Below are 70,143 nucleotides of genomic sequence, written 5' to 3'. Positions count from 1 at the left end.
CTGTTGTGTCTGATTCCCTCCCCTGATTTCCAAGCTACCCAAATTCCCCAGGACCTCAGACAAAGCCTGAGAAGACTCTTTGTCAACCAGAAGGAGGGGGACCGCTGGGGCTCGGTGTCAGATCTGCTCAGGCCAGCACGTTTCTGAGGCTCTGAATTTAGAATTTTGCTTGAAATGAGTGGGCTGTCGACTAGAGTGTGAGAAGCCCGTGGTGATGCAGAGCGAAGCTGTGAAAATGCAGGGGCTCTGGGGTCTGCCAGCTTACCTGTCCCCAGGCGGCAGCCATAGAGTGGGGACAAGATCCTGGGCTTGCCATTTGCGGCAACATGGATGGACCTCAAGATGATCATGCTAAGTGAAGTCAGACGGAGACGGACCAATATCATATGATATCCCTTATATGTGGAATCTAAAATAGGATACGAGTGAACTTATTTACAACACAGAAACAGACTCAGACATAGAAAACAAACTTACGGTTACCAAATGGGAAAGTGGGGGGAAGGAACAAATGAGGAGCTTGGGATTAGCAGATACACAGTACTATATATAAAATAGATAAACAACAAGGTCCTACTGTACAGCACAGGGAACTATATTCAATATCTTGTAATAAACTATAATGAAAAAGAATATGAAGAAGAACATATATATGTATGTTTGTATAACAGAATCACTTTGCTGCACACCAGAAACTAACACAACCTTGTAAATTAACTGTACTTCAATTGGAAAAAAAAAAAAAAGATCCAGGGCTTGCAGGGTTGCAGAGCAGTCGATGAAACGGCTGATGATGCATGGAAAGTACTAGTAAATAGGAACTCCCTCCAGCCCCTGTTCGGTTGTTGCCATGGCAACAGGGAAGGCTGAGAGCTAGGGGGATAATGGGATGAAAAGGCCAGGGACCCAGAATGGAAGTCTCAGACGCCTTTCCGCACTGGCCTTGTGGCCTGTTCCAGTCACTTGACCTGGGGGTCTCAGTCCCCTTCTCTGTACAGTGGGGTCCATGTCACCTCCAGCCCCAGCAGCCAGCACCATACCAGAGGCTCCTCATGGAAGGACTCAGGAGCCCAGGGAAATGCAGGCAAGCTGTAATCTCTGGCAGAACAATTGATCACACACAGAGCCCAGACAAAAAGCACAAAGCCCGGGTCCCCAGGCAGCGGTTTCCTGGTTTCCTCCTCCAAGGGAGAAGGTGCATTCTCTGCAGCAAAGCCCAGCAAACCAACAAAACACGAGACCACGTTGCACGCCCTCGTCCTGCATCAGAGGTTCTGGGGCCTTCTGAGGTGCCAGTGAGGCACGGAGACTCAGACTAAAGGTATGTGCCGTCTCCCCCCAAAAAATGCACAAACGTGCACACATGACATCAGGCAGCTCATGGTACCCTGAAGCGGAAACTGGACCCCAAGGTCGGACTGGGTCCCACCCCAGGCTCAGGGTGCACCTAGACAGCAGCCCTGGCCATGGGCAGCCCCTGCGGAAGTAGAAACCAGGCTGGAGGCCCAGCAGCCCCGGGGATTTGTCAGGCAGGTCCTCAGTTAGGCCCCAAAGGTGCCCCTTTCAGAATGTCTCACGACTGGGGTGTCAGTGGATAACAGGATCCCCCAAAAGCAGCTCTCTGAGTGCTGTGGAGTGTCCTCAGGCTGAAAGATCCCACCTCTGTGGGATGGCTCTGTGTCCTTACCATTCTGGACCTCAAATAGGCAGGGGAAGCCCCTCTGTTCCCTGACATCCCGGCCCCAGCATCAGTCTCCAGCCCCAGCACGCGGCCACCCTCTTCAGGGATCCAGGCACTGGAGGGACACCCCGTTGAGCAGAGGACCCCTCATGAGAAAGCCTCATTCATGTTTTAAATCTCCTGTGCCCTCCCCAAATCTATTACCAGGATTTGACCTGGAACCTCTCAGTTCAACCTGTGGCCATGGTGGCCGTACCTTTAGCAGAGCCTGCAGAGGGATGAGCTCTCAGGATTACCGAATTTTAGACTTTAGCTTTTCTGTCCCACCTCCTTGTCAGAGAAGGGAAGTTGGAAGAGAGCTCAGAGGAGAAAAGAAGGTGGAGGGAGATGGGGCAGCCCACACCTCACTGCAGAGTGGGAACCAAGGAGGGCTTCCTGGGGGAGGAGGCCTTGGGCCAGGGCCTGGCTGAGGGTGAGAATGGGAGCAAGACCAGCTCCAGCTTCCTTCCGGCCCCCACACTCCTTCCCAAGCCCCACCCAGTCCTCACCCTGGGTGCATTGCCCCAGCATCACGTGGGCATCTGCCTCCCCAGTGTCTGTCTCATCAAGGGCCGGGCCCAGCCCTGCACACTGAGGAGACCAACCTCACAGGGACACCAAGGGCAGGCCCTGAGCGCAGTCCCCCTGAGGCAGGACCCGGCCCCCACAGACACACACAGCCCAGGCCAGCTGCTTCCCCGCGGCCCCCTCCCTCTACCTGCACAAGTAGGGCGTGGCTTACAGGCCATGGGGACACAATTTACTTTCCTGCTTGTGAAAACCTGGCAGAGCGACCTTGTCACAGACTCAAGGGAACATCACAGTTTACATGCTGGTTCTACAGTTGGAACCAGTGTCTCGCAGACACCTTCCCTTCTGGAATACGGGGGAGGGGAACGTGTTGGTTGACCCTTCCCCAGGGCCACAGGCATCCTGTGCCTCTCCTTCATCGGCAGAGTTGGGGGTAGGGGTCCTCCATGCCAGGCACTGTTCTCAGATCTGCCTGCTTTGCCTCAGTTAATTGTCAGTCTAATGAGGCAGGAGCTGTTATCATTCCCATTTTACAGAGGTCACTCAGCTGGTGAGTGGCAGAGTGGCCGAGCTTTCCAGATGATAAGAAGGGGCTCTAGAAGCCCCTCTCCCCACCATGTCCCCACCATGTCCCCACCAGGGAGGCTGCCCTAGAATCAGTCTGTCTTGAGGTTCTCAGTGACCCTCATCCCCCAGCCTCCCCACCCAGGCCTGTCCTGCAGACAGTGGATGCGGGAGCCATGGGCTCCCACCCGGCCTGACCTTTCTTGCTGTGGTTCCTGGCAAAGCCCCCTAACATCTCTGGGCCTTCACGTTCCTGTGTTTCAGGCCCCAAGGCCCCAGTGCGCGCTCTGGGCCTACAAGCAGGCCTCCCCTGGTGTTCAGGCCCAGTGTAGCAAGGAGGGGGCTATTCTCTTGGGCTGAGTCAGGAGCCCTGGGTCCCTGTTGGTTCCTTAACACGCCAAGTGACTATGGGCGCGTCACTTCACCTCCCTGAAAAATGGGGCAAAGGTCATCTGTGCTGCCTTCCTCCTTGGGGTGGTTATGAGATCGGCTGCAACAATGAATGTGAAAGTTCAACTCTGTGAGGAGTGACAGCCAGAAACTGTTATTGATCATCGCTCCGCGACCACAGTCCTCCCGTGGAGGGGGGCAGGGACCCTCCCCCTGTTTTTCAAATGAAATAAAGTTGAGGCTCAAAGGAAGGCAGCGTCTCACTCCAAAAAGCCAGGGACTTGTTTTGGCTTTAACTCTTTCTCAGAAGGCAGCTGGAATCCCCAGGCTATTGAGGGTCTCCACGGCCTGGCTAGCCTCCTGGATTTACCAGGCAACCGGAAGGAGGTACAAATAGCCAAGGATTTAGTATCAGAAGAGCCGAGTTCAGATCCTGATTCTGTTTCTTTTTCACCCTGTGGTGTTGGAGTCACTTCCCTTAGCACTGGTTTCCTCATTTAGAGCATGGGGACAAGCCCCCGGCCACCCAATGGGGCTGTGAGATGCTGCAGGAAAAAGTGCTTTATAAAGTGCAATGCTGCAGGAGAAGCGGTAAGACTGTCCAAACCACTGACCACCCAGGCCACCTCAAGGCTGCTCTGCGATTAGGAAAGCACCTGCCTCTGTAATTGTGGGTTTGTGTGTTTCACACCCCTCCTTGGTCTCTAGCTCTTTAGAGAAAGTCCTGTCTACTCTTTTATGTGCAGGTATCTGTGGGTGGCAGCAGAGCTTCAGGGTAAAAAAAAGTGGACTTTGTACTTTTTTTCACGGTAGAATGGATGAATAGATTGTGTTACCATCACACAATGGAACCCTATACGGCAACAAAGAACAAACTCCTGCTGTACATGGTAACATGGATGGATCTCCCAAGCATAACGTTGAGTGAAAAAAGCCAGACACAGAAAAGTACAAACTGTGTGATACCATTTAGATAAAGTTCAAGAACAGACAAAACCAATCTATGATGACAGAAGTCAGGATGGTGGATACCTGGGTGGGGAGGGGTGGGTGAAAACGGAAGCACAGGAGGGGGCCTTCTGGGTGCTGGTCAGGTTGTGTTTCTTGATCTGGGTGCTGGTGACATGGGTGTGTTCAGTTTGTGAAGTCGCTGAAGCTATGCGTGTATCTCTGCACTATTCTGGGTGTGTCCTATATTTAAATAGAACGTTTTGTAAATTAGGCATCTGAGTTCAAGTCCGAGCTCCACCACTTGTGTATCGTGATCTCAGGCTAATGAAACTCTCAGCTTCCACTCTCTCCTCTGAAAAATAGGGATAATAATGGTCTCTGTCTCTAATGGTCCCAAATGTCAACTATTTAAATTCCACCTTCTTGGGACTTCCCTGGTGGTCCAGTGGTTAAGACTCCATGCTTCCACTGCAGGGGGCACAGGTTCGATCCCTAGTTGGGGAACTAAGATCCCGCCTGCCTCATGGTGTGGCCAAAATAATAATAATAATAATAATAAATACATTAAATTCCACCTTCCTGATATTTACCTTATCCAAGTGCTAACTATTCATATTTTTCCCTTAAATCAACTCGGCAGTTTAAATAATCTAAAAATAACATTTTACATCACTCTCATAAATCATGGGTTTGGTGTGCTAATTATTTGTTTTCTAGAATATTAAATTAATATAAATTAAAACAAGCACATAGCTATTGAGATAAAGATGTTCATCGGTAAGCCACCTCAAATCATCCTCCATATCAGTGATGGTGGCATACTCGAGTTAAAAAAAAACAAGATAATGAGTACTCAGAACCCTTAGCACTGTGCAGGCCCTTGGTAAGTGGAAATCATTAACACCATCATCATCACCAACATCATCTTCATCACCTTCAAACCATCGTCATCACCATCACCATTAGCACCACATACAGAGCCAATAAATACTTGCTTCCAGACCATCTCATAGGGTCAAACCAACATGGCCCTGCCCTCAACAGAGCTTAAAGAATTAAGGACAAGGAACACGTTCTGAAATTTGGGGACTTGCTGGGATGCACATCCAGGTGAGGGCTCCATGTGGGTCTGGACCGGGTGGAGGCTCTGGGCTACACCTTCCTACCCTCCACCCCAGGCCAGAGCTGATCTGTCTCCAGATGCCTCTGCTAACCTGCCTCTTCCACCCGTCGGAGGCTAACTGCACCTGGGCCCATCCCCGCATCTCTCAGGACTTGTCTCCTCATCTCTAAAACAGGACCAGTGGCCTCAACTCTTCAGAACCTCCCACCGATGGGTCCAGATCACTAGACAAACGCAAGCCATCATAGGAGAGCCCTGGACACTCAGTCAATCATCAGAAATGTGTCTTAGTATTATCTCGAATTTGCCCTCCGAGGTGTGCCTGGGCCCCTCCCTCACTGACCTGGAGTGCCCACTCACAGAATAAAAAAAACCCTGACCCTGAAAGCGGTTATAAACCATTTGGGTTGTGTTCCTTTTTAAGTAAATTCAGCCAGTCAGCACTCAGATTTACTAGAACTAGGCTGGGGTGGGGAGCACTAATTCCATTTTCTAAAAGGGCTTTTGGTATTTAGAATGGCCATAGCCATTGATTCGAATAATTCTACTTAAAGGAAATAAAGATATGAAAAAAGGTGGGTGTGCAAAAATACTTATCACAGAGTTATTTTTAATAACAAAAAAAGGAGAGAGAAAGTAAACAACACAAATGTCCACTAATAGGAATTAGTTAAACAAGCATCAAGACTTTTATATATTAGCTATGGCACAGCCATTTAAAAACCATGTTATATAAGTCTATGACATGGGAAGACACCCAAGATATATTTTAAGAGAAAAAGCAGGTTACAAATATATGTATATATATATATATTTCTGTGTATATATGTATATGTACATATCTTTATATATCTTATATATAGACATATACATATCTTTTACATATATATAAAATATATGTCATATATGATACTAATTTTGAAAGTATAATTATTATAATTATAAATAGAAAATGAATAAAAATATATGCCCTAATATGTTAACGGTGGTCATGCTGTATGGTAAGATTGTGGGTGGTTTTACTTTTCTTTATTCTCTATTATATTTGATTTTTTTCAATAAACATGCTTTTTTTATTATTAAGGAAAGTCATATAATAAAAATATGTCATATATAATTATACAAATAAATACATGGGACTTTTTTCTTTAAAAGATTTTCTGCAGATCCCTTTTACGTTATTTTTAAACTTATCATAAATTCATAATATACATTCTTTGCAAAAAAAACTAAATACAGAGGTGCATAAAATAAAAACAAAAGCCCAACCCAACCTCACTCTTCCACCTCAACCAAAACTTGTCCCCCATAATTCATCTCTGTTATCATTATTTTGATGAATATTCAGCAAAACCTTCTTTTGTGAATGTAGAAACATTTTATCTGGCTATTCAATTCACTCATATTTTTATTTTATGAAAAAAAGATTGCAATATACAAATTGTCCTGAAATGTTGTTTTTTCACTAAGCAGAACAGCCATCTCTCCGAGTCGGTACATTGTGATCTGCGTCCTCTCTCTTGACTGTATCATATACCAGAGTAGAGTTGGGGTGAAACTGATCTGCCTTTTGCCCTGTCTTTCCATTTTTCATTATCCCTCGGTGGCCTAACACCCTTACGTATATTGACTTGCACCCTGGGGAATATAGGAGAGCTCTCTAAAAGTAACACTGAGTAGGAGCTTTTTTAAAAATGTGACTTTTGCCATTTTGTCCTTCTAAACAAGGCTATGTCGATTTTTCAGGTTCTGGTGAATGGTATCCTTTAAATAATATCCTAAGCCAGAATGAGGAATCTCAGGGACCATCTCAGTGGGGAGACACTCAACCCCAGGCACAGAGCCAGTAAAGGGCTGAGACAGGACTGACACCCAGCTCCCCCAACTTCTAGACCCTTCTCACCTATAGTAACATGGTTATTGTACAAACAGGACCCAGAAGCCTTTGCCCTCAGCCTGGAAAACCAATCCTATCACCAAAGCGGCAAACTCCTACTCATTCTTCAGGTCTCAGCCTGTCACCCCCTCCAGGAAGACTTCCTTGACTTTCTCAGGGGTTGGATTGGACACATCTCCTCCTGCAAGCTTAGCCCTTCTTATGCACTGTCCCAGCTGCCTGTCGGGTGGTCTCCCCACTAGATTGGAAGCTCAGCTCTTGGCGGGGGGTGGGGGGGTGCTGGACAGTCCATTTCATGTGCCCATGCTCAAAGCCTCCCTGTCATTCATTCATTCATTTGTTCAAGAAAGAGCTGTGTGCCGGTGCTGGGAGAGAAGGCTTGGGTTGGAGAACAAAGGAAAGAAACAGAAGCACTTCCAACAAGTGCTGGGACTTTAGAAATGCTGAATGTTGTCCTATCGGGCTGGAGACCCTGGTACCATGAAGCTTACTACGCTGACGACCCACTATGCGCCTTTCCCACAGGGGTACTCGGCCAGCAACATCCCTCCAGAGAGATTCTGCTCTGCCCGTTTTACAGAAGGGATCTGAGGCTCTGAGAGAGAAGGCTTCGGCCGAGGACACACAGCTGGGTCTATCCACCTCCTAGGCCTCCATCATCTCTATTATAACACAGCAAAAATCCTCAAAGGGTAGGGGAAGCACCAGCCTGATATAAGAGAGAGAGGCCATGCTGGGAAAGGGTCGCCCACAGGCCAGGAGACCTGGGGGCTCAGTCCAAACCTCACTGTTGGTTAGCTGTGTGCCTTGGGAAATTCACCTAACCTCTCTGATCCTCAGTTACTTCATCTGAAAAATGGGCTCGGTTAACACTTGTCCTACTCTGTCTACTAGGTGGCCTCATTTTCTCAATCAAAACTTATGCCCTGTGGTCAAACAAGTCCAGTCTTACTTACAGGAGCAACAGAAGAGAAACTGTGAAGGCTGAGTCCTCGAGATGTGTGATTCGCACACGAGCCATGGGCTGTGGGATGTTTCTTGCACACCCACCATGGGGAGGCCAGCAGCAGGCCCGGTGGGGGTGGGAGTGAAAAGGGCAGTTCAGTTCATTCAAGGGCATCTGCTGGGCCTCCAGGCACATGGTCCCCATGAGGAAATATGAATAGGCCCCGGGAGGCTCAAGTGGACGGGGCCTGAGCTAACCAGCCTCACACTTGCCCAAGGGAGCAAGTGCACTAGAGTTTACAAGCCCTTCATGTCATTATAATGGAACCTTCCAGAAGCCCTGAGATGCAGGGCTCATTCCCTACCCCCATCTTAGAGAAAGAAGATAATCAGTCTCAGAAAGGGGAAATGACTTGCCCAAGGTCACCCAACTAGTCAGAATGGAAAGTCGGCATCCGGGCCCCCAAACCCTATACTCTCCACCCTGAAATGATCATCATAACAACTCTGGTTCCCAGAGCCCTTACCAGGAGCCAGGACTGTGCTAAGCTCTTTACACAGGTTAACATGCTTCACCTTCAAACTGTCCCATTTCACAGATGAGTTTAGGTAACTTGCTCGAGTCCTTGACTCAAGGTTTCACCACAGGGATGTGAGACCAGTGTCATCAGATAGCAAAACCCGGCTCCTGGGAGGGGCTGGGAAAGGTGGGGGGAGGGTGCCCGGACCTGTCCCTGCAGGCTGTATGGCCACCCGGGGTTCCAGGAAAGTGCACACACTGAACCACCTTACAGAGCCAGCATGCCCCTACCCAGGGCAACCTCTGATTCTCTGCGCTCGGCCCTTCCCCCAAAGCCCTGGCACTTGACATCTACTCACTCAAGAGAAAGAGTCAAACCCTCCAGGTCCCAGAACAGACAAATCCCCCACCTCCAACTCAGATGGCGATGGCGCAGCCTCAGAAGGGGGGTGTCCTAGAACAAGAGAACTGGTCTTGGGATCATCCAACCCCATGGTTTGCAGATAAGTCAGCTGAGGCTCTGAGTGGCCATATAGGGCAGAGGTGGGACCCCTCCACCACATCTGCATGCCCCTCAGCTGCCCACCCAGATCCAGAATCAGACCTTATGCCCCTCCTTTTCCCCCTCCCGGCCCCCCACTAATGATCTGATTGAGCTGGAGCAAAGCTGGGGGAGGGGTGCACTTCCTGAGGTGGGAGGTAGAGGAGAGCTGCTGCCAAGCCTGCTCCCCACCCCCGTGCCCCAACCCCCTCCAGGCTTCCAAGTACAGGTTTGCGAGGATTTAGGTCACTGAGTCATTCAACAAGCAAATATGTGCAGGGCTCTTCCCGCCCATTGCAGAGCAGAGGCACCTCCTCTGGCCACCGGGCCATCCCGGGTCTTTGGGAACCACCCCACGGATTCATCCATTCATTCAACAAACACTGAGGACCTACTAGGCACCAGTCACATTTCACCGCACCCTTCATCTCCTCCAGCTGCCCCTCCCTCCCTCCCAACCCTCAGCTCCTCCCCCTTCTCCACGCGTCCCCTGTGGCCCCTTTGCCCTGGCAGAGAGGGCAAATCCTGCGGGCGCCGGGGAGTCACGGAGCCCAGAGGGGCCGAGGCAGCGCTGGATGACTGAGTGGCAGACACACGCAACCCCCGTGGTTACCTGGTGTGGGCCCGGGCAGCGCAGGCAGGCGCCTCTCCCGCGGAGGCCGACGAGGTACTGACACGGCCCTGGGTGGGGGGGGTGCCAACCCCCTCCCCACCCCCACCCTTGGCCTCCACCCCGGCCAGGTGGCCTGGAAAACCCAGCCCCCGGCTCAGCCGACTTCCTCTTGTGTCATGGAAAGTACAGGCCCTGGGGACAGGAAACTCCCGCCAGGGATCTGGGGTCTGAGTGGGGACAGTGGGCCTGGAGGCCTGGGAGGGGTGGAAGGAGGGCTCACCGGTGGGGGGTGGGGGCGGCAGGGGGCGGGGCTTGAGGAGGCATAGGGGGGCGCCAATAGGACAGCGGCTGGGGAGGGAATGGACGCTTTAGGAGTGTCGGGATCCCTTCCACTGGGACGGGGGCCGGCAGCCACCCGAGGTCCTGAGCTGCTTTCAATTTTCCAAAAACTAACAGAAAAGAGTAAAAACTATACCCTTGTCTGTAACGAAGACTCTGAGATCAAATAAAAAGCCAAATTTTTTGTTTGCTTTCTTTGCTTTTAGTAAGTGAGGGTGGAGGGTAGTGGCAAGGGTTATGGAGTGAGAGACATGTGGGTTCAAATCTTAGTTTTAACCTCCTGAGGCCAAGTACCTTACTTTCTGAGCCTCAGTTTCCTTGTCTGTGAAATGGAAAACTCCACCCACTTCCCATGGTAGTTAGGAAGAGGCCACGCCCCCCAGCTTGGGTAGGTGCTCAATAAAAACCCCTTCTCCCTTCCCAGCTGCAGTTATGTAAACTGAGTGTGGTAACAGGGTCATGAAGGGCCACTTAATACACACCACTAGTGTGACCGATAAAAGCTTCCTAAACACAGGGTCTTTTTTTTTTTTTTTTTTTTTTTTTTTGGCTACGCCACGAGGTTTGCAGGATCTTAGTTCCCTGACCAGGGATAGAACAGTGAAAGCATGGAGTCCTAACCACTGGACCGCCAGGGAATTCCCAACACCGAGTCTTTAAGAGAAAAATTATCCAGAGGGTCCTCGGAGTGTAAGCAGAGTGGGGACCACGTGTCTCCATCTCTGCATCTCTGGTGCTTAGCATGGGGCAAAGGTTTGCTGGATGAACAATTGAAGGGAGGAATGAAAAGTCTGGGATTTCCAGTCACAGGATGGGAAGGATGGATGTGAGAGTGGGCTGGTTGGGAGGGGTAGGGGGAGTGGGGGGAGTAGGAAGGTGCAGGGCCGGGAAGGGCTGGCTGAGGCCTCCATGTCACCTCTGGGGAGGGGAGGAGGCACCTCCGAATCCTGTATGAGGTGGTGGGTGCGCCTCCCCAATCACACCTATAACAGGGCTTGATCCCAGGCCTTGATCCTTTCCTTAGGGAATGGATTCAAGCACCCCAACACCCTCCCGGCCCCGTATTAGCGGAGACTGGGGAGTGTTGGATGCTGGGAGCTGAGTGGATGCGGTTGGGTAGCTGCTGAGAAAACTTCACGGGCCCAGGGAGGGAGACCCCCAGCCCCCAGCCCTAGAGGGCCCCCAGCTGCTGGGGGAGGGGATGTGGAGATGGGGGCGGGCAGCTGGGAGGCCTGGCTCAGATCCTTACCCTCCAACTCTTCACATTCGGCTACTGTCATGTCCCCGAACCACTTCACCCCTGGCATGGCCCGGATTGCGAGAAGCCCCAAGGAGCCTGGGTCTGGGCTCCGTCTACCCTGGAGTGAGGGACCTAAGCCCAGGCCCCAGAGAGGCTGAGCCTTTCCCTGGTCAGTCGCTGGCCTCCCCCATCTGTTTTGCAGAATGCCAGGCACCCCTCCTCTTCCTCAGCAGCCCGGGGTTTATTTCAACAACGTCGACACAGAGATCACGCCATCCACACTGAGCTCTCACACACACGCCCTGACGCAAGCCCAGGGTCCACGGAGGAGCCCGCTCCTGTGCTTGCTCGTGAAATGCCACCTGTGGGGACTCACCTCCAACTCCTACCTCATCCCGCTAGCAGAGATGGAGGGTTTGGTTTGGTTTTTCATCGCTGAGTCTGCTGCAAGGACTGGGGCGGTGCCCACCACCTCCCACCTCTCACTCATCACCCCAGCACAGCTCAGAGACCTCTCGGTGGGACGTGTCCCCCGTCTCTCCCAACGGCCCCCCCAGGCCTCCCTCCCCTCGGCCCGGCTCAGGGCTCCCCCAGGCCGCAGCCCTGTCCCAGCATGGCGGGGTCAGGGCACTGCCCCAGGCCTAGGCACCCCGGGCAGGAAGCTGGCAGAGACCGGGGCCGCCATTCGAACTGGGGCAGATGGTTTTACCCAGGAGGAAGTTGACAGTTTCAACTTCAAACACGATGACACAGGCCCCACACTGCCTGTTCCCTTGTCCCACCCCTGCATGAGCCTGCCCGCCCCTCCCCCTTCTCCCGGAGAGGCAGACACAGGGCCAGACACCCTCACCTACAGGGGCCGAGCTTGCCGAGGCTGAGGCAGGAGGAGGCCGCGCCCATGGGGTCTCAGCATCCGCCACTGGCCGCCCTGTACCTGCTAGGGCTGCTGGGTGAGTACCCCTTCTGGGGTGTCTGCTGGGGTACCGGGGCTCAGGGTACAGAGAAGAAGATGCCAGAGTCAGATCCCCTCAGTCTGACTCAGGTCCGCATGTCACCTCTCTGGAGCACCACAGAGGGTTGGGGCCACCAGGATCCCTGTCTTCTCCCCCAGCCCCAGCTCAGCTCTTGGCCCTGCTTGTCCCACCCCCAGGGCCCCACCTCTGCTTCTCTCTTGCACTGTTGGGGACCTTACTGTCCCCTTCGAGGTGGAATCCATGCCAAGATCAGACCCTCAGCCTAGAAATCAAATTGTCCAGCCCTCATTCAAGGCCGGCTTCCCTCTGCAGCTACCCCCCCTCACCTCCTGAGTGTCCAGCCTTTACTTGGATGCCTCCAGGGACAGGAAACTCACCATCTCCTGGGCAGTTCTGATATGCTCTGGGCAGGGCGGGCCAGGGCAGGGTGGGGACCGGATCACAGTCGAGCAGATGGCAAAGACATACACCTTAGTCCCTAGTCACTCTGGTTTCATCCCAGAGGGGGTCTCAGCCAGGCCTGCCAGCCAGGTGTGGGTCTACTGTCACTCCGGACCCAGAGGAGGGGCTTCTGAACACTTCCCCGGGGGCCACTGTAGAACTGACTTGGGGCCTCTGGAGAGGCTGTCTGGGGATAAGGTTAGGGGTGGGTGAGTCTGGGGCCTACTGTTTGCTGGAGGGGAGACAGTGGAAAGGGCAGTCCTCCATCCCTGAGGCCTTGGGACGCTAGTTCAGGACCGGAGCCCTGCTGCTGGGGCGTCACCGACACTGGCCAGTGGGGAGGATCCTGAGCAGGGGGGGAGGGGAGGGCGGGGGGCAGTGTACTTCGTGACCTGAACCCTGGGGTCTAAGCCTGGCCATGTATGACCTCAGATAGGTCCGAGCTGCTCCGGGCCGCCATCTCCTTATTTATAAAATGCAGGGGGAGTGAACTGGGTAAGATCTGACCACTTCTCAAGGCTTTGGAAGGTGTGGCAGGGTGAGAGAGGTGACTGACTTGGGACGGGAACAGGTGAGAACAGGCGGCAGCTTGCAGCTTCCCAGTTTGGAGGGAAGGGACTTGGGGACGTTGCCTGCCTAGTGGGGGGCCTCAGTCCCTCCTAGAAAACGGGTGTGTAGGTGTGAGTATGTGTGTGTGAGAGGTGTGTGTGTGTGTGTGTACGTGTGTGTGTTTTCATGGGCAAAACATGGCCTCCAAATGTAGACTTGCCTTCTCCCATGCATGTGGCGATGGCACATGTGCACACATGTTCTCATGGCTATTCTTCCATGGAGCTGCAGGAGGTACAAAGTGCCTTCTGTCCCCAGGGCAGAGGCTGATGGATGGACCCCGCTGCTTACGGGGCCCTCCTGAGGAGCTGCTGTGGCCTCCTTGGCCCTGGAGATTCCAAGGACCAGGCCCCTAAGCTCCCCACCTACCCCCTCACCTGTGGCCTCTGACCCCAGCAGGGCAGGAGTCTAGCCAAGCCCCCTGGGAGTCGGGGTGGAGTCCTGCTCTGCTGGCCTCCCCCTGAACCCCATCAGTGGCGAGGCTCCTGGTAGGACTAGGCCTAATGGAGCCCAGAGTCAGGAAGCCTTGGAGGCAGTGCCTTCACCAGAGTATGGGAACCATCTGGAAGCCCAGGAGCACAGGATTCCCAGTGTGTGTGTGTGTGTGTGTGTGTGTGTGTGTGTAACTGGTGGATAACAAACATTCCTATTGTTCAGTGGGTCACAGCTTAAGAAATACTTTTAAAGGCATTTTCTTCTGAAAGCTTCACAACAGCCTAGTAAGCAGGTGGGCCCATTGTCCCCATTTTACAGCATGGAAAACTGAGATCCAGGGGGAGCAGCTAGTGAGCTGCAGAGCCCACCCCAGCCCAGTGCTCCTGCTCTCATGGAGGCTCCTCTGTACCCCTAGCCAAGAGCAAAGACACACCGAAGCCACTCCCACGAGTAGGAAAATGGCTGCAGGACAAAACCACCACCAGCAGACAGGCAGCCATCAAGGGCTGGGGACACCTAGGGCCAGGGCTGCGGCTGGGGGCAAACAGCACAGGCACCCTTCAAGACATTCCAAGTAGAGATGCTTCACCGCCAGAGCCCTGGGAACACCGCGGCCTCTTGGCTGGCCATCAAGTTTGTGCCCATGGCTTGGGCACCTTTGGTACATGAAGATGCCCACAGCCTGCTTCCCTCTGCAGCTGCCCTGAGCTCCAACCTGCCCAGGGCTCACCTGCTGAAGGTGGGGCATGGAGGCAGCCCTGATCACTGCCCAGATGCTCAGGCCCAGCCACCGGGACTCCAGAAGCTGGCACTAAGGCTTGGGAAAGTCACGGATTTAGCAGTTTGAATTCTGGTCCCCCCTTGCCAGCTGGGTGACCATGGACCCGTTCTGTAAGCTTCAGTTTCCTCTTCTGCAAAATTGGAATAATAATAGGATAATAATAGGATAGGATAATAGGATATAGGATAATAATAGGATAGGATAATAGGATATAGGATAATAATAGGATAGGATAATAGGATAATAGGATAATAATCCTCATAGCGATAATAATAATAATTATAATTATAATTATAATTAATAATAGTATAATAATCCTCATAGCGATTTATAAGGATTAAATGAATCAATGAATACAGAGCTTTAATAGGAATGTTGGTTTGTGTAAGTGCTCAGTAAGCATTAATAATAATAATAAATTCATTTATTATATAAATTTATTTATTATATAATTTATCACATAAATTTATTTATTATATAAATTTATTATTATTATTATCAGAGTCAGCAAGAAGCAAGGTGAGTCAGGACCTGGTGGGGAGGACTCGAGCCTAGCCATCAGTCTTTCTCTCCTCCAATCCTCCTGCACAGGCTAGTTATTCATTCATTTATTCATCCGCATACATTTATTGAGCATCTACTATGTGTCCAGCTCTGTGTAAAACTCTGGGGATACAGCCGTGAACCACACAGGAGTCCACCCTCATGGAGGGCGCACCCGAAATATTTACAAATTTCTAAATATTGTGATCAGTGCAACGAAGGAAACAGCAATGGCTGAGACTCACTTACCAAGTTCACGTTCGAAGGGGCTCCCAGTCTGAGGGGCTCCTCTCTGAGGAGGTGATGTCTCGTCTGAGACCCGAATGATGGAAGGAGCCAGCCAGGCAGAGAAAAGTGGGAGGAGTGTCCCAGGCAGAGGGAACATCAAGGGTGAAGGCAACGGGCAGGACAGGCCGAGGGGGCCTGGGCATCCACAGTAGAGGAGAGGAGAGGGGACGCCCAGTGTGAGCCCGCCATCCGGCCCGCGGCCCCAGCTGCAGAGCTGAGGCCCCTGCTGGCTCTGGGTGCAAAGAATCAGGCCCCCAGCAACCCCGAGCTCCCCACTCCCAGCAGGTAGCAGAGGGACCTGGGGGCTCAGGGGCTGGCACTGGCCCCTCTGGTCACTCTGACCAGCGCCTACAGTTCAGAGGGGTTTCCCTGCAGTGACCAGGGGACCAGGGAGGGACTTCAACTCCACGCAACAAAATTGATTGAACACCTATTCTGTGTGCATCAATGTGGGTGCCTGTGGGTGCCTGGTGAGCATGTGTGTGTGTGTGCTGTGTGTGTACCTGCTATATGTGTGCCTGTGTTGCGTGCAGACATGTGTGAAGGCCTGTGGGGCTTTGGAGCAACGCAGATCTGGGTTCGATTTCTGCTTGGCCACTCACAAATGACAAGAACACCCCTCTGAGACTCAGCCTTCTCATCTATAAAATGGGGATAACCACTGTGCCCCTCTCAAAGGATAATTGCTATCATTCAATCTGGTCCATTCATTCATTCAGACAGCAAGTATTTATTGAGAACCTACTATGTGCCAAGTACTGTTCTAAGTGCTGGGGACACAGCAATGAACAATCAAAATTCCTGTCCAGGTGCATCCGACATCGTAGTTGGGGTGTGATGGGGAGACAGACGGAGAGAAGCTAAATCAATGATCATATGGATGTTAGGAGGTCATGAAGTGATGTGAGGCTGGGGATTGGGAGCTCGGGGGCCAGGCTGTATCCCAGGAGGTTGCAGTGGGTCTCACGAGAAAATATTTGAGTAAATACATGTAGGAAATGAATGATTGCACCATGCTATGTGGGCCCGGGGAGGACGGCTGCAGGCAGAGGGGCCGTCACACACAGGCTGGTGGCGAGGCAGCTGTGGAGGCCTCCATGAGCACGGAACGTTTTCTCCAATGAACTCAAGGCACCCAGGGGCCAAGCAGAGGAGAAAGGGGGCAGAGTGACCTGGAGAGAAATGGGAACTCTCGCCTCTCCAGGTCCACAAGCCCTTATCTGGAGCCTCTGTCCAGATGCATTTGGGAACCCAGAATTTTCCAGACCGGGCAACAGGCCATAATCAAACACATTCCCACTTCTGCAGTGAAACCGAATTCGCACGCTGAAGACACAAATGCCTTCCTGCCAAATGCATCAGAAAAGACTTTTGGTTTCGGACTTTGAATTGCAGATTGGGAATCGTGGCCCTGTATCACTTCCTCTATAACTACTACTGTCACCACCCCTGCCCTCGTCATTGTTATGTACCCCTGGGGGGGCTTGACCCACACGGCTCCCACAGGGACCCTGATACTCCCTTCTCCCTGGGGCACAGCTGGGAGAGATGTGGTAGAAACAGGATAGCAGATTGGTGGCAACTGGCAGAGGCAGCAAGGGTCCCCTGTACTGCCACCGACTCCCCTCCGGAGTGAGCTCCTCCCTCTCCCCAGCCTCAGTTTCCCCCTTCTGTACCATGGGCGAGCGGGCTCTGGGGTCTCCCAGTGGTAGAGCCCCATGGGGCCCCATCAAGTGATGGTGATGGGGTTTCTGCACCGACCCTACCACCAGCGAGCTGTGTGACCTTGGGCAAGTCACTGAGCCTCTCTGAACCTCGGTTTCTTGATCTGAAAATAGGGGTGAGCTCGGTCCCTTCTTCACAGGGCTGTGCATGGAAAGGACGAGCCCCTGTGCGGGCTTTGGGATATGTGAAGATCTGAACAGAAAGGAGGCCTTGTCCTTGTGACAGTGGAGTCACGTACGGTGGCGTGAAACTCATGCAAATTCAATCAGACACATGAGGCCGCCAGGGAGAGCGTGGAGTTGCAATTCAGATACGAAGGCCACTCTGCCCACAAGCTGCTCACTATCGCTCATCGGCGCAGACCCCGGGTGAGCGAGATTAGAGACCTGAATCCGCTGTTCCTTCTGCAGGCTCCAGCCCCCAGGCTCCTCCTGGCATAAGCCCAGTGTGATTTTCTACAAGTTTTGCACATAGAAAGGCTCCTGATCAAAAACCAACCACTTCATCTGGTGCTCAACCCGAGAAACGGAATTTGGGCCCTTTGTGATCTTCGTTTCCCTGAAGCCCTGATACAGATTCAGGTTAACACAGCTCCACTGATGAGAGTCGTTTCAGAAAAGCGGAGTTCTTGGCCTTCCGAGTCAGCCTCTCAGCAGAGGATATGGGAAGGAAAATCCAGAATGCCCCCAAAAGGCAGTCGACATATTGTGTTTGCTGTAAATTGATAAGAATGTTATGGGCTGTTAAAGGGAATCACCGTTAATGGAAAAAATGGAACATCAGGCTTCCAAACCGCACTAAATCAGTCTGTCGGTTTCCTTATCCGGAAAACAGAGTGATGACAGCCCCCCTGACTGAGGCTGTCGGGAAGAAATGGGGTCTGCCGTGAAAAACCCTTGGGGTCTGCGCGGGGTAAGAGGTCGCTGTCACTACTATTATCATCAGGAAAGTCCCAGCTCCTCCCTGGGACCCCGGTGCCCCCTGGACCCTCGGCAGGCCACGCTCTTGCCTCCATTTCTCAGTGTGTAGGGCTGCAAGCATAGGTGCTCACGGGTCCAGGCAGGCCCATGAGTGGGTCAGAGGTGGCATCAAGGGTACAAGCTCTGAAACCAGCAGCCTGGGCCAAGTTCTGGCTCTGCTGCAAAGTGAGACTGATAATACAGGTTCACCAACGTTCATCTGCAATTCCAAAACCCCCCCAAATTTGCAAATTTCTGGCAAACGCTTACAGGCAAATCCTGACCTGAATGAATAGGAGACTATTTATAATCTTGACACATCCCACTTAGTGTGAAAATTCATATGTTTCACTGCAGAAACCATCATGTGTTTGAAGCTGAGGCTCTCCAGATGCAGGGTGACAGTAGGGTGCCCCGAGGGCGCTGGCAAACCAGGACAGAACAGGCTGCCCTGGGGGCTCATGGGATGCAGCCCCGCGTGGCCAGAGCATATTGTTTTTCAAAACATCTGGATCTTGGGATTTTTTTAAAAAAAAAGAAAAGTAAGGGACTTCCCTGGAGGTCCCGTGATTAAGACTCTGTGCTTCTACTGCAGGGGGGCTCAGGTTTGATCCCTGGTTGGGGAACTAAGATCCCGCAGGCGGCGCAGTACGGCCAAAAAAAGAAGAGAAACAAAACAGAAAGAAACCTTTCAAAACAATGGGCTCCGGAAAAAAAATTATAACACTGAGCAAATAAAACTCATCTGTGGCCTGACGTGGCCTGACGTGGCCCAGAGTATTGCTGTACAGGGAGCCAAAGAGAGAACCATCCAGAATGTGGGGGGATGCAAGAGGAGAGGGGAGGGAGGGGTTGAGCACGTAAATGTCTCAGAGCCTCTTTCAGGAATTCATTTACTCCTCACTGAGACCTCGTCAGGGCAGGCAGAGTCAAAATGGTTAAATCTCTGCAAAGGCAGAGATGAGGAGAGGGGCTTGGGGAGAGTGAAAAAGCCTTCCTACTGTCTCTCTGGATTTTTGGCCCTGATCTTTCCCTGGCTTGGCCAGTCTAAGCCCTAAGTAGTGGGGCCTCCAAGGAAAGGTGGGCAGAGGAGGGAAGGGGCCTGGCCCCAGCTGCTCGGCGTGTGGTGTTGGGTGAGAGACTGGGGAATGGCAGGACGCTTCTGTGCCCTCCGTCCCTCTTGGTATCGAGGGTCCCCAGGCTTCTGTTTGCAGGTTCTGCAGCAGCAAAGCCTTGGGCCTCGGGGCTGCACGCAGGGGCCGGGCTAAGCTGTAGCCAGGGAGGGGGTCAGAGGGACCCCGAGCACAGCCAGCAGGGTTCAGGGGAACCCTGATCTGATCCCTGTGAGAAGCAGCTAAAAGAATGAAAGTAAGTTGTGGACAATCAAAACGTGAACGGATCCCCGGCCAGACAGGAAGAAGCAGCACCCAGGAAGGCTCGCAGTCAGTCACACGTCTCACCTGCCCACGCCTGCCTGCTTGCCTGCCGCTGAGCCACGTCAGGAGCTGAAGATTAGAGATCATGGAAGTTTGAACCGAAAGGAAGGTGAGGGAGGGTGAACTCTAACTTCCTGACTTTACAGACGAGGAGACCAAGCCCAGAGAGGTTGAGTGACTTGCCAAGATCACACAGCAAGTTCATGGAAAGTCTTCCCACAGTATGTTTCACTGACTGAAGGGAATCACAAGTTCACTCTCCTTCATCAGGTTTGCGCGGCGGGAACATGCAGGAATTGGTGAAACACGGAGCAGGCCGTGGCAGCCTTCCCTCTGAAGGGAAGGGAGGCAGCTCGGCCCAGCGGTCAAAAGCACAGACTGTGTGCCAGATGACCTGGCTTGGAGTCCTGGGCCCACTCTTCATCAGTTGCTTAGCAAGTTAGTTAATCTCTCTGTTCCCTCATCTATAAAATGGAGATCAAAATAATAGTGCCAACTTCACAGAGCTGTGGTGAGGTTTGAGAGAGTTAATGTATAAAAATGCCTAGGAGAAAGTACAACGATAAAAGTGTTGATGATGGTAATGGTGGTGGTGGTGGTGGTGATGGTGGTGATGGTGATAGTGATGGCGATGGTGACAGTGATGGTGACAGTACCGGTGTTGGTGATGGTGTTGATGATGGTGACGGTGACTGTGTTGATGGTGATGATGATGTGACAGTGATGGTGATGGTGATGATGGTGGCAGTGGTGTTGGTGACAGTGACTGTGTTGATGGTTGTGATGGTGATGGTGGTGATGGCGATGGTGGTGGTGACAGTGACGGTGATGGAGGGACAAGACAAGAAATGCTGCTCACCTGAGGCCAGTCAGGCTCCCAGAGGGAGGCGAAGCCCTGGAATGCGTAGATGCCTTTTCCCCACAGAGCATTTTCTTTTTTAGAATTTTTCTTGGTTCTCATGTTGTGCAGTCTTTCCTGAGAATGTTCTCTGGCTGTTCTGTGTGAGATCTACAGGGATGGTCAGGCCCAGTCCCTGTCCCCAGGGGCTTCAGGGTCTGGGGACTCCAGCACCAGGGTCAGGGTCAAGGTCATGTTCATTTCTGCTCATTTGTTCATTTGTTCATTCCCTGAATTTAACACTTTGGAGGCCCAACTGGATGGCAGAAAGCAGAGAGATGGGTTTGGAAGGCATACTCGTGGTTCAAATCCAGGCCCTGCCAGTTGCTGGCGGTGTTACCCGGGACAGGGCACTTGCCTCTCCCGACAGCTATATTGTGAACATATTCAACTGAAATTGTGGGGCCGTGTGGAAGATGAACGATATCTGTAAGGAACTCCTCGCCCAGTGCTGAGTATACAGTAGGCGTTCAATAATTGGTAGCTGCTGTTAACGGACGTTGACTGTGGTGACTTTGGAACTGTGAAGATCCCAGGTGGGAAAGGGAGGTGGCGAGCCCTGTGATCTGGCTCTCCAAGCGTCCACACAGGGATGCCTGCCCCTGGGAAAACTCCCCAGGAGGCAGCTTGCAGTCCTGCCCACCACTGCCCCGGGCCCAGTCAGCTCCACAACCAGCAACACCAGCTCTGAGCACTGAACGCTGGCCAGGAAGGCACTGGGCTGTCTTTTGCATAGATTATTTCATCTCATCCTCACAACATCGCTATGAAGCTGGTCCTTTTCTTGCTCCCATACTGCAGACCATGAAACTGAGGCTCACAGGGGCTAAGGAAGAGGCAGAGCTGGTACTCAGACCCAGAGAAAGGCATCAGTGCCAGAAAACCTATCCTGCAACATTCAGCACCAAAGGGTGGATCTTTGGGTCCCCTATCCCCATAAGTGCCCTCAGGGTTTAGCCAAAGAAATGAATCCCTAAAGGTGTACAGCCCCATTCGTGTTGGGAACTGGGATGGAGGGAGGTAGGAGTGAAAGGTCAGGGGTGAGAGTTGAGGGCAGGACAAAGGGCCCCCTGTCTCCTCTCTCACCAAGCTAGCCGGGCATCTCCACCATGTCCTCCTGAGGCTGCCCTGCCCATTGCAATAGATCAGATGGTTGACAGCTGGTCAACCCCCTCCCAACCCAGGCCAGAGCTCTGGCCTCTGCTCTGGACCCGACATGCCCTCTGTGTGAGAAATACCTTCCCCTTCCAAGGCCCAGGACTCCCGGGGCAACCATGGCAGGCTCTTGCCAAGATGGAAGAAACTTACCATAGGCCACAACTTAATTACAAGGAGTCTTGGTTGGAGGGAGAGGGCAGGCTGGTGGGGCATGACTCCCCTTAAAATTCTACCACCAGCTTCAGAACACTCAGGCAAAAACGGGACTTTTTACACCCAGCAACAATTTCTCAAAAGAAACTTAAACACAGCCATTTACTATATAAAGTACTCACCCTGACCGATGCTGTCCCCAGCTCCCAACTGAGAAGCAAGCCCTGGGGCAGATGGAAACCAAACACTTGCTCCACGACTGATAAAGCCGGGCAGCGAACATGGAGGGTGGGCTCTGAGGCCATACAGGCGTGCCACCCAACCCATCTCCACTCAGATCAAACCTCTGCCCCAGCCACACATGAGCCAGCCACAGACAACGAGCCACTTTGACACCCCTCCGCCCCTGCTCCACAGGCAGACGAGGCTGGGAGGAGGCGGGACTGCCCAGTGGCCCACATTCCTATTGAAGGGGCCCAGGCTGGAGCCAGGACAGAGGGGAGGCCAGTTCCCCCCAGACCCGAGTCCACTGGGCTCCTTCACCAACTGACCGTGTGATCTTGGGCAAGCCCCTCTGCCTCCCTGAGCTCTGATTTCCTCCTCTAGAACTGGGAGCTGTTAAAGAGAAATTGCTATCATTCTTAACCTGCCTTGGGAATTCTAGAAAGTAACAAATGTTCTGGGTTCCCATTCTGGCTCATTTCTCAGCTCTCTAGAACTATGACGTTCAAACTTTTTTTGATTGAAAGCAACACTCAGGATGTTTTTATATTGCCACCCAACACACACAAAGTGAGGCTTATCCTCACAAAACACGATGCATTCTGACATTCTCTATTCTAGTCCATTTCAGTTTTTTAAAAACTGATGGTTGTGTTACTACATGATTTTTTAAAAATTGGTGGTTGCAATGCTGCATGTTACTACAGAGAGAGAGCACGAGGAAATTTTGGGGGGTGATGGGACTGTAGTATGCCTTGATGGTTACGGTGATTATGCAGATTTGTGTATGTGTTCATATTCATAGAATTGTGCACTAAAAGAAAATGGAATTTACTGCATGTTCATTTAAAAAGTAAAGTTTTAACACAAGAAGGAAGATTGATGGTTGCAACCCCCTAAACTGGTTTCACGACCCGCCTAAGGGTTGCCATCTGTAGTATGAAAATCCCTGCCCCTGAAGCCCACGACAATGGCTGGAGGCAAAAGGGCCATTGATCAGGCTGTGAGTAGAGGTGAGGCGAAGCAGAAGAGACACTTCCCTTCCTGACCTTCTTCTCTCCTTTCTGCAGTCACTTCCTGCCTCAGAGGCCTCAGAGGGTTCAACTTAGAGGACCAAGGTAAGGAAGAGCCACGTGGAGAGGGGGGCGTGGAACGATTCCACCAGGCTCTAGGGGAACCTGCCATCCCTCCGTCGGAGCGAATCCCACCTTACAGAGAGAGAGAGAGAGAAAGAGAGAGCAGCCCACACCCCCTACACATGCACACATGCATGAACGCATGCTTAAGAGGCCCATTTGCAGATAGATGCCCTAGATGGCTGTAAAGCACCCCACAAATGCTAGGTGTCATGCTAATTATTATTATGGCCCACTCACCAGGCACAGAAAAGATACTGGCCATAAATGCACCTTGCAAAGTCATTTTCCTGCCCAATCCTGCCAGATGCTCCCTGGCCAGAGACATTTGCAGCTGGGGCTGCAGAGAGAGGCTGCACCAGATTGTAAAGTGTGTGAAATGTCTTGCCTTAGAGGTTGGACTTTAATCCTAGAGGCTAGTGTTTCCCAAACAGGGTTCCACAGAACTCGTTGGACGAAGGGTAGGCAACACTACATCACCCACTGCAGACTCCTGACAGGGGACACTGGCCTAGTAAAGGCTCTGAGAAGTCCTGCAATGAGGAACTCTGTTAAGCATTTTCAGATTCAGCAGTTCCCAGACTCACTTCACCACAGACCTCTCTTTTTCACATTTCCTGAGATAACATCATGCTGAATGTATTTGGTGATAAATGTGGCGAGAGGATCTCATGAAGCTACCAGGCAACCAGAAGGGGCCACAGAGGGTTTGGTAGGCCCTGGGCGGGGACCTGGAAGCCTGCAATGGCATCCTAGCTCCAAACTCTAGCAAGATCGTTCCTGCTGTACAATCCCACTTATGTAACATTTGAGAACAGGCAGAACTCATCTCTAGTGACAGAAAGCAGATCAGTGGTTGCCTGAGGCTGGATTCAGGGAAATCGACTGTGAAGAGGCATGAGGGAACTTCCAGGTAATGGGCATGTTCTCTGTCTAGAGCATGGCGGGGGCTACAGGTGTGTATACATTTGTCAAATCCTATTGAACAAGTGCCCTTAAAATGAGTGCATGTCCCTGTATGTAAGTTGTACCTCAATAAAACTGATTTTAAAAGTTAGAGACAAGGGGGGAAGGGGGAGAGAGAGGGATGGACCGGGAGTTTAGGGTTGGTAGATGCAGACTGTTACATTTAGAATGAATAAAGAACAAGGTCCTACTGTATAGCACAGGGAACTATATCCAGTCTCCTGGGATAAACCATCATGGAAAAGAATATTAAAAAAAAGAATGTCTGTGTATAACTGAGTCACTTTGCTGTACAGCTGAGATTGGCACAGCATGGTAAGTCAACTAGACTTCAATTAAAAAAATGAACAGAAAAAAAATAAAATAAAAGTTAGAGAGAGAGAAAAAAATCAGGCTCCGGGCCCTGTCTGGGGTGTATTGAAACAGAATTTCCAGGAAGGGGCGATCCTGCAGGACGCTGGGTGCTGAGAGCCCCTCGCTCACTGCTCCGAGTTCCCTGGGCTCCTAGGTCTCAAGCCCCATTCTCCTGGCCTGGTTTCAAGGGACCACCTGGATCAGGAACTGCATCAGCCTGAGTTTCTGGAAAGTCCCTGCAAGGTCCCAGAGGACGAAGCTCACGGGAGGAGCAAAGCAGGCAGCCCGTGGGCAGAGAGAGCCTTGCTAGGGGTGGGGCCCAGACGGGGAAGGTGCAGGGAGGGGCCCACATGGAGGGCCCTTTCCACCCTGACTGCCTCCTCCACCTCTTCGACCCCTAGGGTTCACAGTGAGACTAAGCGGCTCCGGCTCGCGGTGCCAGGGCCATCTGGAGGTCAATTACAAGGACAAGTGGTACACGGTGCACAGCCAGAGCTGGGGCCTGCGCCCGTTCCACCGGGAGGACCCCGGTCAGGCCTGGAAGCTCTGCCAGAAGCTGCGATGCAGGGAGCCCTTGCTCCTCTCCCACATCCGTCACTTCAAAGGGAAGCGACCCCAGAGCCAGATCACCTGCCTCGGACAACTGGGGTCCTTCTCCAACTGCAGTGACAGCAAGGCAAACCAGGGGGACCCTCTGTCCCTGATCTGCTTAGGTGGGTAACTAGCTGGCCCCGTGGGTTCCCTGGGCCTGGGCACCAGCCCCGAGGAGGCTGCCCACGCCTGTGATCTGGGGCCTGTCCCCGATTTACAACTACCCTCTCAAAAACATACACTGGTGGGGAACTGGAGGGGGAGTACTGAGGACGTGCTGGCACCTGTCTGGGGATGGAAAAGGTCGAGGAGCTGGTTCTGCCAACGGTTAACTTCATTGTCTCCTCTTAACCTTTGTTTTCCCAACTGTAAAATGGGCCAGTACTGCCTGCCTCGCAGGAGGCTTAGACACAACATGTGGGTCAAGTGGGCTTAATGGGGCCCGTGGTACTTACATCATGAGTTCCAGGTCTTTCTCAACATGGCCGGTTGTTGCCCCCAACTCTCCCCACACCCCCTACTCTTCCCTCCTCCCTCCCAGGGTCCCGGCCCCCTCCCTAACCAGAGCATCTTTTTTCAGAGCCACTGAGGACAACACCTCTTCCCACGAGCCCCCCGCCCGTGACCACTCCGGAGCCCACAGGTAAAAGGATTCTGAGGGCCCTGGGGGTAGGGTGTCGGATTTAGCAAATAAAAACACAGGATGTTCAGTTACATTTAAATTTCAGATAAGCATGAAAGGTTGTAGCGTATGTTCCATCCAATATTTGGGACCTCACCACCTCCCAGGGCCGTCGGCCAGTCATTCACTCGTCTGTGTGTTAGAACCACAGAGCAAGAAAGGCCCTGCTGCTGGTCGTCAGCACTCAGGTCCCTCCCCACCTCCCCAGCTCCTCCCAGGCTGCAGCTGGTGGCACGACCCGGGGGCCTGCGGTGTGCAGGCCTGGTGGAGTTCTACAGCGGCAGCCTGGGTGGCACCGTCGGCATCGAGTCCCAGGACGGGATCCAGGACCTGGGGAACCTCATCTGTGCAGCCCTCCAGTGTGGTTCTTTCCTGAAGCCTCTGCCAGAGACCGAGGCAGCCAGGACACTAGAGCCAGGAGAGAGCGGTCCCTTGCCAATCCGGTGGAAGATCCAGAACAGAAGATGTGCCTCCGTAGAGCAGTGCTTCAGAAAAGTTCAGCCCCAGGAGGGAGGCCAAGCTCTTGGCCTCATCTGTTCTGGTGAGTGGGACCGGGCCAAGACTCACGGGCGCCCCCATGTGGTCAGTCACCACACGTTCCTGAAAGCCCTACATGCAGCACAGGGCACTAGCGCTACGGAGAACACAAGGGACATGGAGGGCTGATCATTGGCCTCTAAGAGGTAGGGTGGCCATGGGGTGGGGAGGCCACACTCACACCCAGTGCCCCGGGCATCTCTGCAAAGTAACACAGAACAAGCCCAAATGCTCGGCTGCCACACGGGGAAGTGGCAGGACTCACAGGAGGAGCCACAGTCTGCTGGTGAGTTTGGCGGACTGCGGCTTGTGTCAAGGGCCCAAGCAGGATGGAGCGCTTGGAGGGAACCAGCCTTGCAGGAGGGGAGTTTATAAATCCCAGGGACAGATGATGTTGGAACGATGGTGAGACATAGGAGGTCCTTGAGGCACAGCAGGTAGAGAAAGGCCAGAGCAGGGCCCCAGAGGGCTTCCTGCGGAGGCTCCCGAGTCACAGGCCACCAACCGGAAGAGACTGGCGATGCCGGTGTGGTTGAGGGCAGGAGCCCAGAGGCTGGTCTGTGGGATCCCCAAATGAGGATCAATGGGGAAACTGAGGGGAAAGGGACCACAGGTCAAAATAAGGATAATCACAGCATGCCTTGGGACGTAGTGGGCTCCTATCACCAAATGGTCTAGTGAAGTCCAGACTCTAAGAAGTCATACTTCCTGAGTGCTTACATCACGTTGGGGACTAGTCAGGGCATTCCTTCATTTTCACAACAAGCTTAGAAGGTGGGTGCTATTATTATCCCCACTTTACAGATGAGGAAGCTGAGGCTCAGAGAGGTTAAATTTCTTACTCAGTGTCATAGAGCACTAGCTGGGGTTTCCCCTCAAGCAGCATCACTCCAGAGCCTGCTGTGTAAGCCTTGGCTGCTCCAGGTGTGGTCCTGGACCAGCAGCATCGGCTTCATCTGGCTGGTTAGGAATACAGACTCCCAGGCCCCACCCTCCACCTACTAATCAGGATCTGCCTTTCAGCAAAGTCTCAGGGATTCATGTGCACACATCTGGGAAGCATTTGCTCTGGACCACTGGGCTATCCTGCAGGCAGGGACGCCCCCAAACCACTGGACACATGGTGTGAATGAGTAAGACGCTGCCCCCTCCAGGCAGAAGCAGCCCCCAAGGATCTCTTGGCCTGATGGGAAAACCTGGCTGGCTCTCAGGCCCACCCACCCCTCTGCTAGGAGCCCTCCTGTAGGTTACAACCTGCAAAACCATATCCAGAAGTCTTGCCTTTGAATTTTTTTTTCTAAATAGAAGATTTACTAGAGCTTTGAAGACGGATGTTGCTATAGAAACTGGCCAAAGCTGCTGAGATCACAACTCGCTCTAACCCGAGCACATGTGGGCCTCCAGGCCCAACCCTGATAAGCAGAAATGAATCAGTCTCTGTTGAACCAGGCCCTTTTATGAAAGCTGGTCCCTCCAGGCTTGAGGTCTGGGCAGCAGGATTCCTGGATTCAGTCCCACCTGCGAATCTCCAGGACTCAGAGCAGGAGGTATTTCCCATCCCTGGGCCTCAGTTTCCCCTCTCTGAAAAGCCCTCCCAGCTCTCAAGGAGCAGCAAGAGAATGAGAGGACGTTTCAAAGAGGGAAGCGGACCCAGGTGGAGCCTATTTCCCCACTCCTCTTACTGTCACCTGGGTGAGGGGCGACTCCCTGCTGGTGGTTGCTGACGGGCACTGCCACCCTGCCAGCCTCTTCACCGAACGTGCCCAAGCTGCTGCAGCTGCCCAGAGGCGCCAGGGACAGGGCTTGATGGGGAAAATGCCAGGGAGGATGCCGGAAGAAGGGAAAGGCAGAAAGGAAGGCAGTCCCACGTGGTACCCAGACCCCCGAGAGCCGGGCCCTGCCAGGGTCCCCACTTCGCCAGTGTCATGGGGTCCCAGTGGCCAGGCATACAGGCTCAGGGCCCAGGGAGCTCCCGCCGAGCCCGCCACCTCACCTCCCATTGCTCTCCCCCCAGATTTCCAGCCCAAGGTGCAGAGCCGCCTGGTGGGGGGCAGCGGCACGTGTGAAGGCTCCGTGGAGGTGCGCCAGGGCAAGCAGTGGGACGCCCTGTGCGATAGCCCCTCAGTCAAGGGCGTGGCGAGGTGGGAGGACGTGTGCCAGGAGCAGCAGTGCGGCAACGTCAGCTCCTACCAGCTGCTGGACACCGGCGAGAAGACCTCCGGGGGGTTCTTCTGTCCCGCGGGGAAGCTGTCCCAGTGCCACCAGCTTCTGCAGAAAAAATCCCACTGCAAGAGAGTGTTTGTCACCTGTGAGTTGGGCCCAGCCCATGGTGGGTGGAGGGCAGTTCTGGATTTTCCTTCTAAGACTCAGTCAATGAGCACATTTCTGAAGAACCGGCCCCAGGAACTAAAGAGAGAGCCCTAGGAAAGGATGGAGGGATGACGAACGAGGGGAGAGGGGACAGGAGTGCTCAGACAGCAGTGAGCACGAACCATCAATAGGAGACCGGCCGTCATTGTCAGGCAGCTGATGAATGACAGAACCCTCATTCCGTCTTCTGCTCTTCCAGATGGAAACTAGGAAAGCAAGGGAGAGGGGTACATATCTGCTACATGAATGGTAATTGACTAACACAGAAAAGAGAGAAATGAATGGATGGATGGCTATTTGTATATGATGGCAAGGTGATCACTCACAAGTAACTGGAAAATGGTGGAAACGTAAAGAGTTGGTCACAGGAGGGGCAAATGATAGCTGGATGATCAACTGTTAGATAGTAAATGGTGGATAAATGAATGGGTAGCAGAGAATTTCAGAGATGGGTGGAGAGACAGCAGATAGAAAACTGCCTTCTGCACATGCTGTTGAATTACTGGGGGAAGTCAGCCAGCCAGCCAGCCGGGAGCTTGCCTCTGAACGGACAGTTTTGATGCCTCCCAGGCTGGGACTGACCTAGCTCTGCCTCCTGCAGGCCAGAACTCAAGCCCAGCGGGCCTGGGTGCGGGTACAGTGACAAGCATCATCTTGGCCCTCATGCTCGCGGTAGTGCTGCTGGTCGTGTGCGGCCCTCTCGCCTACAAGAAGCTGGTGAAGAAATGTAGGTGTAGGTGCCCCAAACCTCCTCCCTTTCAAGCCCCTGCGTGGGGAGACTGGACGGGTTGCCCACGAGCCCCACAGGGGAGGGTTCCCGCCTCCAGAAAGCCGGCTGGGAGCACCTCTGCTTCACCATCCAGCCCTGCCCCTCTCCTGCCCCCCGGCCTTTCTCCGCACCAAGTAACAAACAGAAAAGTCAGGAAAATCACTGATTCGCCCACATCCAGGGCCCAGCTGGGACCCACTCCAGCCCAAAGGGAGGGTACGGGCATTCTTTAGACTGTGGTGGGTCCAGAGGGTCTGACCCCAGAAGACACGTGTCCCAGGCCGGCTCCACCACTTAGCAGCTAATCGAGCCACTTCCTCTCTGAGCTCTGGTTTCCTCATACAACAAATGGGCAGCCGCAGACCTTGTGAACCTAATGGGTATCATCCTGGCCTTGCAGAACTCGGGAGGAAATCATTCAGAGATAAGGGTGTGAGATTAGAGAGGCTGCACGCTGCCAGAGGTGGGCAGTGATGGCTGGGTCCCTGGTGCCCTCCCAGGTCTTAATTCTGGTTCTAAACACCCCACGGTGGTTTCTCCTGGAGAACCGGCCCTTCAGCATGCACCTGTCGCCTCCTCCCTCCTTCCCTGTCTCCCGCCCCCCTTGCCCCCTCCTATCTCAACCCCCCTCCTCCACCCCCACCCTGATGTGCCTTTCCTGTCTGTCACCCAGTCCGCCAGAAGAAGCAGCGCCAGTGGATTGGCCCGACGGGAATGAACCAGAACAGTAAGTAGCCCCGGAGGCAGGATCCTCCCTCGGCCCAGGCCAGTAGCCACGGCACTCAGGAAGGAGGCCATGAAGCAGGGTCACGGGTCACTGCCGACCATGGACAGAGCCAGTGGCTGCTTGAGGCCTCTGAGCTCCACTGTGCTCGTCTAAGGTGTGACTGTGGCGACAGGTGTTAACGGGTGGCACTCAGAGAAGAGGACCCCATGATCAAAGAGACTTGGAAATCAGTGAGTTAAGCAGAGCTAGACACGGTTCTTTACTTCAGGACTTGTCAGAACTTTCACGGGCATTTTTGCGTGGTTCATCTCCAAAGCAGACATATGTTAAGAAGGGTTGTCCAAGCTAGATTTATCATGGAATGTCTTTATCATGCAACAACTTTACAAGGCCAGTTTTAAGACATTTTGATGCAGCCGGCCCTGTCCCCACACCTGGTCTCCATCCTCTCTCCTTCTGGCCACAGCCAGAGCCCCCTTTGTGGGTAGAACCACAGCCCACCTCCTGCCTCTACTCCACCTTCTCCCCCACTTGATGTGTCAAGAGCCAATTCCTTCAAGAAGGCTCTGTGTTGTCAAGTCTTTCTTACAATATAAAGACCCTCAATTCCAGGAGGGCAGGGACCATATCTGCCCTATCACTCGTGTTCCAATTCCCTGCTTGATGAATGTTTGATAACTGACTGACTGTCTGACTGATGGCCTGCCCGCCGGTCAGCTTGCCAGCGAACCCAAAGCTGCTCTAAAAGTCTGAGCCCTGCTAGAATGAACCTCCCTGGGAAGAAAGGGGAAAAGGGATGCACTGAAGGAGCCCAGGGGGCCCTCGGCCCCCACCCACACGTTACACAACGGGAACAGGAAATTCCAGTTGGGCCCCCGTTGGGGAGGAGGAGGACAGAGCATCATGTCTAGTGATTCTATCTCCCACATCTGCTCAGTGTCTTTCCATCGCAACCACACGGTGACTGTCCGGTCCCAGGCTGAGAACCCCACGGCCTCCCACCTGGAGAACGAATACAGTCAGCCTCCCAGGAACTCCCAAATCTCAGCTTTTCCAGGTAAGCACCAGCTGGCGCTCCTAGGAATGACGGCAGGGGCCGAGCAGAGGGTCACATGATTGCCTGGAGAAAGAAGGGAGGCCGAGCAGGGGGCAGACGATCAAACTGCCCCTTTGACAGCCGGTCACGGCAGGGTATGGATGGGATACAACGTTAACGGGCCACTCAGCTAGAGAGAAGAATGTGCCGGGATATCATTAACCCCAGCACTGCTGTGACCTAAAGGACCTGTTTCTCAATAAATGAGGCCCCTCGGATCCCTTGGAGGCAGAACAGAGCATCCATCAGTGGCCCGCAGAGCCCTGTATCGAATGCTCCCTGACTGGCGCTGACAATTAAGCCGCAGGGCGCCTGGCGTTCAGCATCATTAGAGGACACTCGCCGATTTGATCACAACGGTTTCAGGGCTGTTGAGCCACCAGCTCAGAAAGCCTCTGTGATCTTCCAGCTCCCGCAGGGCTCTTGGCTCTGAGGGGCTCTCTCTGTGTAGCCTGGAGGGATTACCCCGCTCAAATGGCCTCCTTTCTTCCCACAGCTCTGGAAGGGGCCCTGCATCGCGTCTCCGCCCAGCCTGATAACTCCTCTGACAGTGACTATGATCTGCATGGGGCTCAGAGGCTGTAAAAGGTGAGCCTGGCCCCCGGCAGAGCGCTGGGGATAAGCGCCAGCCACCTGGCTCCTCACCTCTGCTCACCCTGCCCATCCGTGACCGGGGTGGGGGGCTGGGGGATGAGCATCTAGACTCTTGTAAAGGAAAAGAGTAAGCATCAGCAATTTAGGCGACGGGAGCCGATTTGGCCATTTGAGCAGAGGGGTCATGGACCTTAAACTCCATCTCAGAAGACTACATAAAAGAGCCCCTAAGGGCAGGGGAAGTTTAAGAGGTACAAACTACTATGTATAAAAGAAATAAGCTAGGAGTATGTATGGTACAGCACAGGGAATATAGCCAGTATTTTATAATAAGTATAAATGGAGTATAATCTATAAACATTTTGAATCACTATGTTGTACACCTGAAACTAACATAATATTGTAAATCAACTATACCTCGATTTTTTTTTTAAAAAGCACCCCTGAGAGTATCCTGATGGACTTACACCAGCAGGAAGGAGAAGCCGCTCTCCCCTGACGTTGGGCTGGGGGCTTTGGGCCTGTCCCCCACCTCCCTGAACCATCTCCAGAGTATGAGGCTTCCTCCGCCGACACACTTCCTACTCACCACACAGAACCGGGACCCAGGAACAAACATCAAGAGCCAGACCTTTTGTCCTGAGAATGCTCTGCAGTCACTGCTTGGAAAACAACGTCCAGGTCCTTGCCCGGCAGGACCATGGACGTGACTTTCCAACATATCCTACTGCCCTACAGAGGCAGGCCAGCTCAGACATCTCCCCGCATCTTCACCAGCCCAGGAGAAGACCCCAACGCAGCTCAGCTGGCCCCCCTCTGTGGAAGCTGCGAAAGGGCAGAGCCCCGAAGCAAGCATCCCTCCCAAGCAGAGACTCACGGGGTCCAGACCCGGGCAGCCCCCTCCCCCGTCTGTGGGACTCAGCTCTCTTCTCCAGCTCTGACTCATGAGGACCCACAAGGATGCTCACACCTTGGGGGTGGTGGGAGGCAAGGGCTGATTTCTCTCGTGCGTGTTTAATATGTTCTTTGTAAATAATGATTTTTCTGCTTCCTGAGAACTAGAGCGCCCGGCCTCCTCAATCCAGGGTCCGTCCCTGTGGATCCCTCTGGGGGTGCCACTGGGAAGGGGCCCCTACCAGGGGGCGAGGGGCTCTGCAGCCTCACGGTCAGAGGGTGCAGCCCTGACACAGGACCGCCTAGCACAGCACAGCACAGCAGCCAGCACGTGTGGCTGCCCGACCCAGAGCCCCATCACCAGCCCTCCACCTGTGCCCCCTCCCCTCGCAGTCCCTCACCTGACCGAGAGCAGGGACCACCGGCTGCCAAGCCCAAAGGGCACCAGTGCCGCCTCAGGGCCCTGCACAAAGTGGGTACCTAGTAAATCCTAGCCGATTTGGGTTCACACAGCTGTTAAAAGTCCAAAGCTCAAGTCGTTTCAGCCAATCAGTTAACCTTCTAACCTGAGAGTAAGAGACCAGGACTGGACGTTCCCGTGGGTTCAGTAATTCGCTTAACTGAAATAGTCCCCTCCATTCCCCAGCAAGCCTGGACACATTCCTAGTCCTGCAGGTGCCTCGGTTTCCTTAACGACGAGCCAGAGGAGGACATCTGACTCGCAACTTAAGGGTCTAGTGAAGGGAGAGGACCGGCCGGGCCTCACTGTGCCCTGAGAAGGCATCTCGGGGCTGGGGCCTTTCTCCACTCGATTTGGCCCCACATCCACTGGGAGATATCAATGGTCCGAGCCATGGAAGCAGCTCTGGAAGAGCAAGGAGGCTCCTAGAAGGATATGGTGGGGACGAGGGGGTGCTCACAGAATCGGGGAGCTGCAGTGGCACAAGCACGCCAGAAGAGCCTGGCCAGCCCTCTGCCCCCACTGACACCCTCCAACCGACCTCTCACCCACCCCCTGCTCAGGACTCAGTCCCGAGAGAGCCCGGGGTGTGGCCCTGCCCCTGACCATGCAGGGGATCCGGAGACAGGGACACCTAGTCACCTGGGTACCAGGAGTCACCTGGCAGAGATTCCTATACTGAAGGGGCTCCTCAAAAGGGAACTTGGAGGCTGCTCTCAGGGAGGGGCAAAGGGCCTGAGGCACCAAATGTCTCTCACCAGCCCCTTTCCGGATAAAAGCTCTTTAATCTCTAGTCTGGCCACCATCCAGTGGCCTCACAGCCACCACGGCCTACTTAAAAACACACCACCCTAAAAAAAGAGCTGCGTTGAGCAGAAAGTCTCTCTACAAAACTGTTTTGCAAGTGGTGGTGAGCTTGGGTGATGCATTTCCAAAAAGATGTTTGGTTAAGCAACTGAATAGGAACTACCTCAGCCTCGGAGGCATCTTTGTCAAGTTCCAGCCTCGGTGGGCAGACACAGCCCACGGGCCGCTGGTCGGCGCCGCTCCTCTGATGACCAACTGCACGGTCTCCCTCAGCCGCAGAGGATGCCCTGCTGTGACCTGGGCCCACCCCGGGGCCACGTTCCAGCCTGCGGCCCCCAACCCCTCCACCCCCAGCCCAGAGCAGAGCAGAGGATACACCCTCTACCTCAGCCAGAGAGGGCAGCACTCATCTGCCCCGGCCCACTCCCCTAAATCATGCTGCCTCCCTGACCCTCACGGGCAACCTGATTCTAGCACATTCTCTGCACATTAAGTCAAGGAAACTGGGGACCCCAAAAGGAAAGCTCACTCGCACTGCCAAGGACTGGGTCTAGCTTCAAACCTGTCATGGCGCTAGGGTCTGGGAGTACCGAGTGGCACTGAAAGGGCATTTCAAACGGCCTCGCTGCAGCTCAGTGTCCTTCTCACAGCGCTAGGAATCTCTGTGAGGCTCTGAACTCGACACTTAGGGTCTGTCCCCGTGCAGCCCACACGGCAGCAAGAAGCCCACTGCGGTCTGGCAGAGGACGCCCAGTGATTTCACGTGGCGGGGGCAGGACAGGGAGGAAGGGGTGCGGAGGGCCTGGGGAGAGGGAGAGGGAAGAGCAGCAGGGGTGGCACACTCTGAGTGACCAGCTAGAGCAGCTCTCCGCCGAGCTGCTTAGGAAGTGCTGCTTCCCCTCTTCGGCCCCTGGTACCCCCGACCACCACTCTGGGACCAACCCAAAGCACCGACTTGATTGTGCCCCCTCCCCCAGCCCGTGAGATTTTCAGCTTCTTCCTACAAAGCCCAGGGGTCTCCTAGCTCTCCCTGGTGTCCTGCGTCCTCAGCCCCTGATACGCTTGCAAGGCAAGGTCAGAGTTCGGGGGGGGGGGCAAAGGACAGTAACCCTTTGACCGGAGTCCAGGGGGATTCGCAGCATAGATTACCCAAGCTTTTCTCAGGACTGTGGCCTCTTGAAGCCTGACGATTTCTGGTACCACAGTGGCATCTCAGAGGATCCCCTGCAGCCAGATCAGAGCAGGTGCAAGTCTTGTCCCCACCTCCCCAGGCTGAGTGACCCGCTGAACTACCCACCCTGCAGTCTCCTCCCCTTGTTTAAGCTTGGGGGTTGAAGGGCTGCTGAGAGGATGCACATCAAAGGTTAACACAAGGCGCAGCCCCGCTGAGTATTCACTGCTGGTGATTCTCAGCATCTCCGGGCATCAGCCACAGGCAGCCTGCCCTCGTCACCTTGCAGGGAAGGAAACGGAAGGGCCGACTCAGGGGTCCATTAGAGACCTGGTCTCCTGACTCCCCTGAAGCTGCCCTTCCTGTTGAAAGAAGAAGACGCCCTCCCAGGCCTCAGGATGAGCAGCTGAGCTCAGGGGGAGCTGGAGAGGGAGGCAGGCTGGGTAAGGCAGAAAACCGCTTGGCTCCACAGCCAGTTTAGCAGCCTGCTGCCCCTCTATCCGCGTTTAGAAACCGGGTGCGAAGATTCGAACCCAAGCTGGGGGTCCTTGCTGGACAAGCTGACAGTCCCGGCCAGCCCAGCAGGTGGCAAGAATGGGGCCCCACCTGTGCTCCGCTGAGGCTCGCATGCCCCCTAGTGGGGCTCTGTGGCCTTGCACCGCCCAAGCTCTCCAGCCAGGACAAGGCGAATGTGCAGGCTCCAGCGGGAAAATGCCTCAGATGGAAAAAAAGCGGGGCAAAGGTGGAAAGGGAAATGCTGTCAGAGCCAGGCCCCGGGGGTGAAGGGGCAGGGGAGGGCAGCAGCTCAAGAGACAATATTCAGAAAGATGGGGCTTTGTGAACATGAACCGAAGAGGCCTTTCAGCAGAGCATGATCCTGAAGGCTACGGAAGAAATCGCAAGACAAAGAACGTTGCCCACCATCCAGCTCTGCAAGGATCAAGTCATTAGCCAGTGCAGTCGCTGACGGACAGTGCACCCTGAAATGCATTCAGGATGAAAAAACAAAAAGGCACTTGTGCTTTGGAAAAACAAGCTCCTGAGATAGAGATACCTCAGGAAAAAATTTTAATGAACCCAGATTCTTGCACCTTCCCATGCATAGAAAAGCACTAAAATCATTAACTGAGATATCTGATCCTCGCGACTAGCAGTCATTTTCTACCAAGATGTGTGCTTGACTGCATACACTCCCAGGCCAAAATCATATCTATACTGGCTTCTCAGAGCTACTGAGTGGCTGTTTCCTGGGCAATAGTCCATATATAGTAAGGTCCCTCCATAAAACTGAAACCCACAGCTCTCGCACTGTGCGTTTTTCAGTTGACAGTTTTGGTGACCACAAAGGGACCCAGAGCAGTCTTCTCTCCTTCACCTGAACTCTCCAAGGATCTGGAGCCCTGGTACCAACGAGGGCCCCTTGTGCCTTCTGCCCCCTCAGTGACTCCAGACGACTGGGTGAATCTCTCCTGAGTCTCAGAGCTCCCATCTTGGTTGGCAATCCTGAGTTCCATTCGGTAGTAGATAAAAAAGGTAGCTGACTTCTCAGTTGAAAGATACAGAGAAAGTGCTCGGTTGAAAGACACTCAGAAAACTATCCAGTTGAAAGACACCGGGAAGGTTCTGACTGGGTGATTAGGTAGGAGGCTGGCCTGACGTCTTTCATCAAATTGGCAATTTAACAGGGTTTGTCAGGACAAAAGCGAAGATACCAGATGAGAGCTTTCGGCTCCAAAAACGGACACGGCTCTCACCGGCCAGTTACGACTTTCTCAGGCGACTGAGAAATTTATGGAAGCGGTGAAGGCGAATCCTCATACAGTGCAGCAGTCCCATAGGGAAACCCACTCATTAATTTTAAAAACTAGCTCATCCAGGGACCCACACATAGGGATTGGCCATCCAGGGCTCTGTGTGCCCAAAGTGGTTTTAGACTGCCAGAGGGAGAAACGGGGACACATAGAAGAGCTGAAACGACTCTCGGGTGACACCTAGAGGTGCCTGATTGCACCTATTCCCTAGCCAAAATCATGTATACACTGGCTTCTCCCCCTAACTCCTTGGAGCAGCTTCTCAGAGCTACTCAGAGGTTGTTCCCCAGGCGGTAGTCCGCAGTAAGGTCTCCAAATAAAACTGAAATCCACAAGTCTTACGTTGTGCATTTTTCTTTCAGTCGACAAAATCAATGTCCCCGCTGGCAGCCATGTCTTCACTTCTCAAATTCACTGGAACCACAACACTACTTTTAACTCATCAAAGTTTATTATGGCAATTAATTATATAATACAAACATACCGGCGATCGTTCATCCAGTTCAGAAGCACTCGAACCAGGAGAGTCCATTAGTGATTTCTCTGTATAAATAACTTACGAGAAGCAAGCACAGCTGGTCAGGGACTGACAGGGCTAATCGAGCATCTCATCGCACGCACCCACTGATGGCACGCAGGCCGGGGAGGGGGGCAGGCACCAGAAGGTCGAGTTTCCTCATTGGCCCCCAGCACCCCAGGCCCACCAGATGCTGGGTACTTGAGTAGTGGACAATTCAAGGCACATATGACTTCCTAACAGATAGCAGCTCCAGAGTCTGCCCTTGAGACCTGGTTCACATCTGCAGCAACCAAGGTAATGCTTTATTCATCACACCCTCCGCTTTGGTCTATTGTCACTTTTATTACTGAATGCGCTGAAAATCCCCAGTGTGCTGGGGGCTGCACGTGGCTCGGAGTCACAATCCCTGCGCTTTACATTCTGAAGACAAGAGAGATGCAAAGAAATGCTCCGACATAGTGATGGCGTTTTACAAAGCACCACGTGGGAAGTAACTGTTAGGATATCTTTTGATGTCTCTCTTAGGAGGGCTTTTGGGGGTGGGGAAGAGTTACATCAGGCAGCCAAAGGAAGGGGATGAAGTGAGGGCTGTTGTGAATGAGATTCAAGGCACTGAAGAAGTGGACGGATAGGGTGGGCCTCAGAAGTCAACCAGAAGCAGGGCACTCCAGACAAGAGAGGTGGCTGGGGAGGTGACTCGGCCCTGCACTCCTAAATGAGCTCCCGATGTGGCCACAGTCTCCTGGGCCAGAACTGCCCCCTCTCCTCCAGCCAGAGGCTCCAAGGCAGCCCCCGAATCCTCCAACCAGGGCAAGCAAGGTCTGGGGTCCGCCTCCACAATCCCCGGCCTGCTCACTGCGCTGGCTCTGCTGCTGTCATTCAAACCAGCACACAGGACAAGCTTAACTGACATCAGCCTATCAGAGTTCAATTATGGTTTTACGTGACTTAAAAATCATTAAGTATTTTTCCTAACTCTGTTCTCTCCCCCTGATCCAACCCTGCCATGGTGCGTGGGGCAGGCCATCCTTGAATGGACCCAAGAGACACAGAGCGCTACATCCCTTAGCGTGGGTACCACGGTCGAACGTGCCAAATCCCAGAGGAGAGGGAGGGGGTGAGCAGGGGCCAGCCAGCCAGCCCGTCACCGAGATAACTCCACGTTTGGTTCAGACGTCCGTGAGTGAGTGCAGCCACAGGATGTCCACAAACGCATGCAGCCGGGCACCCCAACCGGGCGCCCACAGAGAAGACCGAGCTCCCTGCCTGGCGAGAACCAGGAAAGCCAAAGCCAGTCACCAAAACCAGGCGCGCCCTTCCCCCAGGAGGCCAGCAAGCACTGGGACCGTCTGGCACAGCCAAGCCAGCCACACTGCCTGGTGCCTTGCCAGGCCTGTGTGCTCCCAGCCAGGTCCCTCCAGGCCCCCATGCAGGACACAAGTCCACGGGGAGCCAACTCCACTTCCAGTTGAACCTCGAATCTCAGCAGGGGGTGGGCCAAAGGTTGTGGTACAGGTGGAAGTAGGGAAGGGCCAAGGGCCAGGACCGTGCCTAATACCCAGGCCAGGCAGGACCCTGAGGCAGTGGAAACCCATAGGGAGGGGCAGGCCCAGGGGGATAGGGCGACTGAAGGGGGCCTGAGGGCTGGGGCTGCGTTGGGTACGGAGGTTTTCCTCCTGTTGAGAGGTAGGGGGGCTGTTGAGGATAACCAGGACCGGGGGCCCGGCCCCCCGCCACGGGGTACCCAGGGCCGGAGACACCAGCGGGGGCCACGGGATAGGCCGGCCGGGGCGGCGTGCTCCTCTGTGGGGACCAGGAGTAGCCCGCGGCAGCCCTGGGTCCTGGCTGGGCCGACGGGTACGGGGGACCCAAAGGCCCACTGTAGGAAAAAGAGGGCTGGGACACCACAGGGAACGGGGCCGGCGGGAGTGCCCCCTGGGCGGTGGGGCCCACGGGCAAGCCTGGAGAGGGGCTGTAGGGCAACGGGTAGGGAGGGACCGCCGCCGGTGGCTGCTGATCTTCCGCGACAGGCGGCGTCGCCTGGGGGCCCGGGAGAGATGGGGGAGGCGGGCGGGGAGGAGGGGCGTCCCCAGCCGGCTCCAGGGAGGCCCTGGGCTTCCTCATCGCATCCTGGAGCTTCTCCACGCGCACCCGGCGCAGATGCGACAGCGTCCTCATGGAGGAGAAGTTCTCCAGAAACGTGTCCAAGGGCACCTCGCCCTCCAGGAACTTCTCAGCCATGGCCTGGAAGACATAAGCTCCAGTGGCAACAGGGGTCTGCCGGGATCGAGGCCACCTGAATACCCCCAGGTCAGAGGTCAGCTGCGGCCCTCCCACCCCAGCCAGGCTCAGGAGCTGCCTGTCTGGCCCGCCCCCCCGCTTTGGGAATTTCTCTCTATGGCCCTTCTCACTGCTGATATATTATACAAGCGCGTGTTTATTTACTCTGTCTCCCTCACCAGGACATCAGCTCCCAGAGGGCGGGGACCACCTGTCATGGCCACCGCCGCCCCCACCCCGGCATCGGGCCAGGCTCACAGCAGCTGCTGCACGGTCTGTCGACTGGCCACATGAACACTGGCCCCCTGGTCACTAGCACAGCCCAGCCCAGCCCAGGGGCTGTGGGACCTGGGAGCATCTTCCACCCAGAGCATGGACATGTGGAGAGAGCCAGTCTGCCCACAGAGAGTGAAGAGAGGCCCAGAGGGAAGCAGAAGAGAGAGACCTGGCAGCCCCAGGAGAGGGGAGGGGCTGGGGGCCTGGCTTCAGCCCTCGAGGGCTCCTACTGCACTGCCCTCCCACCCAGGCCTGCCAGCTGCCCCGCAGCTGTGCTGTCTGTCGCCCATTTCTGCTTCAGCCAGTGATGTTAGGTTCCTGTTCTCTGCCTCCAAAAGGGCCTCCACTGGGACTCCGGTGGAGGTGCCATTCACCGCTGCTGTTGACTAAAGCTCTGGTCCCACGCCCTGCAGACACTGGTACTCAGGACGAGGGCTCCTGCTCCAGGGGTCAACTATTCAAGGAAGAGGGGGTGTCAACGGCCATCTCACCTCAGACTCTTCTTCAATCTTCAAGCTTTCTATCTTCAGAAGGTCCAACAAGGCCCCTAGCTGCGGTGCTGAAGAAAATTTCTCTGGAAGGAAGGGCAGAAAGGTTGACATTTCAAAAGTGCCTCTGGATTCCGTGGTGGCGGCCAAGGTTTCTGCAAGGATCTCCGAGAGTTCTGTATGCTGGGGGCCCAGCCACCGCCCTGGGGTCCGCAGCGGAGTCCCTTCCGGTCGGTTCCCTTCCTGAGCAGAGAGGAGCTCAGCTGAGCCCATCCACGCCAGCCCAGGAAGCAAGAGACCTCAGGCTTCGGAGCCCACCCACCCCCACCCCCCAATCCTGTTCTTCCTCTCGGGGAGTCACTTCATCTGCCTGAGCGTCAAGTCCCCCACCTTCAGGACCAGGACAGCCCCTCACCTTCACAGACAGCAGGCTGGGACACAGAGAGCCCGGGCCAGCTCCACAAATCACCAGAGCGGGGCTGGCCGAGTGGCCAGCAGCAGCTCAGGACGCATGCTCTCTGCATTCAAATCCCAACTCCGCCTCTGCGTAGCTGTGGGGCCCTAGCCACGTTCCTGCGTCTCCCTGAGCCTCACTCCTCTCAACTATGACGTGAGAATGACGACAGTACCTACCCTTAGATGGCTGTAAAAGCACTTAGCCAGGGCCAGGGACGTGGTGACCCACAGTAACTGCCGGCCCCTTCCCGTCCTGGGGAGGGAGAGGGGATCTGTCCGTCCACGTGACTCCAGCAGCTCCCCCAGCCCCACCGGGAGTGGGGACCCTGCGTGGGCAGAGGCGCCCCCAGCACACACTCCCGGGGCCGGCCGCCTACCCAGCTTCGCCTTCTGCTCCTGGCACCGCTCCACCAGCTTCCGGAGCTCCTGGTACTTGTCTGAGAGGTTCGAGCGGCTGATCTCCAGGGGACCCTGGAACTCCAGGTTCTGCTCGGCCAGGCTCCGGTTGGTGGCCAGTGCCATCTCCCGCTCCAGCTGCAGGTCCTGGACCTACAGAGCAGGACACTTGACCGTGAGACCCGCCACACCACCACTCAGCTCGCGGGGGGCTGGACCTGGGGCTTCCGGGACCCGTCACTCACCATGGGGGAGTGGGGCGACACTCAGCCCCCAACTAGAGTCAGACGGACCCAGGTTCAAACTCTGGGCAAAGCGCTCCAAACCAGACACCTCACCGAATCCTTAACCTCACAGCCTACGTGGTGGATGCACGCAAAGGGCCACGTGACGAGCGGGAGGAGACCCCCCGTGGGCTGGGCAGAGCTCCAGGGAGGGGGGCGGAGAAAGTCAGAGCCTTCCTAGGAGGGAAGGGACCAAGTCCCAACCACTTGTCCCCGGGATTCAGAGTCAAGAGACCTCCTCGGAGGTGCACTGATGTGGCCCAGACCAGACCACAGGCCAGACACGCAACGAAGCCCCCAAATAAAGTTAGTGTGAGCAGTGAGAATGCCAGGGCCAGCCCGTGACACCGACTCCAGAGAGACCCGTCCCTGCCTCCTCCACAGGTGTGTCCTACAGAGAAGCTGCTCAGATGAGCTAACAGACAGGCCCCCAAGAACTGCAGGGGAGGCCCCAGGACCAGCTGAGGACTCCCACCAGCACAGGCGACCCGTGGCCCCTGAGGCTCTGATGCCAACCTTTGCACCTGGATGTGCCCCACTGAAAGCATGCCCCCAAGCTGAGCAGCACTTTCCCCGCGGCCAGGTCCTTTGTTGTCACCAGCCGGTGAGGCGGCAGCCTCGGGAACCCTTCCCAGACCCGCTCTGACCTGAAGCCCTGTCCATTTGTCGGGGAGTCCTCTTTACTGACAGGAGGGCAGAGAGTCAGACCCACACCCCTGAGGGAATGGGGACACCAGCAGCACCAGTGGCACCAACACCCACAGCAGGGCTCAGGGCACAGCTTGGCAAGACCAGCTTCCACGCGGGAGCCACTGGGCAGCTTCTCCACCACGGTCGGCACGTGGCGAGCCAAGCCTGACTGTCTCGTCCCCAGTCAGACGCAGGAAGGCCACGGGCATCCTGGAGGAGGGGGCTTCCGGGGGCTGCCATCCTGCCGGTCCCCAGCCACAGGGCCTCGGGCCCTCTGCTCTGTGGTGGGCCTGGAGCCTGCTCTCCGTGCTCCAGACTGCAAAGAGAGACGCCACGGCTACCAGAAGTCATGGGGCCTGGCCACGGCCTCTCAGGTCTGCCCCACACCTGGGCTGTCTGCCTTGCTGCCACCAATACCCTCTGGAGCCACTGAGCAAGCACCCTGACTCAGGGACGCCCGCACTGCGGAGTTCCAGTCTCCCTTTCATCAGCCATGAGAGCTTTTCTTTTCTTATGCGTCTGACACAGAGCGGGGGGCCTGAAGGCCTCTGCTCAGCTGCCCCCTACGGGGCCCCAGATCCTCAGCGGACATGTCCTCTGTATACCTCCGCTGCCTTTTCCCTGGATCTTAACCAGTAAATCTATGCCGTGTCACTTTCCCCTAAACCTGGTCCTACCCGTTTCTGCCCCCTTTCCCCAGAGCCTCCCCCAAATCTTTCTCCATTAGGGGTTCACTATGAAGCCCTTGACCCCTATTATAATAGGTCAATAAGACAGTTCAAGCACCCCACCAGAAGACCCCGATATTCACACTCTTCCACGTGGAGAGAGGTCCCCTACTCTTCTCTCCGAGCAAAGTCCGCTCCCCAAACTCAGAGAGCTCCCATCTCTCCTCACAATCCCATGGCGACTCAATTACCATCTTATAGCCCGTGGTAGGAACCTAGTCCAAGGGGCTTTGAAAGTCTACGGAGTTCGCCCTCCTTCATTTTTCCCTTGATCTCATGAGCGTTCTTCCCCTCAGAGAATACACATCGATTAGTCAGGCCCGGCTGCACACCACAAAACTCAACTTGCCTTTTGCCCAAGGTGTTGTTTCTGCCTACGTCTTCCGTCATTCTGCACTTCGCCACACCTTCCATCAGCCTGTCTAGCTTGGAAGTCAACAAATTCTATATAATTATGTAATTCGGTCAGTTGCTATGAAGTTCTGTGCCTGTGAGAGCAGGCCTTGGAGTTCCCAGCACACTGTGCTCGTGGCAGATCGAGAAGCACTTGGTGCTTACCGCGTGTTAGACAAGGGGGTGAAGGCCAGCATCGAGCCAGCTCAGAGCCGGACCCTGGCTGAGCTCACGGCCTCACCCACCCGGAGAGGCAGCCTTGGAGCTTAACCAAGACAAGCCTTGCTCACGCCCTCGCTGGACGAGCTTGGGGCGGCAGGTCGTACCACATCCACGCCCTGTGCTCCGTGCCCTCCAGCCCCAGCAAAGGCTGCTCCTGGCGGGGAGAGGGGCGGTGGGAGCGGCCAGAGCACCAGTCGGGAAGGAGCAAGGACCATGTCCGGGCTGCACAACCCCTCACGGAGAGGGAAGTGGTCCGCGTGGGCAGGAGAAGCTGGATGGTGAGGCTTCCCTTTTTTGGGGTCAGATACTATGAATGTGCAGAAGAGACACACCATGCCCATTCATCAGGAAAAATGGAAACACATTCCAAAGGCCAACCAACGAGCTCGGCGTTATTTGTGTCTGTGTCTCCCAAGCATCGGGGGCGGGAGGCGGCAGTGTGCGGAGCTGCGGACAGGCTGCGGCCACTCAAGGAGTGACCGTGGGCACGTCCAGCTCTGCGGCCGCATCTGGTCACCTGACCTTTCCGACCTCGCAGGGGAGTCACGGGGTCAAGGCGACGGAAAGGGTGGGGAGAGCCCTTTATAAAGTGTAAAGCTCTGCACGTTCAGAAGGGTTGTTTTATTCCCGTGAGGACCATGATTAGGAACTGAGACGGTCAGGTGTCTGTTACGATAGGGAAGGGGTTAAGCAGGAGACGAGCCTAATCCCAGCCCCAGAACGGCTCCCCCCAGAGATGCAGGGCCAGAATCCAGGCTGGAGCAACAGTGGGGGCGGCTCCTGGGGCATGCGGGTCCCCAAAGGGACCAGGCGCCAGAGTTGGCGCGGGGGCCCTGGACTTCCTGGCACTGCGCCCCCGGAACTCCCAGAGGGCCCAGGAACTAGACTGAGACCCCAGGGGCTCCTCTGCCTGGCCAGGGTGAAGGCCACAGAACAGGCAGATAAGCTCGGCCCAAACCCCCAACAAGCCAGTGTCCTTAAGAAGGGCCTCCGGGGTGGGACGAATTGGGAGATTGGGACTGACGTATACACACCACTATGTATAAAATAGATAACTAATGAGCACCTACTGTATATCACAGGGAATTCTACTCAATGCTTTGCGGTGACCTAAACGGGAAGGAAATCCAAAAAAGATGGGATATATGTCTATGTATAGCTGATTCACTTTGCTGTACAGCAGAAACTAACACAACACTGTAAAGCAACTATACCCCAATAAAAATTAATAAAGTTAAATTAAAAAAAGAAGGGCCTCAGTCCCATCTGCTATCCTTGGCCCCATGACAGCCTTCCTCTACCTCAGGGAAGTCTTGGGCCAGCCGGTCGATGGCCGCTGGGTCATTCTGCATCTCCTCCAGCTCCTCCAGGGTCTTGTCTTTCAGGGTCTCCATCTTTCCCTGGGAGCACAGAACGACACTGAAGTGAGGAAGGGACTGCTCAGGGGGTAGGGACCCCCAAGCCCATATTCATCATCTGTCAAAGGACCAACTGGAGTTTCCCAACGATGCCTCCACTCCACAGGGAGGACCAAGGAGGGTCAGAGTCCGGCCACCCTGACCATCCCCGTCCCCAGGGAGACCAAGAAGCTGCTCCTCCACCCAAACCATGAACAGCAGGCCACACGGAGGCACTGGGCAGTCAGAGGCAAAACCATGATTCCTGGCGGTGCCAGATGAAGCTCCCCAAGGAGCAGACAGGAAAGGCAGGAGGAGGGAGGCTGACAGCCAGGGACAGAGACTAAACTTGGCCCAAGGCCGCCTGTGAGCCCTGATGCCAGCACACACTCTGGGAGGTGTCCATTTCTGCCTGAACCCTAAATACACCCACCCTCCACATGGGGGCTTTGCTGGCTTTAACATCACAGGCTCAGGAGCTTCCCTGCTGGTTATGTTTAGCGCGCACCAACCACCTTCGGTTTCCCTCAAGCATTCTCTGCAACAGCCATCCACTCCACGTGCCACAAAAACAGACTGTCAGGACTTCCCTGGTGGCGCAGTGGTTAAGAATCCGCCTGCCAATGCAGGGGACACAGGTTCGAGCCCTGGTCCGGGAAGATCCCACATGCTGCGGAGCAACTAAGCCCATGCACCACAACTACTGAGCCTGCGCTCTAGAGCCCACGAGCCACAACTACTGAAGCCCGCGTGCCACAAGTACTGAAGCTCGCGCGCCTAGAGCCCGTGCTCCGCAACAAGAGAAGCCACCACAGTGAGAAGCCCGTGCACCGCAACGCAGAGTAGCCCCCGCGAGCCACAACTAGAGAAAGGCCCGCGCACAGCGATGAAGACCCGATGCAGCCAAAAATAAATAAATAAATTTATTTTTAAAAAACCCAAAAAAACAGACTGTCACATGCGTGCCCTCGTCAGAGAAGGACAAAAAAATCACCACCAAGTTGGCCCTACAGCCACCAGAAGGAAAAGAAATCGACCGACCTGAATGGGACGCCTGCTTTGACAGAAGACCTGGTTTCAGCGGTCCTCTCCCTGTCGCTCTGCCCAGAGGAACATCGATGTCTGTGTGACACAGGGGTCACAGCCAGGCCCCAGGACGGAGCCCCAGCGAGAAGAGGAAGCACCAGGACTTGCTTCCCTTCTGCTGACAGGATCCTCTCCTCTCATCTGTTTTTACCTTTTCTAGATGTGTGTTTTATAGTCCTCATTTCTCATTACAGAGGCTCTGTCAATCTTCCAAAGATTACAACACTACAGAACCCCAGAGCCCCCCACCCCTGGCGCCAGGGCTCAGCGGGAGTGACGACTGGGCCGAGGGGCCACTGTGGAATCGAGGCCCAGGGTTATGGCTGTGCAGCCAGAGGTGACCTCCAGGCCTGCTTCCTCGTCTGGACTAGTAAGGGAAGGCATCTCCCAGAGTGGCAGAAAGATGAAGGAGAAACCAATAAACAGAGACCACACGACCCCATTTGTCAGGAAGGCCCGGGTTTACCCCTCATGTCCCGGTGTAGCTATAAAAGGTGCCCCTTTTCATGCTCAAAAGTGTCCCAGGACTTCCCTGGCGGTCCAGTGGTTAAGACTCCTCGCTTCCACTGCTGGGGCTGTGTGTTCAATCCCTGGTTGGGGAACTAAGATCCCACCTACCGCACGGCATAGCCAAAAAAAAATAAAAAGTGTCCCGGTTTAGACAACAAATTCCATGGTCACCCTACTGATAAAGGGCTACCCAAACAGGGTCACCCCCACTTTCTGTTACCTACTGAGGGTTGAATGTCGCCCCCAAACTCCAAGACAAGGAATGCCAAGCTTCGATGGGCACCTAAACCTGGGGGGACACTTGCTGAGAAAGCAGGTGCCCCAGCCCCACCCTCAGAGCCCTGTGTCGTAGGCCAGGGTCAGGCCCAGAAATCCAGAAGCTCTCCCAGAGATGCTGATGCAGCTGATGCGGGGCCAGATTCTGAGAAGGACGACAGCTCGTTGCTAGCTAGCCGTGTGAAACGGAGGCCACTGGTTACTGAGCCTCGCAGCGTGAGTTTTACACGCGCTGTTTCTCCTACTCCTGCAAGGGGGCAGCACCGTCCCACTGGCAGGTGGGGATCAGAAAGGTTACAAATGGCAGAGTCAAAATTCTGCACTCTGTCTACACCTCACTCTGCTGCTCCCCAAATCCTTGGGCTAAAGTTGGGGCAGAGGCACAGCAGACCGCAGGGGCCTCGGGAAGGAGCAGAAATGGGGAGGCCCACCCTATTACACTGCAAACCCAGTGAGTCCACCACGAGTTGGACACCCAAGAGGAACGGAGAAACATTCTGAAGATCTGGAACATCAGGGGCCTGGACTCGATCAGACTCACCTCTGAGTCCTGGGCCCTGCCACTTGCCATTGTGGGGCCCTGCACAGTGGACCCACCCTGAGCCTCAGGCTCCTCAACTGTAAAATGGGTTCGTGCCACGGTCAACACAGGCAAAGCTCTGGCCAGCGTGAGGCCTGGCCTAGAACAAATGCTGGCAAAAGGCTCCAACACCACAGAAGTCACTTATTTGGTACTGAGGCCTCCAACACAGCCCAAACTTGCTGGGCCTCAACGGCACCCATCCTGGCTCCACCCAGAGCGGGACCTGCCACAGAAGGGTGTCTGCTCTTTCCCACAGTCAGGGCTGAGCACAGAGATACCCCTGGACTGAGGATGGAAGCTCCAGGGTGGGCAGCTGGCTGGCCGCACACAAACGGCACCATCAGCAGTGCCATCCGTGAGGGCCCCGGGAGGTCCAGACGTGCCCACCACACACCCAGTGGGAGAGCCCCACGTAGCGCCGCAGTTCCCCAGGACGGGCCCCAACTCTCCCCAACCACTTACCACATCCGTGCTCAATGAGACCACCTTTAAGGCAGCGCAGCCTCAAGAGCCAATGGCACACCTTTTGGTCTCAGGACACCTGTCACTCCTAACATTACGGAGGACCCCAAAAAGTTTCCATTTCTGTGCATTTTAGCTATTGATATACGTATCGAAATTAAAAGTGAGAGATGTTTAAAACACAATATGAAAGCACACACACTAGCCATCAGAAGGATGTCGTGTCGTGAACCCTCTGAAAACTCCCCTGTGTACTCATTTGAGAAAGAGAGTAAAAAGGAAAATAACGTCTTAGGTTGTGGAAACTGTTCTGACCTCATAGGTGGCCAGACAGGGTCTCAGAGATACCCCCCCAGGGGTCCCTGGAACACACTTTGAGAACCACTGGCCTAGCTGTTAGGACAATGGACTCTGGAGCCAGACTGCCTGGATTTGAAGCCTGGTTCTGCCACTTACTAGGTTTGTTATTTAATCTGTTTGTGCCTAATTTCTCCACCTGTAAAATGGCAGTACCTGGAACGTAGTGCGTACTACGTAGGTCTTTGCCGTTACCAGGACCCTCAAACCCACGTTACACAGCGAGTCTCGCTATTATCCAACCTCACAGAGGAGGCTCTGAGAGGTGCCCAAGGTCACCAGGCCAGGAAGTGGCAGTGCCTTAACTAGTCCAGGAAGCTTCTCACCTTCCTTCCTTCCTTTCCTTCTTTCCAGTTTTATTGAGATGTAATTGCCACACACCACAGTATAAGTTTACGGTGTGCAGCATAATGATATGACTTACATCCATCGTGAAATGATGACCATGATAAGTTTAGGGAACAGCCATCATCTTCTACAGATACAAAATTTTTAAAATAGGAAAAAAATTTTTGTGTGTGATGAGAACTCTTAGGATTTTCTCTCAACAACTTTCATATATAACGTACAGTGCTAATTACACTTATCATGTTGCCTCTATAAATTACATTTTTATAAGTAAAAACCTATAAAATTGTTATAAATTATATTTATCATGATCTATTTATCATCCCTAGTACTTACTTATCTTATAATGGCAAGTCTGTGCTTTGTGTCTGCCTTCATCCAATTCCCCCTCCCCCACCCCCCTGCCTCTAGTAACCACGAATCTCTTTTTCTATGAGTTTATTTGTATGTTTCTTTGTTTTTGAATATAATTGACCTACAACACTGTTAGTCCTATTACACAACATGGTAATTCGTTTCCGTGCATTTCAAAAAGATCGACAGGGTAAGTCTAGTTACGCTCAGTCACCATACAAAGATATTACTTAGTTATTGACTATATTCCCCACACTGTACATCTTATACTCGTTGACTCATTTATTTTGCAACTGCAGGTCTGTACCTCTTCGTCTCCCTCACCTATTTCTCTCCTCCCCGCAACACACCCCTGCCTCTGGTAACCACCTGTTTGTTCTCTGTATCTACGTCTCTGTTTCTGTTTTGTTATGCTTGTTCATTTGTTTTTTAGATTCCACACATAAGTGAAATCATACAGTACTTGTCTTTCTCTGCCTGACTTATTTCACTTAGCATAATAATTTAACTAATTTAATTTTTAATGAAGTTTTCCTTTTTACTAAGCTACCTGTGTCCAGCTAGTTTAGCATCTGTCATCCTCTTGCCCCTTCCTCTCTGAGGGCACTCAGGTGGGTGTAGCCTCATCTGACAGAGGAAAAGCAGAGACCCCGGAGAGGAAGGGATTTGTCAACGAGTCCCTGCAGAGGCAGGATGAGAATCGGGGGCTCAATCCCCCTGTGCCGTTTCTACCGAGTCTCCGCCAGGACCCCACACGCACTACCCTTGAGGAGCCTACGGCCTGACATTGAGCGCCTCCAGGTGAGGCCACCACAGTGTCCAGACTGACCAGCAGGACGTGGGGGCTACAGTCTGGAGAGGACAGCCCAAGCTCTGCCACCTGCACGGGGAGATCCACAGGACGAGCACACCCGCCACAACGTCAGGCTTCGAGCGGACAAGGAGAGCCGCGCTGCACGCAGGCCGAGGCAGGGTCTACGCTGGGCCTCTCAGCCCAGAAGGCCCAGGGAGCTCATCTGACTGCACCGGAGGTGCTGATGTAGGACCCACCCTGCAGCCCCCTGAGGGGCCTGGCTTCCCTGACGGGCTTGCCTTCACAAGCCACTTCCCCCCCCCCCGCCAAAAGGGAAATGTTTTGATTAAAGTCACCAAAACAAAATCTTTATAACTTTCAAGTATTTTACAACATACTGAACTGTTGTACTAATGGGGCTGACCAAAGGGTAGTACTGATGCCCCTGTGCGTCCGGTGTGCACGTCCACCCTTCTTGAACTTGTAGTGCACGTGGGCGTTCGCAGGTGAGTCTGTGAAGACAAAGCTGCCAAGCCTTCCCCCTGGGCCTGAGAGTCCCAGGTCACACAAAGTCCCTGATGTTGCTAAAACCTGTGTGAGGCTGCTGATTCCACAAGGACAGGGGCAGCGGCAAGGACGTAACTCATCAAAGTCTGGTAATAAGTCACTGTAGATATTTAGCAAGAAAGGGGACTTTCCTGTGTTCAATAAAGAATGGTGGCCAATCAAGAAATAAATAAGCAAGGGAGCACCCCAGACGATTCCAGGGTGTGCTGAAGTGTGTGACCCCCTGTACCACTACACACAGCCCCGAGATGCCTTCCCCTCCAACCACCGGCCCAAATGATAACGTTGCTCTGCCAGCTGAAGCCCCACACCCGGTTCTGTTTGATGGCTTTAAACTCCTCGTGGTGGGACCTCCCTGGTGGTCCAGTGGTTAAGAAACGGTCTTGCAATGCAGGGGATGAGAGTTCGATCCCTGGTCCGGTAACTAAGATCCCACATGCCGCAGGGCAACTAAGCCCATGCACCACAATGAAAGATCCCACGAGCCGCAACGAAGACCCAACACAGCCAAAAAATAAATAAATACATAAATATTTAAAAAAAAAAAAAAAAAAGAAAGAAAGAAAAGAAACTGTTGTTTACAAAAAAATAAACTCCTCGTGGCAAAAAATCCCTGAAACATCTATCTACCTGGTGATCTGGATAATCACATGTCTTTTAGACAGCGAGAACTCACCCCAAACGGGCAAGGAATGAAACCCACAGCTCCCCTAATTAGACCACGATCTCCCTGGATCAGGCCCCCGGGCCAGGGAAGAGGATTCCATTCTGCTGGTATGCGCCAAAGCCTTGAACCTGGCATTCCTCCACCCTTCTGGGATGACTATCTCTGCCATTCCCTGATTGGGAAAGAGGGCTACTCTCAAATACAGAAAGAAGAAAGACCATCTCAGCCCTGTGGTCATAAAAAGCCTCTCTCCTGTGTCAATTCCCTTTCATTGCAGACTTCAAAGCAGGCCATGCATGTTTGAAATGCCTCAAGAACTTCAGGTATGAAATACCTTCATTTCATGCAGGTCATTAGAATGAACTCTCAAGATCAGCCTGCATATTCCGAAGTCCTCGACACTACTGGAAGCGGACTCTTTCCATATAGCGAGTTTTCAGGTGAAATGTACTCGGCCATAGTGGGATGTGGGCTGTAGTGCTTTTCTTCTTATTCCACCTTTTCTGGTTTCTAACTCAACATCCCTCTCAATTCTATGATGCCCATTTCACAGGAGGTGAAATTAAGGTAGAGTGGCATGTAACTTGCCTATAGAGACAAGAGAGGGGGCACCAGAGAGCTAGGAGCCCTGACCCGGCCCACTGCTCCTTCCACCAGGCTCTGCCCACCCAGCCGCCTCACACTGCTCCACGAGAGGCTGCTGGCATGTGGAAGAGCCACACGTCCCCATTTCTTCTGGAATAGGTGTGCTCAGGATCCCGCACCCAAATGTGCCCCACTCAATTTTCCTTACTTGTCAAATGGGACCCTGATGGTCCCACAGCTCAAAGCCCTTTGCAAACTCTCCCATTAATTTATATAATCAGCCTAGTAAGTAAAGTGAACACAGGGCATAATCACCCCTACTTCAGAGATGAAATGAAAGCCAGAGAGAAACAGTAAGGGTATTGCCCAAGGTCCTATAAACGGCTGTATTGCCCAAGGTCCTACAAACTCTTGAGGTCGAACCGCCAGAGGCCAGCGTCCCTTCCCATCTCCGGTATTTTGATTTCACAAACGACACAGGGGAGCGATGAGGGTAGAGTTTAGGTATAAGGTCGTCCAAGATGCAGAGATTACAAGCCCTTGCAAGTCACCGATCACCTGGGCCCTCCTCGGTGCCTGCCTCCCGGGTGGAGGTGGCTCACATCTGTGCCCGCTGACAACATCTCAGGCCCGAGGAGCGGGCAAGTTCCATCTACGAGATTTATCACAGCACTGTCCACCCCTGGAAGTTACCGGTGCCTTTCTTTCAGAAGTCCACAGACATCACCTGATTCTGGGTCACCCAAGGATGAGGCTTGAGGCTGAGAGCAACAAGCACTTCTCATAATTTGAAAAACAGGTTGGGAGGCTGGGGGCGGTGAGAACAGGACAATATTCTGCCCAAGGCCCATAAAGCAGGTGCCCCCAAAGTCTGGGCATCTGTTGCCGTCAGTGTTCTGCTTCTGGATCATCCAAGGTGGCAGAAAAAAATCCAAACCAGAGCTTCTCAAAGCGGCCACGACCACCAGGGATGCCACCAAGTAGAGAGAACTGGGGGGGTTACTGCGAAGCTATTGAGGGACGCAGAGTCCATACACTTTTGTTTCTGGAGGCCTCACAAGTCCAACGACCTCAGCCCTGGGCACTCACGCCCTGAGCTGGATCCCCTCCCAGTTACCATGGCGCCCAGGAGGATGATGGGTACTTCTTGGGTGGTGCCCGGGGTCTGCCCCAGGGGAGAAGAGTTAAAGTGAGGAGAGGCAAGCTCCTTGAAGGCAAGGAGAATTCTCGTTCACCTTTGTATTTCCAGGGCCCGGCAGAGGCCGGCACACACACAGCGCAGGGGAATGCCTGCAGAAAAACAGCCAGAGGCAGGGAGAGCGCCAGGCAGCCAGCTGGTGGGCGAGACACAGGGAGACGAGGACGGGGCTGCTTCCACTTTTTCAGCCTTCATTCATTTCTTCCTGCTTCACTGAATAAACATTTAATGAGCAATTACTATATGCCAAGAACAAGGCAAGGCCCCAGATAAAGGCAGGAAGGATAAATAGGAGCAGAGGGATGGAAATAAATATTTACTGACTTCTTACTATGTGCCAGACACAGCCTTATGTAAAAACTGATGCTAATTCTCTAGGAACTCAGTTTGGTTTTAAAAAATGAAACACTTCACAACAAATCATGGTGAATCCAGGTGAGAGCAGAGTGAGAAGTGGGGAGGGGGTCAGCTCTGAGGGCTGGGGGCGTGAGAAGCCCACAGGTCCTCGTCACTGGAGCCATTCGTGCTGGGACAGGAATCAGAAGGTCGGGGGCAGGCGACAGCCGGGCCGTCGTGGGAGCTACTGCAGATGCTCAAGGCCGGAGACGGGGTGAGGAGGGCTGAGAAGCGGGAGGCAGCTGCACGGCATTCACAGGTATAGAGACAACAGCTCTTTGCGGGGCGACACCACCAACTCGAAGGAGATCAGACCGGGACCGAGGTGGGAAACGGGCAGGCGTTAATCTGCGTTCCCTCCACCAAGAAGAGAAAATGCATCACCGTTTCCTCACTAACAACCCCTGGGAAAAAAACTTTCTTTTCTTTTTTTTTTTTTTAATTAATTTTTACTGGTGTATAGTTGTTTTACAATGTTGTTAGTTTCTGCTGTACAGCAAAGCGAATCAGTTATACGTATACATATAGCCCCTCTTTTTTAGATCTCCTTCCCATTTCTTTTTCTTTTCCTTTCCTTCTTTCTTTCTTTCCTTCTTTTCTTCTTGTTTCTTTTCTTTCTTCCTTCCTTCCTTTCTTTTGTCTCCTCTGCAGCTTTCACCTCCACAGAGGTCACAAACCCAGATGCCTACACAGGCCAGGCAGGCATGTCAGACACCGTGTCTCCTGAAAGCACAGGCTCCAGCCCAGCTCAGGCACCTCCTGCAGGTAGGAGGGTGGGTCCAGCGTTGCCAGACCTGCCAGGTCTCCAAGGGAGGCTAGAAATCCAGATCACTGTGACATCTCCCCACTTTTAAATTTCAGTAACCAATTCAAAGTTGTAACAAACACAGGGTGGGCTGTGGTTTGTCACCTGAAATCAACACCATACCCTCCAAGAGAGACACATGCCAGGAGGAGAGATGCCACAGGAGGGGTGGGGGGAGGGGAGGGGGGAGGTGACAGACATTTCTCAGGTGTCCTGAAGCCCACCTTCTGTCACAGAGCACTGTGCGGGGGTTGACATAGCTAGAGCGGCGCCAGCCAGAACCAAGGAGGCAGTTTCCAGGTGCAGCCCCTGGGCCTTGGGAAGCCACACAACACTGGGAAGGGACGCGAAGTCTCCAGCCACTGGCCCCTGCTGCTTGCGTCTCTTGGCCTCGACTTCTTTCCACTACTCTCTATCTTGACGAAATCGAGCTCCGCATACCTCGGACACGGTGAACACGATCTAGTGGAAGATAGTGAGGCCCGGAGGCGACTACACTACCCCTAGTGGATCCAGGCCAGAGCAATGCCGTTCCTCACCACTCCCCGAGGGGGAGGCTGCAGAATGTCCCGGTGGGGAGAGGGTGCTGGCGAGCGCTCACCTCGGGACAGCCCCCCAGATCTGGCCTCAACAGGTGGAAAAGAAAGCAAGGTACTGATGGCTCTTGCTCAACAGGGATCTATCCCGGGACTGTTCAGCTCAACAACAAATAGTTCCAACTGATATCAGATCCTATGCAAGGATAAACTCAGAAAAAAAAAAAAAAAAAAGTAAAGACTGAAAGCAAAACGCAGCATTTTCTAAGTGTGAGGGTGCTCAGATCAGAGTTAAGGTGTGCCAGTCCTAGAGATGCCTTGCAGCGCCCCTTGCCCCTTGCTTCTGCCTAAACAATTAGTGCCAGCTCTCTCCTGGCTGGGTGCAGAGTAGAAACACACAGAATTTGAGGACTGATGCCCTGGGTTTGCGTTTTGGCTCCTCAGCTTTTTAGCTGTGTGACCTAGATCAAGTCCCTTAACTTCAGTTTCCTCATCGGGAAAATGGGCACCATGATGATAATCCCACCTTGGGGATCACATGTGTGCCTGGGATGAGCAAACGGCTCTGAGAGGGCTTTGCAAGCTCCTGCGCCCTAAACAAGTATTAATTATTCTGCCTCCTGGAGGGGGGCGGCAATCCGATGATTAGAAGCAACTCCTGACACCCCCAGGGCTCAATATTGAGTCAAGCAAAATGACCGCTACCACTGAACCATGACACAGAACTGCGACTGAGCCAGGCGCTTCCGTTTTCCTGACTCCACCAGGAGCTAAAGCACTGGCTCCAATTACACTCCTCCTCTCCGTTACCAGCCAACCTTTCCTTGCCAGCTACTTCAAGCCTGAAATCACACTGCAAGGAGAGTTGCAAAGGCCTTTGGTTTCTTGTAAGTTTCCCACATCTCCCTATGGTAGCATAAGAAGCTGTTACCATAGCAACCTGCACAGTTCAATCTGCACATGTTATATGGAACTGGCCCCATCCCACCCCTCTTGTCAGAAACACCTGTGGTTGCCTTAGAAACCTTTCTAAGCCTGCTGCTTAATGAGGAAATACGTGTTGACCTGATCTATTTTTCTTTTCCCAGGATGATTCCAGCCACGCGATCAAGTAACCAGGCCTTCAGTCACCTAACTTCCCACAGGAGTTGATAAAAGCAAACCAACCATCATGTGCTTCTCACCTGGCCCAAAACACCATTGAATTAATCTGCCCCAACAATCTGAAAAGTTGGTGTGTATGCTCCAGAAGGGAGACTTTTTTAGTTTTCATTCTTTCTAAGGAATTTCTGGGGTTGGGATTGGAGTTGGAGCTCCCTCCATAGCCCCCAATGCTGAACAGTTAAGACAGTGTGAAAAGCAGTGTAAAGAGTTCAGGGCTTGGGCTTCCCTGGTGGCGCAGTGGTTGAGAATCTGCCTGCTAATGCAGGGGACACGGGTTCGAGCCCCGGTCTGGGAAGATCCCACATGCCGCGGAGCAACTAGGCCCGTGAGCCACAACTACTGAGCCTGCGCGTCTGGAGCCTGTGCTCCGCAACAAGAGAGGCCAGGATAGTGAGAGGCCCGCGCACCGCGATGAAGAGTGGCCCCCACTTGCCGCAACTAGAGAAAGCCCTCGCACAGAAACGAAGACCCAACATAGCAATCAATCAATCAATCAATCAATTAAAAAAAAAAAAAAAAAAAAAAGAGAAAATCTCTGTTAAAAAAAAAAAAAAAAAAAAAGAGTTCAGGGCTTGAGAGCCCAATATTCTGGATTCAAACCCCAGCTTGACATTTTACTAGCTACATGACCTTGGGAAAGTTATTCAGCCTCCTAATTCTGCTTCTTATTGGTAGAATGGGACTAACTCTACCAACCTCATGGGCTGGTTATGAGGACTTAACAAGAAATAAACACGAAACCTTCTGGAGGTGCTAGGAAAACCACCAAGCAAGTGCTAGGTAGCATCAATTCATACATTCTCACACCTTTTTAAAACCTACTGTTGTAAAATGCTGCCTCACAACCCTGCCAGGCACCCAGTTAGGCTCGTGGGGGAGGACTCTGAAAGAACAGGTCCCAGAGGGAAGCAAAGGGTGTGGCTTTCTGAAACGGGCTCCAGACCAATCTGAACAAAGGTCCACAAATATAAGGGGGCCCATCTACGGGAGGGATGTACAATCTCTCAGGACAAGGTTTTTGCAAGGAAAGTATCATCTTTACATTGATATTTACATGAGCGAATCCTCCACCTGACACCTCTTTTCCCAGAGGCAGGCCCCCAAATGACAAGACCCAGGAATGACGAGCCGCTTACTGGGCCAAGTGCAGGGGGCACTCGCATCACCTTTCTTCTCCTCAAACTAGACTCCCCTCCCAACCTCCACTTCCATCAGCACCCTCAAGCTTCTCACCCTAACTTCTAACTCTCCAGGCCATCTCCCTCACCTCTGATGTCCACCACCAGGTCTTATCTAGTCGTTGTTCCAATGTCTTTTAGGTGCATCCATCCCGGCCCTTCCACAAACTCCAAGTGGGTCTTCCCACCTCTAATATGCCAGGCACCTCTGGATTCATTTTTTTTTTAAAACACTGCTTCCAACGCTCTCCAGCCTTCCCTGAAGCTAGCCATCTCTTCCCTCCCTCCCCCCCTCTTCTGCTTATCTCCCCTGACCCTGACCCTCCAGCCGGGAGCCACCTAAGCACAGCCTGCCATGCTGTCAGGACGTGCCGCCGCCATCCTCTTCTCCCACTTGCCTGGTGTGCCCACTCCTGTTGTTTTCCGAAACTTTTTCAAACCCCCAGCGCACGGAACAGATCACAGAGGCCATGCTCTGGGCGAAGGCGTAGAGGGACAGCCCTACTCTCCCAGCTCAGTCTTCCCCTTGACCTCAAGGGGGCCCCCGAGGCACCCTGCCAGAAGGCAGCCGGAAAACCACTGCCCTAACCCCTCACCTCTGCTAATCCCAACACTCCCCGCCCCATCCCCTGCCCAAGCCCCCCTCCTCCAGCAGTGATGCCTCACCAGCAGGGCAAAGAGGGAGGGAAGGAGGGCTCTGCGTAGTAAATGCTACGTGTACTCACAGAGCACAGGGCAGGACGAGTCTTTGGGAGACGAAGCAAGAAAGGGCAGAAGCAGCTTACTTAATCTCTCCATACATCGGTCTCTTCAGTAACAGAGGACTTTTATAAGGATGAAATGAGTTAGTGCCCAGGAAGTCTAATGCCCGGCTCTCAGGCTGGGCTCAATAAAGGGTCATGATTATCATCACCGTGTCTAAGCTCACACACTCAGCCCATTCCTACCTCTGCAACTCAAGCCCTTCCCACGTGGACACTAAGGAGAGAAAACTTAAGATTCCTCCAGAGACCACATCAGTCAACAGAGCGACGGAACTCAGATGGCTGGATATAACTCAGATCAACAGCATTCAGCTTCAATCAAGACGATGGCCAAGGAACAGGTCATCTAACAAGCAGCCTGTTCCTGAAACTTCCTGACAGTAAAACACAACCCAGCCACTTAGAGAAGCCTCCTCATTGTCTGGTCCCTGGCTCTGACTTAAAAAGAAAACCATCCTAAGCTCCTTCCCATTGAACTTCCATTTGTTTCTCCTCCATCCCAACTGTTGAGATGACTCAGAAGGGATCTCACACTACAGCTGTCAGTCCTCCACCCCACCCCACACTTTCTAATCTGCAGATCAAGCTGACCAAATAGGTTCAACCATCTTTAAGGAAGGATCAAGATTAAAGTCAAGCCAAAGACACACTCAGGACAAATAACAGGAGTCTGTATGGAGTCACTCAAGCGTGTCTGTTCAAAGTCCGAGATGATGAGACTCTATTTCCTCGCTGATCTGGGGCCATCCTAGGCTAGTATAAAGCGGGGCAGCTCCGGACCCTACCCCTGCCAGCAATGTCTGACCCTACGAACTTCTGGCTCCAGCAGAGGCAGGCAGGTGTGTTGGGGGCAACAGTGTAGCCACAGAAAAAGAGAAACCAGGCCCGAGCCTCCTCCAATCTACTCTGGACTCAGGCAGGAATCTGTACAAAGGCTATCGTCAAACAGGCTAGAGGTGGCAATGCCGTACCAGCAGCCGCACTCAGCTCTGGACTCGTGTCCATCCTGGTGCAGAACGTCCACCACAAGCCAGCCTCTCCAGCAGCTGCCTGCCTGGTTCTAGCAGACTCAGCCCTCGCCAGCCCTCTTCCACATCCCCCAGTAATCTCCGGAGAACACAGTCGATCAGAGCTCTTGCACCCTGCTGAAAACTTTTTTTTAAAAAACCCAGTGTTTGGGACTTCACTGGCGGTCCAGTGGTTAAGAATCCACCTTCCAATGCAGGGGACACGGGTTCAATTCCTGGTCGGGGAACTAAGATCCCACATGCCGCCGGGCAACCAAGCCCATGCACCGCAACTACTGAGCTCACACGCCTCAACTACAGAGCCTATGCGCTCTGGAGCCCATGCACCAGAACGAGAGAGGAGCCCACGCGCCCCAACGAAGAGCCCGTGCCGCAATGAAAGATCCCACGTGCCGCAACTAAGACCTGATGAAGCCAAAAAAACAAAAACAAAAACAAACCAGTGTTTAGGATCATGTTCAAAATCTTGTGCTCCTTGGCTTGGCCTACAAGGCCCTGCACCAGCAGACCCCGAGCCTCTCCTTCCGGCTAGACCTCCCTCCTCTCCCCCATAGGCTGCGGACTTCATCCTGACTCTCTGTTCTACCTATTCCCAGAACAAACAACATGCTTCCAATCACCTGACAAATATTCCACATCTATAAAGATCAATACAACAAGGATCCTGCCCTCTGGGAGTTCCCAGCTCTGCTGCCCTGCCTTTGCTCTTATTCCCTCTGCCTAAAATTTCTTTCCTACACCTTCTCTAGTTTGAAAATGCCTGCTGATCCTTCACTGTCAGCTCTCTGGGAAGCATTCCTTGCTCCTTCTCCCAAAGACTTCGTCCTGCCCTCCCATCATGCCCTGTAAGTACCACGCAGCAATTACTACGTAGGAATCAGCATGTTTCTCCAGCAAGACTGGGAGCTCCCCAAGGGCCCAGTGCACGTCTCACTCACGTCTGCATCCCAGCACCGAGGTCAATGCCCAGCACACACAAGGCTCTCAGCAAGTGCCGACTGCACGGGAACCTCCCCTTTCCGGCAAACTTAGAGGAACAGGGACCAGATTTACTCTCCTGCCTCAAACAACTACAAACGAGAGAAGATAAATGAAACAACAGTTTTCAGATATTGGATATCTGTCAGCAGAGGATGGATTCCTGGGTGGGAGCGGGGGATGGGAGCGGGGAGCAAATGAGGTGAGCTCTACAATTGCCCCAACTTACTGCCTAGAGAGAGTTTTCAGGCCATGGCACAGGGAGGAGGTACCCAGGCAGAGCCTGACAGTCTCCCCAAGTTGGGAAGAGAGAGTTGGGAATCTAGGGAGGCCAAGGTAGCCAGAGTTCACAGGGTCAAATACCAGAGAGGAGAGAGCTACACCGTGAACTCTGGAAATCTGCAGGGGTCCCCCTCCAGTTTTCTGCTGAGTGTTTACAATACTGGTCAGGATTAGAGGGAACAATCCTTGGGCCTCAAACTGAGCCAAGACTAATCTGTGTCCCCACTCACCAGAGTGGAAATACTTCCTAACTCACAGGACATCAGTAGAGCACTGAAAAGGGTAGTGCCTTGGTAGTGGGTAAAATTAGCCCTGGTCTAAAGGCTGGTCTGGTGCCAGCTAACAAAGCTTAACAGTGAGGCATCAAAGGATCAAACTGTTTCCAAGTAACTTAACAGTGTCCCAAAACAATGCCAAGAATATTTATAAAAATGCAAAAATATTCAGCACCCAACGGTAAAATTCGCAACATCTGATATCCAATCAAAAATTACCAGACATACAAAGAAGCAAGAAAATATGATCCATAATGAGGAAAAAAATCAATCAGTAAAACAGACTCAAAAATACAGATAACAAAATTAGCAGAGAAGGACACTAAAATGGTTACTACAACCGTATTCCATATATTCAAGATGCTAAAGAAGATTGAGAATGTTGAGACATGGAAAATATAAAAAAGACCCAAATCAAACTTCTAGAAATGGAAACTACAAATGTCTGAGATAAAAAGTATACCAGGTGTAAATAACAACAGATTAGACACTAAAGAAGAAAAGATCAGTGAACTTAAAGAAAGAGCAATTGAAACTACGCAAAACAAACCACAAATTAAAAAAAAAAAAAAAGATGGGGGAAAAAATAAATTGAGAATCAGAGAGCTGTGGAACAACTTTAAGCATCCTAAAATACATGTAACTGGAGTCCCCAAAGAAGAGAGAGAGAAGAGAATAGAGAAAATACCTGACGAATTACTAGCTGAAAAGTTTTCAAATTTTATGAAAGTTTTAAACCCACAGATCCAAAAACTCAATTAACCCAAGCACAAGAAATATGAAAACTACACCAAGGCACATCATAATTAAATTGTTTAAAACCAGTAATAAAAGAAATGTAGCCGTAAGGAAAAAAGACACATAAGAATAGAAGAAAAAAAAAATAAGAACAACAGCAGATTACTCATAGAACAATGTAAGACAGAAGACACTGGAACCACATCTTAGAATGTTGAAAGAAAAATAACTGACTTAGAATTCTATACCCAGGAAAAATATCTTTCAAAAACAAAGACAAAATAAAGACTTTCTCAGACATTCAAAAGCTAAAAGAATTCATTACCAACAGACCAGCAGAATAAGAAATGTTTTTTAAAAGTCCTCAAGTCAGAAGGAATGTAAAACAAAGTGGAAGTCTGGATCTACAGAGAGGAATAAAGAGCACTGGAAATGATAAACATGTAATATATATTAAAAAGTAAATATAAAAGAGCTTTTCCTTTCTTTTAACCTCTTTACAAAATAATTCACTGTTTAAAGCAAAAACAGTAATAATGTATTGCGGGATTTATAACACATAGAAGTGAAACGTGTGACAACAACAGCATAAAGGCCAGGAGGGAGGAAATGAGAGTATACTATTGTTAGTGTAAAGTGATGTACAAGATCACCTGATGATAGACTGTGACAGGTTAAAGATGCATACTATGTGGGAGGGAGACGCAAGAGGGAGGAGATATGGGGATATATGTATATATATAGCAGATTCACTTTTTTATATAGCAGAAACTAACACACCATTGTAAAGCAATTATACTCCAATAAAGACGTTAAAAAAAAAAGAATTCCCCTCCTGCCTGAAGTGATCAAGAATAGCGGCCGATATTATATATAAAATAATTTTAATTAAAAATGCTTTATTGCTAAAAAAATGCTAACCTTCATCTGAGCCTTCAGTGAATCATAATCTTTTGCAGTAGTAACATCAAAAATCACTGATCACAGGTCACCATGACAAATATAATAAAAATGGAAAACTTTGAAATATTGTGAGAACTACCGAAATGTGACAGAGACATGAAGTGAGTGAGCAAATGCTGTTGGAAAAGTGGCGCCAACAGATTTGTTTGATGTGGGATTGCCACAGACCTTTAATTTATTAAAAAAAAACACAGGGCTTCCCTGGTGGCGCAGTGGTTAGGAATCCGCCTGCCAATGCAGGGGACACGGGTTCGTGCCCCGGGCCGGGAAGATCCCACATGCCGCGCAGCGGCTAGGCCCATGAGCCACAACTACTGAGCCTGCGCGTCTGGAGCCTGTGCTCCGCAACGGGAGAGGCTGCGACAGTGAAAGGCCCGCGCACCGCAATGAAGAGTGGCCCCCGCTTGCCACAACTGGAGAAAGCCCTCGCACAGAAACGAAGACCCAACACAGCCAAAAATAAATAAATAAATAAATAAATTCATAAAAAAAAAAACACAGTATCTGCAAAGTGCAATAAAGTGAAGCACAATAAAGTGAAAAAAAAAAAAAGATGTGTACTACAAATCTTAAAGCAACCACTCTTTTTCTTTTTCTTTTCTTGTTCTTTTTATTTTTTTGGCTGCACCACACAGCTTGCCAGATCTTAGTTCCCCGACCAGGGATTGAACCTGAGTCACGGCAGTGAAGAGTCACGGCAGTGAAAGTGCTGAGTCCTAACCACTGGACCGCCAGGGAATTCCCAAGCAACCATTTTTTTAAAAAAAAAAACAGTTAGTTACAGCTAATAAACTAACAAAGGAAATAAAATGGAATCATAAAAACTGCTCAATCCCAGGGAGGTCAGGAAAAAAGGGACATGGGAAGAAAGAGCATGGAACAGAGTGAAAACAAGCAGCAAGATGATAACCCAGCTAGAGTCGTTAACCCTTCAGGTGCAAACCCGGGTAGGAGACGTAACCTGGGCCCGGATGCAAGCAGATCTCCCAGACGCTGCGCTCTAAAGCAGAGATGGAGCCCACCAGGGCCCAGTGCCCAGCACCCCATGTGTCTCAGATTCAAGGCCTGCCCCTCAGGCAACTGCACCCCACCGAGGAACCTCTGACAGGATGTCTACCCAACAAGTAGACTCAGAGCACATCTTGGACTCAGAGCACAGCTGTCAGAGGGAATTGCAAGGGAAACAGCCCAAGTGACATGCTCATGTTAAATTAAAACATATGATCTGGAGCAAGATGGCAGAGTAGAAGGACCTTGAGAGTTAAACCCAACTACACTAATAATCACATTAAATGTAAATGGTCTAAACATCCCAATTAAAAGGCAGAATTTTTAAGACTGGATTTCACAAAATGCAAAACTCATCTATATGCTGCCTACAAGAAACCCACTTTAAAAATAAAGACACAAATAGTCCAAAAGTAAAAGGATGTAAAGAGATATACCACATTAATTTTTTTAAAATCCCTATCAATTTTTTTTAATTGTGTTAAAACATAAAATTTACCATTTTAAACATTTTAAGTGTACAGTTCTGTGACATTAAATACATTCACACTGTTGTACAACCATCACCACCATCTACCTCCAGAACTTTTTCATTATCCCAGACTAAAACTTTGTACCCATTAAACATTAACTTCCATTCCTCCCTTCCCCCAGCCTTGGGCAACCATCATTCTTCCTGTCTCTGTAAATTTAACTACTCTAGGGACCTTATATAAGAGGAATCATGCAATATTTATGCTTTTGTGACTGACTTGTTTCACTTAGCATTATTTCTTCAAGTTTCATCTATGTTGTCAAAAATTTCCTTCCTTTTTAAAGCTGAATAATACTCTATCGTATGCATGTATCACATTTTGTTTATCCATTCATCCGTCAGTGGACCCTTGGGTTGCTTCTACCTTTTGGTTACTGTGAATAATGCTGCCAGAAACATTGGTGTACAAATATCTGTTTGAGTCTCTGCTTATACTTCTTTAGGGTATACACCCAGAATTGGAATTGCTAGATCATACGGTAATTCTATCTTTAATTTTTTGAAGAATTGCCATACTGTTTTCCACAGCAACTGCACACTTTACATTCCCACCAGTAATATAAATAAGGGTTCCAATTTCTCCACATCTTTGCCAATACTTCTGGTGTTTTTTGTTTTTTTTTTAACAATAGTTATTCTAATGGGTGTGAAGTGGTATTTCATTGTCATTTTGGTTCACATTTCCCTAATGACTAGTGATGTTGAGTATCTTCATGTGCTTACTGGCCATCTGTATAGCTTCTTTGGAGAAATGTCTATTCAAGTCCTTTGCCCACTTTAATCAGGTTGTTTGTTTTTTCACTGTTGAGTTGTAGGAATTCTTCAAATATTCTGGATATCAATCCATTAGCACTAAATTGTTTTTAAGTTGGACTGGCTGTATTATAACAAGACAAAGTAGATTTCAGAGCAAAGAATACTATCAGGGATTAAAAGGGTCATTTCATGATAAAGGAGGTCAATTCATCAAAAGAACATAACACCCCAAAATGTTTATGTATGGAACAGTAAATTAAAACGATTCAAAGCATACAAAGTACATCCTCTGTTTACAAAGAAATTAAATTAGAAATCAATGTTCACTGGACAGAGGAAGAATAAAGTAACAGCATAATGCTGACTTTGCCTCTTTCACTACTTCTAATTCTGTCCAGGAGGGAGCAGATAAATTAGCAGTACTTCACATGTCTTCAATGCTAGGCATAACTGACCTGGGTTATCTGTTTCACTTCCATGGTTCAGTGTCCCCTCTCCTCCCCTGTCTGGCCCATCCTAAGCCCCAGGGACTCCACTTGTCAGCTCCAGCTAAATCACAATAAACAAAGCTGTTTGGTATTTGCTCAAGCCTTTGACATAAACCAGTGAAAGGGGAGAGAAACGCAGTGGAGGAAACACCTGCTAAATAAACATGCCTTTAAAGCTCCCAAAACCTCACAGACCTTTGCCTTTACAGAGATCTCTCTGTCAAGGGGCAACTATCCAGGAACGAACTGGAACCTTGTGAAAACTCCAGACTCTGAGGAGAAACTAAAAGAATTTCCGAACAGAGATCCAATCGGATTAAAACAAGGTCTTTGCTGACCTGATTAGGTCAGTCTGGAAAAACCCTACTAGGACTGGCCAACAGTGTTCAAGAGATGATTCATACAGCTAGCGACCCCAATGCACTTTTTTTTTTTTTTTAAGACACCAAGTGCACTTGAACATTTGTTTTTGTTTTTTTAATTAATTTATTTATTTTTGGCTGTGTTGGGTCTTCGTTTCTGTGCGAGGGCTTTCTCTAGTTGCGGCGAGCGGGGGCCACTCTTCATCGCGGTGCGCGGGCCTCTCACTATCGCGGCCTCTCTTGTTGCGGAGCACAGGCTCCAGACGCGCAGGCTCAGTAGTTGTGGCTCATGGGCCTAGCTGCTCCGTGGCATGTGGGATCTTCCCAGACCAGGGCTCAAACCCATGTCCCCTGCATTAGCAGGCAGATTCTCAACCACTGCGCCACCAGGGAAGCCCCCAATGCCCTTTTAACGGCAGATTAGCAAATTACACAGCAATAAGCAAAAAAATAACAAGAAGCCTTAGAAATAATTTCACTTCCAAGCTCAGCAAATCTACAAACTCCTTAAGGCAGTGCTTCCCAAACTTGCCTTACAGTAAGAATCACCCAGTGCAAGTGTTAAAAATACAAATTCCTGGGTCCCTCTCCAGAATCTAAGCAAGAATATCCAGAGATGAGGCTCTGTATCTCTAACAAGCATCACAGATGATTCTTAACATCCAGCAGATACATTAGCTTGGAAATAAGACGGACGGGTTAAAAATCCCAACTTGGCCATTTACTGGCTGTAGCACCCTACCTAACATCTCTATTACCCACTTACTTCATCTGCAAAATGGGCTCACCATCTACCTTGAGTGTTCCCAGAATCCAGTATGTTCACAAAGCCCCCAGAACACTGCCAACAGCACATGGCAGCCAAGCAAGAAGTCAGAGCTTTTGCTACCTTAAAAACAAACAAACAACAAAAACAGAAAAACACAGCCACCAGAAGCTGCCCAGATGAAATCTACAAAGAAAAATTTCTACCTAACGTAAACTACAAAGGCACCAAGCCAGATTTCTCAGATAATCTAGGAAAAAAGCTTTTCTGGACATTATGACAGCCAAGAACTCTCACTTCAGGGTCCAGTATTTCACTCCAAGTCCTCACTCCCACCCAGAACCAGAGTTCAGGCCTGTACAGGGTCACAGCTTTGGACAACAGACAAAGAAAGTCTTTCCTTTCCAAACCCTTGGTCACCACCACTTCCAGCTCTAGGGCTGACAGTCACAGCCTGACAGTCAGGTGGCAGCATCTTGGGTGCACCAGTAGGAAATGGGACTCCTGGGTAAGAGGCAGGGAGCCAATGAAGAGGGTGGAAAAGGCCTGAGTCAGCAACAGTACTACTGGGATATTGCTGAAGTGAAGGGAAGTGAGTTTCTGAAGTTTCCAGAGCTAAGAGTGGACATTCCCAGGGTGAGTGAGCCCAGACATTGTGTAGCTGAGAAAGCACTGCCTAGTCTCAGGGACTGAAACCCTGAGGTGTAGAGTCAACTCTGCCAGTAACACACACACACACACACACCACTGCTCTCTAAATTCAGGAGGAACCAGGCACACGCTGGAGATTCACAAACACCAATGACCTCTGTACCCAGCAGGCCCAGAACTAGGGAGTGGTCAGTGATGCTGGACAGCCCAAGTCCGGGTCCAGAATAAAGGATAAGAACAGAATCAAGGCTGAAAAGCCACAACCTCACTGCCCTGGAGAAAGGGTATAGCCCAGAGAGTTAAAAGACCAGAGCGTCCTTCAGACCCCATTCTGCCGCTGGACTCCCTCTGGCAAGTCAGACCCCATTCTTAGGCTGTTTCCCCGCCTATACATGGGCAAACTGGCTCTAACGTCACCAGAAGTGTGACCAGCAGGGCGCTCAAGTACGGGGTGGAGGGTGAAAGGTGGCGGTGAGGTGGGGGGGGTGCTGGAGGCGCGACCTGCGCGGGGAGCTCGGGCATTGCCTCCCTCCTTCCCGCCCTCCCACTGCGAGCGGCAGGGGCTCCGGCCCTCCGCTGGAGTCACGCGCCCCTCGCGCCCAATCACCAGCCTCTGCCAGGTGAAGCGGGCAGGCGGAGGCGCGCCGGGAGCAACTGCCAGCGCCGCCCCCATCCCCGTCCTTGCCCCTCCCCGGGCCCCTTTCACCTACCCCGGCCGCCGCCGTCGCCGCCAACGCCGTCGCGGGTTAAATCGCAGCCGGAGCCCACACTTCCGGGGTCCACGAGGCCCGCCCCCTCCCGCCGGATGTGACCCCCCCCCCCTCCAACGTCCGGGCGCTGGGAGCTGGGGTCCACGCCACTCGTCCCGCAGCACGTTGTGTGCGCCAGGGGCCTCTGAGTCACCCCGACACCGTCGCCCGGTCCCCCCCACACACACTCTCGCTGCCACCCGGGACCACACCTACGGGAAGGCCCACGAGATCCCTCCAGCGCTTGGTGGAGCCTGGCCCCGCCCCTCGCAGGCCATTGCCCCGCCCCCAGAGGGGACACCGCCCATTGGGCGGAACCCAAGCCGCCCTGTGCGAGTGCGCCTGCGCAAGCGTCTGCCGAGTCTCTGGTAGGCGGGAGAGGGTCTCCTTTATTAAGAGAGCTCGGCCTTGGGGGGTGCTGCTCAAAGTGGCCCAAAGGAGACCCGAAAGGAAACAAATGGAATCCCAGCACCGAGGGACTCCCTAGATGGTCTGAGCTGAGACTGCGAAACCCCCACGCCGGGACTGGAGTGATCGCAGTCCTAAGTGTCCCCTGGCCAACAGCAGTGGCTGTCAGTCTGGAACTGACTGGCGAACAACACTTGAGTAGCTTCCCGAAAAGTAACCTGTTTCCCGAGACCCTAGGTTACATTTAGTCCATTCTGTATGAGTAGTGCTTTAAAAATAACAGATGGCCTTAAGCATCCTCACTTGCGCAGAATCATGAGGCCGGTGCCTTGAAGCAAGGGCCTGATGCTAGCGCTCTCTTCTCTAGGCAGTTTGTACTGGGCAACCAGGCCTGGAGATGAAACCCATTCCCTGTCTGCCTCTCAGCAGCGTCCATAAATTGCAGCTTTGTAAAAATGGGACCCCCGGAACGAGAGCTTCTTAGACCAAGGAAACCGTGCCACCCAAATTCAAAACCTTATTGGGATGTTGAATTAAGACCATCGTCTCTAGTAACAGAAACCCAACTCAAACAGCTTCTGCAAAATGGAAATTATTGGGTCACATAACAGTAAAATCCACGGGTGGTGATAGTGCCAGGAACAGCAATATTCTAGGTCTCATTCTTCTTATTTGACTCTGTTCTTTTTTCTTTGTGTTAACACTCTTTCAGTCTCAAATTTCTATTTCAAATTCTAGAGAGAGTGGATCTGATTGGCTAAGATAATCACCGTTGCGCCTATTGGGCAGAGTTTACTCTTTCTTGCCTCCTCATAGGCTGCCAGGCCTCCTAAGAATTAACGGCCATTGGGTCAGGTGATCACCCTTCTCCAACGAGAGGTCACCTGTTAGACCATGGAAGGCATCAGTGAGGAAAGCAGTCTCAAGGTACTGACCCTTCTTGAGACACCAGTAACTCTTTTGAGGGATGCCATGGCTGGTTTTACAAACATTTCGCTTTGAACATAATGTCAGAGTGGCTCCCATTGACAGCAGCTGCCAGAAAGCTGGGCTGAAACTGTTTCTAGAGGATGGGGAGGGCGAGGGCAGATGACCTTAACCTTTTGTTATAAACCCTTTTGTGCTATATAATTTTTAATCCTGTATTTGTATTACTTTGGGGGTAAAAAATTAGAAGACCCTACTGATGGATTAGCTTGAGTTTATATTCAGCAGTCCTTTCACTTACTGGTACTATGTTGGACTGTGGAATGTGGGTGCAATAGCTGGAGCTAGAGTAGTCATCTTGAACCATGAGGCAACCATGAGACAAGAGGCCATACCTGACCATACAACAAAATAGAAGGAGCTTGAGTCCTGACACCATGGAGCCCCATGCCCCATGACACTGCTGGATGCCCACCTCTGGATTTTTACAGGAAAGGGAAATAAACCACCTTTGTAAGCCGCTGTTGTTTTAGGTTTCCTATCACTCACCTCCTTTAGGTCTTAGACTCCACTTTTGGAAAGCCCTTCTTGTACCCCCAAGACTGGGTAAGTATCCACCCTTGTATGTTCTTCAAACAACCAACATTTTTTTCCTTTCTTAGCATTTACTACATTTTTCTGTAATTGAACATTCACTCCCTCTAGATAGCAACTTCTATAAGGACAGGCAAAGACTATTTTATACATCTCTTTATGCAGATCCTAGAAACTCCTAAAACAATGACAATAATAACTTATGAATGTGACAGACACAGTGATTCCACTGAGGGTGTTGAGAGGAAATGACAAACTGCTCTCTGAACCAGCTGGGTCACTGCCAAGTCATCTTAGGGTGGGGCAGGGGGAGGGTGATACTTGCCCTTCTGAATAACTAAAGATAGAGAATTAGGGCAAAGGAGGGGGGCGGGGAAATACGGCAGGAGATTCAAGTCATCTGAGGCAGGTGGTATTAGAAAAAGTTGCTCTTCCTACCTTGTTTCTTCCTATTTTCCACTTCTGGCTCTTTTCAGCTTCCCCTGGCTCTAGTCCCACCCCCTTTGATCCTTGTCCCCTATCACTTGCACCTATGTCCCCATATACCATGCCTCGGTTATACCCAATGTCATTCATGATTCAGAGTGGCCCTCATACATGCAAAAAACGAGAGAGAGAGAAAGAGAAGGCAGCTCCTTACTCTCTTCTCTTGTTCATTCATTCCACATGCATTCACTGAATACCTGTACTGCTAAGACCTGTGGACACAAAAGTAAACACACCATCTCCAGCATCAAGGAAGTTACATTCTTGGTTGGGATTTTAGAGGAAACAAGGGATCTCACTATTCCAAGACATCTCAGTCCTTCAGATGACCTTGATCAGGAGCAAAAAACGTTAAAGTAGAAATGGTCATTGTGTTTCTACCCACTTCTAAAAAGTGTTTGTTTAGCTCCTCAGTACTGGATTTCATTA

At 52.3% G+C, this 70,143-nt stretch overlaps 2 protein-coding genes across 7 annotated transcripts; one reads left to right on the top strand and one right to left on the bottom strand.

Annotated features, from left to right (window-relative positions):
* The first annotated feature begins 12,210 nt into the window (after positions 1–12,210).
* Positions 12,211–32,876, top strand: CD5 (CD5 molecule). 3 transcript variants are annotated; one of them, XM_082343959.1, is made up of 11 exons: positions 12,211–12,324; positions 23,067–23,114; positions 24,854–25,165; positions 25,624–25,686; positions 25,934–26,266; positions 28,277–28,570; positions 29,234–29,359; positions 30,075–30,128; positions 31,066–31,185; positions 31,721–31,812; positions 32,415–32,876. In XM_082343959.1, exons 1-10 carry the CDS (start codon positions 12,273–12,275, stop codon positions 31,807–31,809), a joined length of 1,491 nt encoding a protein of 496 aa, XP_082200085.1. In that variant the 5' UTR covers positions 12,211–12,272; the 3' UTR covers positions 31,810–31,812; positions 32,415–32,876. The 3 variants fall into 3 exon arrangements, with proteins under 3 accessions (XP_082200085.1, XP_082200084.1, XP_082200086.1); XM_082343958.1 differs by having other exon boundaries at positions 32,257–32,876; XM_082343960.1 differs by lacking the exon at positions 30,075–30,128 and having other exon boundaries at positions 32,257–32,876.
* A 4,514-nt stretch (positions 32,877–37,390) lies between these two features.
* Positions 37,391–67,366, bottom strand: VPS37C (VPS37C subunit of ESCRT-I). 4 transcript variants are annotated; one of them, XM_082343022.1, is made up of 5 exons: positions 67,261–67,366; positions 44,996–45,094; positions 41,359–41,530; positions 40,529–40,611; positions 37,391–39,725 (listed from the first exon to the last, which is right to left on the bottom strand). In XM_082343022.1, exons 2-5 carry the CDS (start codon positions 45,086–45,088, stop codon positions 39,033–39,035), a joined length of 1,041 nt encoding a protein of 346 aa, XP_082199148.1. In that variant the 5' UTR covers positions 45,089–45,094; positions 67,261–67,366; the 3' UTR covers positions 37,391–39,032. The 4 variants fall into 4 exon arrangements, with proteins under 4 accessions (XP_082199148.1, XP_082199149.1, XP_082199150.1 ...); XM_082343023.1 differs by lacking the exon at positions 67,261–67,366 and adding an exon at positions 46,133–46,863; XM_082343024.1 differs by lacking the exon at positions 67,261–67,366 and adding an exon at positions 44,765–44,804 and having other exon boundaries at positions 44,996–45,095.
* Between the last annotated feature and the right edge of the window lie 2,777 nt (positions 67,367–70,143).

The sequence above is a fragment of the Balaenoptera borealis genome (assembly GCF_965194805.1).
Source record: "Balaenoptera borealis genome assembly, chromosome: 11".
NCBI lineage: Eukaryota > Metazoa > Chordata > Mammalia > Artiodactyla > Balaenopteridae > Balaenoptera > Balaenoptera borealis.
Note: the sequence above shows the minus strand (reverse complement) of the source record. Positions and strands in the feature narration are given on the sequence as shown.

Coding starts and splice junctions, on each gene's coding strand:
- CD5 (XM_082343959.1), top strand. CDS start 12,273: ATGGGGTCTCAGCATCCGCCACTGGCCGCCCTGTACCTGCTAGGGCTG. Junction 25,687..25,933: donor GACCACTCCGGAGCCCACAG/GTAAAAGGATTC, acceptor CCACCTCCCCAG/CTCCTCCCAGGCTGCAGCTG. Junction 31,186..31,720: donor CCAAATCTCAGCTTTTCCAG/GTAAGCACCAGC, acceptor TTCTTCCCACAG/CTCTGGAAGGGGCCCTGCAT.
- VPS37C (XM_082343022.1), bottom strand. CDS start 45,088: ATGGAGACCCTGAAAGACAAGACCCTGGAGGAGCTGGAGGAGATGCAG. Junction 40,612..41,358: donor GGAGCAGAAGGCGAAGCTGG/GTAGGCGGCCGG, acceptor CCTTCCTTCCAG/AGAAATTTTCTTCAGCACCG. Junction 39,726..40,528: donor AGATTGAAGAAGAGTCTGAG/GTGAGATGGCCG, acceptor TATGTCTTCCAG/GCCATGGCTGAGAAGTTCCT.